The sequence below is a fragment of the Coregonus lavaretus genome, assembly GCF_964263955.1.
Source record: "Coregonus lavaretus genome assembly, chromosome: 27".
NCBI lineage: Eukaryota > Metazoa > Chordata > Actinopteri > Salmoniformes > Salmonidae > Coregonus > Coregonus lavaretus.
Window position 1 is genome coordinate 27,275,998 of NC_140014.1, and position 72,089 is coordinate 27,348,086.

At 43.7% G+C, this 72,089-nt stretch overlaps 1 protein-coding gene across 1 annotated transcript; it reads right to left on the bottom strand.

Annotated features, from left to right (window-relative positions):
• Positions 1-17,477: 17,477 nt before the first annotated feature.
• Positions 17,478-34,817, bottom strand: LOC311102561 (bone morphogenetic protein 4-like). Its single transcript, XM_084143939.1, has 4 exons — positions 34,558-34,817; positions 27,629-27,751; positions 26,590-26,954; positions 17,478-18,439 (listed from the first exon to the last, which is right to left on the bottom strand). Exons 3-4 carry the CDS (start codon positions 26,945-26,947, stop codon positions 17,622-17,624), a joined length of 1,176 nt encoding a protein of 391 aa, XP_084000065.1. The 5' UTR covers positions 26,948-26,954; positions 27,629-27,751; positions 34,558-34,817; the 3' UTR covers positions 17,478-17,621.
• Between the last annotated feature and the right edge of the window lie 37,272 nt (positions 34,818-72,089).

Consider the following 72,089-nt stretch of genomic DNA (forward strand, 5'->3'; position numbering starts at 1 on the left):
CCTTTCCAAATCATGTCAAATCAATTGCAAAGGGGTCTGAATACTTTCCGAATGCAATGTACATCCACCACGCACACACCCACCCACCACTTAATCTGCTTCCGTACTGTTTATAATTTTTATTATTATTATTTAACCTGGCACTTTCTCCTAATCCCTGCCAACATGTACATATCTACCTCAACATTCAACTATACCTGCACATAGTTTTTTGGAATTAACTTGATTACCACTTTTTCCATGTGGTTTATTCCTTCACAGACATGAAATTATGACCTTTGCCTAAATATTTGGTCAAATTATACATTTTGTGTATGGTTTCTTAGAAACAAGGCTCGCTGAACTTACCCCTTTGGCTCAACTTACCCCACTCTCCTCTACTGCACTGTTAGGTAAGTCTTGCAAGTTAAGCATTTCACCGTACTTGTGCATGTGACAAATAAAACTTGAACTTGACCAAAGGAGTTGCCTAATTCCACCAAAATGTGCCGTAGTTGGCTCATAAAAGAGGATTGTGGGTATTTCTTCTATTGGGGTAAGAACACTGCACATGCTCAGTTTGAACCCTGATGTCGCTGATTTGACCTTTGACCCTTCAGCTGTGGTGTTTGGCCTACTGATGCAGGCTGAGTGAACTTCTGTTTATGTCAGCTGATATGTCTCACTCAGCTCTCCCTTCCTCATATCCACCCCTCTCCTCTCCTGCTTTTCTCTTCGGGTGAAGAAGGCCACAGAAGTGGACATGTTAAATGTGGGATTTGTCTTCTTTCCTCTTCCCTCCCTCCTTTTCTCTCTCTCCATCCCTCTTTCTGGTCTCGAGTGAATCATGTCCATTTGATCAAACTCAGACGGAGCCAATGTAAGCAGCGGTTTGACGAGAAACACCAGAAACTGTCAGACTGTTGAAGGCTGCAGTCAAAACGACAGCTGTGTCGAACATTTTAGCTCTCTCTGTTTCTCCCTCTCTGCCCTCCTTCCTCTTTCTTCCTCTCTTCTCTATTTTCTTGCCTCTCCCTCCCTACATACCATCCCTCTTTTTATGGGCTAGCTGTGGCTAAGATTTTCAATACTGTCTCATGCTGGACTCATGCAGGACATTCTCTCTCTGCCTCTCCTTCTATCCTCACTCTCTCTCTGCCTCTCTGCCTCTCCTTCTATCCTCACTCTCTCTCTGCCTCTCCTTCTATCCTCACTCTCTCTCTGCCTCTCTGCCTCTCCTTCTATCCTCACTCTCTCTCTGCCTCTCCTTCTATCCTCACTCTCTCTCTGCCTCTCCTTCTCTCCTCACTCTCTCTCTGTCTCTCCTTCCATCCTCACTCTCTCTCTCTCTGCCTTCTATCCTCACTCTCTCTCTCTGCCTCTCATTCTCTCCTCACTCTCTCTCTGCCTCTCCTTTTATTTATTTTATCTTTATTTAACCTGGTAAGCCAGTTGAGAACAAGTTCTCATTTACAACTGAATAGAGATACTGGGGTGCAAATGAGCAAAATAAATAACAATGTAAATAACAATATGGGGATGAGGTAGTTGGGTGGGCTAATTACAGATGTACAGGTGCAGTGATCGGTAAGCTGCTCTGACAACTGATGCTTAAAGATAGTGAGGTAGATAAGTGTCTCCAGTTTCAGAGATTTTTGCAGTTCGTTCCAGTCATTTGCAGCAGAGAACTGGAAGGAATGGCGACCAAAGGAGGTGTTGGCTTTGGGGATGACCAGTGAGATATACCTGCTGGAACGCATACTACGGGTGGGTGTTGCTATGGTGACCAATGAGCTAAGATAAGGCATCCAATTTGCTGAGTAGAGTGTTGGAAGCTATTTTGTAAATGACATCGCCGAAGTCAAGGATCGGTAGGATAGTCAGTTTTACGAGGGCATGTTTAGCAGCATGAGTGAAGGAGGCTTTGTTGCGAAATAGGAAGCAGATTCTAGATTTTACTTTGGATTGGAGATGCTTAATGTGAGTCTGGAAGGAGAGTTTACGGTCTAACCAGACACCTAGGTATTTGTAGTTGTCCACATATTCTAAGTCAGACCTGCCGAGAGTAGAGATTCTAGTCGGGCAGGCGGGTTCAAGCAGCGTTCGATTGAAGAGCATGCATTTAGTTTTACTAGCGTTTAAGAGCAGTTGGAGGCCACGGGAGGAGTGTTGTATGGCATTGAAGCTCGTTTGGAGGTTTGTTAACACAGTGTCCAATGAAGGGCCAGATGTATACAAAATGGTGTCGTCTGCGTAGAGGTGGATCTGAGAGTCACCAGCAGCAAGAGCGACATCATTGATATACACAGAGAATAGAGTCAGCCCGAGAATTGAACCCTGTGGCACCCCCATAGAGCCTGCCAGAGGTCCAGACAACAGGCCCTCCGATTTGACACATTGAACTCTATCTGAGAAGTAGTTGGTGAACCAGGCGAGGCAGTCATTTGAGAAACCAAGGCTATTTAGTCTGCCAATAAGAATGCGGTGATTGACAGAGTCAAAAGCCTTGGCCAGGTCAATGAAGACGGCTGCACAGTACTGTCTTTTATTGATTGCAGTTATTATATCGTTTAGGACCTTGAGCGTGGCTGAGGTGCACCCATGACCAGCTCGGAAACCAGATTGCATAGCGGAGAAGGTACGGTGGGATTCGAAATGGTCGGTAATCTGTTTGTTAACTTGGCTTTCAAATACTTTCGAAATTGATCTAGAGTGTCATCCCCTTTGAAGAGGGGGATGACCGCGGCAGCTTTCCAATCTCTGGGGATCTCAGACGATACGAAAGAGAGGTTGAACAGGCTGGTAATAGGGGTTGCGACAATTTCGGTGGCTAATTTTAGAAAGAAAGGGTCCAGATTGTCTAGCCCAGCTGATTTGTAGGGGTCCAGATTTTGCAGCTCTTTCAGAACATCAGCTATCTGAATTTGGGTGAAGGAGAAGCGGGGGGGGCATGGGCAAGTTGCAGCGGAGGGTGCAGAGCTGGTGGCCAGGGTAGGGGTAGCCAGGTGGAAAGCATGGCCAGCCGTAGCAAAATGCTTGTTGAAATGTTCGATTATTGTAGATTTATCGGTAGTGACAGTGTTTCCTAGCCTCAGTGCAGTGGGCAGCTGGGAGGAGGTGCTCTATTCTCCATGGACTTTACAGTGTCCCAAAACCTTTTGGAGTTAGTGCTACAGGATGCAAATTTATGTTTGAAAAAGTTAGCCTTTGCTTTCCTAACTGATTGTATATATTGGTTCCTGACTTCCCTGTTCAATGCTAATGCAGTACGCCACAGGATGTTTTTGTGCTGGTCAAGGGCAGTCAAGTCTGGGGTGAACCAGAGGCTATATCTGTTCTTAGTTCTGAATTTTTTGAATGGGGCATGCTTATTTCAGATGGAGAGGAAAGCACTTTTAAAGAACAAACAGGCATCCTCTACTGACGGAATGAGGTCAATATCCATCCAGGATACCCGGGCCAGATCAATTAGAAAGGCTTGCTCGCTGAAGTGTTTTAGGGAGCGTTTGACAGTGATGAGGGGTGGTCGTTTGACCGCGGACCCATTACGGACGCAGGCAATGAGGCAGTGATCGCTGAGATTCTGGTTGAAGACAGCGGAGGTGTATTTAGAGGGTAAATTAGTCAGGATGATATCTATGAGGGTGCAAATGTTAACGGATTTAGGGTTGTACCTGGTAGGTTCCTTGATAATTTGTGTGAGATTGAGGGCATCTAGTTTAGATTGTAGGCCTATCCTCACTCTCTCTCTCTGCCTCTCCTTCTCTCCTCACTCTCTCACTCTGTCTCTCCTTCTCTCCTCAATCTCTCTCTCCTTCTATCCTCACTCCCTCTGTTTTCTCTCTTCACTCTCTCTCTCCTTCTCTCCTCACTCTCTCTCTGCCTCTCCTTCTCTCGCCACTCTCTCTCTCTGCCTTCTCTCCTCACTCTCTCTCTCCTTCTATCCTCACTCTCTCTCCTTCTATCCTCTCTCTCTCTGCCTTCTATCCTCACTTTCTCTGCCTCTCCTTCTCTCCTCTCTCTCTCTCTGCCTTCTATCCTCACTCTCTCTCTGCCTCTCCTTCTCTCCTCACTCTCTCTCTGCCTTCTCTCCTCACTCACTCACTCTCTCTCTCTCTCTCTCTCTCTCTCTCTCTCTCTCTCTCTCTCTCTCTCTCTCTCTCTCTCTCTCTCTCTCTCTCTCTCTCTCTCTCTCCTTCTCTCCTCCCTCTTTCTCCTTCTATCATCACTCTCTCTCTCTCCTTCTCTCCTCACTCTCTCATCACTCTCTCTCTGCCTCTCCTCAATCTTCCCTTGCCTCTCCCTTCATCCCTCCCTTGTATTCAGGGTTGAATTGATACCAGCCTGTGCTTGTAAGAGTTATAGTACCCTGTCTGTAATGCACTCCAGACGGCCCTGACTTCCTAATGACTGGTTGTGCTCCGAGCCTTTCCGGACACACACACACACACACACACACACACACACACACACACACACACACACACACACACACACACACACACACACACACACACACACAAGCGCCTGTCCCCTCCTGTCCCCCTTTTCTTTCTCTCTCATCTCTCACCGTGTTGCCTTCCTCTATTTGTCATCATTCTCTCTTCCTCTGTAACAATGCAGTTAGAAAGCTTGTCCTCTCCCCCTCCCATTTCCAATCATCTATCTTTCCTATCCTCTGTCCTTTCCTCTTTCTTTCTCTTCCTGCCACTAAAGCCCTGATAGCTAACTGGCAAGACGGTGCAGTCTTGATCAACAGTGACTTTAAGTAGTGTAGTGTTTGTCAAAACAGATCAACATGAGAGAACTGCTACTAGGTGCACACATCCTCTCCTTGCCACAGGACAAATTAATTAGAGTAAGTGGCGTGCCCTCAGTGTATCCAATGGAAGGCTCCTATCCATTGGCATAGCAAGCCTGGTCTTCATTAAGTGGCTTTTCTTTTCAGTTCCCTCCTAGTGTTTTTAAGGCACATTAGAACAACACAAGAGAGAATAGAGGCAAAGTGACAGACCTCCCCACCCTTATGCCTAAACTTTACCCAACTCATAGGCATAGTGCCTATAATCCATCATGCCAAGGCTATGCCAGTAGCATGTAAAAAAAAAAGGTCACAACCTCACACCTGGATCGTAACAGAGATCTGTATATAATGACGAGACGCTCATGTCTCCGACCCTAACAATGGGAGTCGTTGTCCCAAAGGCGGGAAAGCAGGCAACAAGCTTAGGTCCAAAATAAACCCATAGAAACACATTGGGCTTATTATGGATAGATTTTGGCGAGAGTGAAATCTCTCGCTTCACCTCTTCCTCTCTGATCGTAGCCATCAACAAAATCCTGAGGGCAAAACCTCAGCAGGTCCCTTCCGTTATTACGGCAACAGCCCTGTTTGTTTGGTCTGCCTCGCTCATTATTTCTTTTTTTGATTACAAGATGGAATGGTTTAATTGAAAGTTTGTGTTGCTGTTTTTTCCCCTCTTCGAATTTTTGCTGGCCCCAGAGGAATTATTCACTCACAGGAAAAACAAAGCCATCACAAAGTGAGCAACACTGAGAAGAATGCAACGATAATAACACAACCTCCCCAACTCTTACCACTATGATACCATTAGTGAGGGATACAGAATAGAGATTAAAAACTCTAATGTGCTACCAGTCAGACGGGCACTTTTCACTTCCTCTGGGAAGTTGGCTGAGTAGGCTGGACATGGCTAACTAATAAAATGAAAAGTTGAACATAGTTATCTGTTGAACATGAATCCAGATCATGAACCCTTGAACTGGACTGACCACTGACCACCTGCTCTGATTCTTCGCACCTTAGCACACAATTTATACACTTCCCCCCATCCCAATACACATGTAAATATTGTACTATACATTTTGCCAACCTGTATTATACTGATGCTAACATTTTTATTCTATTCTACTGCCATTTACTTTATGTTCGTATTCTTATTTTTTACTATTTCTTATTGTTGTTGCATTCTCAAGAAGGAACCTGCAAGTAAGCATTTTGGTGGACGATGTATACCATTCATATTTCATATTAATTCCACCATTCTTATTCCCGTTTTGATTCCTCCTCATTGTGTGGACATGTTTCCCTCACAGGGAGGAGGAATAATATGCATACAGTATATGACTTGTCTAGCATTCCCTAACACAGCTAGGGTGTACCCCAGGGTACAGTGCAGGGCCCTTAAGTGCTTCGCCCATATGTTCATGATCTCACCCTCCTATGTCCTAATGTTCACGGCTAAATGTATACAGTTGTGTATGTCCATGCCAAAAGCAACAAGCAGACTCTTGACAAACTCTTGCAATGGAGGGAGTGTCAACGTTTGTTCAAGCTTAGGACTAAATCTGGGGAAAAGTACAAGCTTATTTTCACTATGCTAGTCGTACATGTACAAATACACACACTGATACACTGGTGGATGAAACAATGTGTCGCTCCACAATTTAGAAATCCAGGGTTTAGAATAGTCCAAATCAGAAAGGCGATAGTAATAGTCTTCAAAACATTTATTAGGTTTTATGTAGTTTGATGGGTCTGTTCTTGTGGTGACATTTTTTCTGAGGCTAATGTTATTATTTTTACATTTTTACATTTACGTCATTTAGCAGACGCTCTTATCCAGAGCGACTTACAGTTAGTGAGTGCATACATTTTCATACTGGCCCCCCCCCGTGGGAAACAAACCCACATTTTTCCACCCAGTCTTCACCCTCCATCAGCCCACTGGGCACACACTGCTTGAACCAACGTTGTTTCAACGAAATGACGTGGAATAGACGTTGAATTGACGTCTGTGCCCAAAGGGAGGTGGCGAGGCCCTTGCATAGCCCCACTCCCTGTGAAATGAACAATTGCATTTGTTGCTTTTGGCAAAGTCCAAACCTCTTATTCTGAGTCAGGTCTCCTGTCTTTGTCACGCTATTCGCGCAGTTGCTGGGTGGCCTCCCCACAGAGAAATATGTTATTGTTCTTTCACCTGAGGTTGCGAAGCATCCCTGTTTGTGTGTGATGTGTGTGTGAGCCCACTGTTTGTGGCCAGACACACACAGTGTCATGTTGTCTCCCGCCAGCAGAGGGGGCATACAATGTACCCCTACCAGCCTGGTTTTACATCTAATGTAGTGACCATCACATGAATCAAAACGAAAACAATTATCCCTGATACATCTAACGTGTCTTTTATGTGCAAGCGAATATAGATATAAACACATGCACTCGTTCCCCTGTGGAAAGCATCAGCAGCACATTTTTGACGATCCTGAAGCAGCCATACTCCAGTCGCCCCAAATTTTGTACATTTTAGTCATTTAGCAGACGCTTTTATCCAGAACAACTTACAGTTAGTGAGTGCATACATTTTTTAATAATTTTTTTCATACTGGCCCCCCGTGGGAAACGAACCCACAACCCTGGCATTGCAAACGCCATGCTCTACCAACTGAGCTACACCCAAAGGCCTGGCTGGGTTCCCATTCTCATGCTTCTCTTTACCCCTCCTTCCTCTCCTTCCCCTCCTTCCTCTCTCTACCTCTCTTCTCTCACTTGTCCATTACCATTTCTATTCCTTCCCTTGTCCCTTCTCCACTCATTGTTGTTCACTCCTCCTTCTCCAGTCCACTCTAACTACTCCTGTCCACGTCTCTATCTTTCTTCCACTCCCTTTATCCTGCCATATTGTGCAGCTGCAGAACTGCACAGTCTGACCTCTCTCTACTCTCACCTCTTTAGTACCCCCCATCTTCAATCCCAGTTGAATTCCACAAACCAGGCCAGAGCCTGCTTCCAAAAGCTTCCTATATATTTTTTTGTTCTAATTGTTTATTTTTTATATTTTTTCCCCTCTCTCTGTGTTGAATTCCTGTCTGGCATTTGAATCATATTTGGCTGGCATCTGTTTGTGGCCTATAGAGATGTAGAATGAGGCCGACCCTCCATCAGCTCAGTTCAGCCCATAAAAAATCCTCATAAAAATCTGTCTGTTTAAGCTAGAGATATCTGATATTTTTGCATGGACTGAGTATCAATCCACAACATCCACCGATATCGGCCTTCCACATCTGCGGTGAAAGGTGGCAGAGCTACAGCAGTGTTTGTCAGACCAGGAGACATCCCGAAAATCGGTCTTCTCCGAATGGTTTGGCCTACAAACTATTATGACCCCTTTATGGAAAGGTGAGTCTCTCACGAACACGTACATGTCAGTAGGACACCCAGAAGCCTCACAAGACTCGCCTGAAGGTAGCCCGGTACCAGTTTTAAAAGTTAATGGAAGTATATATGGAAGTAGTTTAGTGCCTAAAAAAATGAGTTAAATGCGTTAAAAATATATATATACACTACTAGTCAAAAGTCTGGACACACCTACTCATTCAAGGGTTTTTCTTTATTTTTACTATTTTTTACATTGTAGAATAATAGTGAAGACATCAAAACTATGAAATAACACATATGGAATCATGTAGTAAACAAAAAAGTGTTAAACAAATCAAAGTATATTTTCTATTTGAGATTCCTCAAATAGCCACCCTTTGCCTTAATGACAGCTTTGCACACTCTTGGCATTCTCTCAACCAGCTTCACCTGGAATGCTTTTCCCACAGTCTTGAAGGAGTTCCCACATATGCTGAGCACTTGTTGGCTGCTTTTCCTTCACTCTGCGGTCCGACTCATCCCAAACCATCTCAATTTGTTTGAGGTCGGGCGATTGTGGAGGCCAGGTCATCTGATGCAGCACTCCATCACTCTCCTTATTGGTAAAATAGCCCTTACACAGCCTGGAGGTGTGTTGGGTCATTGTCCTGTTGAAAAACAAATGATAGTCCCACTAAGCCCAAACCAGATGGGATGGCTTATCACTGCAGAATGCTGTGGTAGCCATGCTGGTTAAGGGTGCCTTGAATTCTAAATAAATCACAGACAGTGTCACCAGCAAAGCACCCCCACACCATAACACCTCTTCCTCCATACTTTACGGTGGGAAATACACATGCAGAGATCATCCGTTCACCCACACTGCATCTCACAAAGACACGGCGGTTGGAACAAAAAATCTCCAATTTGGACTCCAGACCAAAGGACAAATTTCCACTTGTCTAATGTCCATTGCTCGTGTTTCTTGGCCCAAGCAAGTCTCTTCTTCTTATTGGTGTCCTTTAGTAGTGTTTTCTTTGCAGCAATTCACACAGTCCCCTCTGAACAGTTGATGTTGAGATGTGTCTGTTACTTGAACTCTGTGAAGCATTTATTTGGGCTGCAATTTCTGAGGCTGGTAACTCTAATTAACTTATCCTCTGCAGCAGAGGTAACTCTGGGTCTTCCATTCCTGTGGCGGTCCTCATGAGAGCCAGTTTCATTACATCTGGCCTTCATCATAGCGCTTGATGGTTTTTGCGACTGCACTTGAAGAAATTTTCAAAGTTCTTGGAATTTTCCATTCTGACTGACCTTCATGTCTTAAAGTAACGATGGACTGTTGTTTTTCTTTGCTTATTTGAGCTGTTCTTGCCATAATATGGACTTGGTCTTTTACCAAATAGGGTTATATTCTGTATACCCCCCACCCCCCACACCCCCTCAAATATAAAATATATTTTGATTTGTTTAACACTTTTTTGGTTACTACATGATTCCATATGTGTTATTTCATAGTTTTAATGTCTTCACTATTATTCTAAAATGTAGAAAATAGTCAAAATAAAGAAAAACCCTTGAATGAGTAGGTGTTCTAAAACATTTGACCGGTAGTATATATATATATATATATATATATATATATATATATATATATATATATATAGTTTCCTGATCTGTCATGTTTGCAGAAACAGAATGATGCTAAGCAGGAGGTGTCAACCCAGGGTGTCAAAAACACTTTAAAATTTGATGTTTTGATAAACGTGGCTAAACGTCAGAATCTGAAGTCAAATTGGTAAAACCGTGAGATCTTGTTGCTTGATAACCCCTGTAGCTCTTGTTTAGTTCAGTTTAGAGAAGAGCCAGACCAGCACACATCCCACCCCCAGTGTCCCTAACCGTGGCTGACACATCAAAGGCCTTGGTCCATGGAGGGAAGTAAGGGAGGGCCTGGGGAATCATGGGAGACAAAGGAAGCGATTAAGAGATAAGGATCAGTCTGAGATATGACATTTCATCCCAGGCAGATCCGGTGGACACACTCCATTCAGGGAAGAATACGACGGCGAAAGGGAGGGAGGGAGGAGGGCAAAGGGGTGCAGGTCTCTACCTGCCCCTCCCTCCTTCCTTCCCTCTCCCTCATCTTACTAGCCCTCTTTGTCAGTCTGCAAACATGGGAAAGGGACGACTGCAACCTGCCTCATGACCCCCACCCCTCAACTTCCAACTGCCCCTATTCCCCAACTTTTAAGAAAGCAAGGTGAGACAACTTCAAAGGAGCGCACAGCCCAAAAACGACCTTTGGGCATAGCCCAAAATCTCTTTGCCCGACATACACTTTGTCCATCCATGATAACACCCCAAAAAACTACAAGCATGAGTGTTTATTTTCTCTACTGATCCAAAAAAACACAAACATTTCTCCTCGTATTTTCCGCCTTCAGCAGCACAAAAGAAGTAGAAGTAAAAACGGCCTATTGTTAGCCTAATTGCCTCAAGGTCGCATTACAGCTCCGGTTTCACGTTGTTGCTTTCAAACTGTAGCCCACAAAAACCTCGGGCACAATCCCCTGCCTCTCTGAGGGCCCACACAAAGGCTCTGCTTACCAACACAGAGGGAGTCTGTTAGCAAATAAACACCCAGATCCAACGCCGGCAGGCCGCCCTCGGTCGAGCTGTAGCTCAGAACTTAGCGCTGTTTCCCTATGTTTACGCACTCTGAATGAGAAACGTCTGGTAACCTAATTCACAAAGAGAAACTGTTCCGATGTAAACACTATTCTGTCAGTGGACGAGGTTGCATGCATATGGTTGCATGTCTAACTATGAACCTGACCTCTGAAACTAAACCTGACCTCTGAAAGGTGGATTAGTCCGTTGAAATGGGTGGTGGTAGATGGGGCAGAGCCCTTCAGCTTTGTGAGCTGCTTTGTCTCTTTAAAGGAGGGTGTTTACAACAGACAAGTTTGCAACAATTATCTAGGGCCTTGGTGGACTCACTTTACACTGAGTTATACTTACAGCGCTACGTAGCTTTTGGTACACTTCTTGCCAAGGGAGACTGAAGGAAGAAAGGTGGAAAAACCTGAGTCTACCACCCACATCTCCTTTCCTTCATGATCACTGATTTTCAAACAAGTTTATTGGTGAAAGAAATACTGCCACCTATCCGTGATCTTAAGTTGAAGGACCCAAGTAAAGGATGCTCAGATAGTTATTGGGACGCAGCTGTTGTGTGAAAGGTAGAAGGCAGCACACCTGTTCCAGAAGGGCTGGGGGTAGAGGGAAGCTGGGAGCTGGGCCACTGCCTTAACTACAGGCCAGGAGACAGTTGGGCTGTCCAGCGACCATCTTTTCATTAGGCGTATCTAATGAAACTGCACAGGGCCAGGGCCGGGGAAGAAAGGCCTACCGCAGAGACACCCTGCCCTGCTGAAAATTAGACCGCAGACTCGCCCAACAAAAGATGCATTCCGTCCACACAACGACAGCGGCACTTGACACCCAATTTCAAAACCTGCCAGTTGTTTCCTCAACAAGTGAAAATGTCCACTGCAATCCCCCTCTCAGTATGTATAAATGAGAAGACTGTGGTTAAGCCCTGGTGGGTTTTAATCACAGCGTGTTTCTCCACCGTGCTGTGTTTCGAAACAGTTGTCTAGGTGGAATATCTGATAGTCAAGTGGATAAAATAATAGGGTCTTTACGCTACAGAACAAAGAAAATGGGAATTTTTTCGTTACAGTAACCATTGACACCAGAGTTACCAGTGAAGGACTCCTGAACTTCTGCCCATGACAAATTCACCTGTGTTTGAACATCGAAAAGTAATTCCACCCATCCACTCTTCCCTTTACATCCATAAGCGCCAAGGGGTTATCGCCAACTTTTTTCACACCTGTGAGACTGTGTGTGTTGCAGATTACCCTAAGGCCAGTTTATTCCCCTGTCTCATCCCCTCAGTATACAAGGTCCTGGTACCATGTGTCAGAGCAGAGGTGTGTATGATGAGTGGAAATGAGGTACAGGCAGGGGTGAGGGGTTGTGTGTGACATAGATAATTTCTACAGTTGGGCAACAGACAGAATCTAGTGCTTCAACCCCCTCGGCTTGGTGTGTGTGTGTACATGCTTGAAGGTGTGTTTGAGTCAAGCCTTTCCATAAGAGAGTGTGTGTGTGTGAGTCTTATGAGTGGGAGAGTGAAACGAGAGGCCCTGACCTCCAGCTGCACTGACATCAGCTCTCATCCCTCCCCCACCCAATCCTCCTCCCCCCCACCCAATCCCTGGTAGATGGGGGGTGGCATGATGAAGGGTGAGGATGCACCATGGAACAGGCTGGAGCCGGGGAACCGGCCGCACAGGGCGACGCCCCCTTCCAACAACAGGGGCTTTTAAGCACCCAATCTACGCATCCCCCTTTTATCTGAAACGACAGCTTTCAAACCAATCGAAGGATTTACTAAGTCCAGCCAGGCCAGGGGCACAAGGGCTGCCATTGAAATGTGGGAGGGAGGGAGAGCTCTGTCCATAAGGTCGTTGGTGGGCCCTACAAGAATTCAGTCCACGAACGAAAGGCTATCCTTGTCCTTTATCAACTGTTAAAAGTCGTGTTTACTTCCCCAAAGCAACAGCACAGTACAGTAGAGCACAGCAGAGTACAGTACAGTAAAGTGTAGTTCAGTACAGTTCAATACAGTAGAGTGCAATACAGTAGAGCACAGCAAAGTACAGTACAGTAAAATTTACTATATTGTACTGTACTGTACCCTGCTGTACTTTACTGTACTGAACTAAACTCTACTGTGCTGTCCAAACCCGTGTAGCTCAGTTGGTAGAGCATGGCGCTTGCAATGCCAGAGTTGTGGGTTCGATTCCCACGGGGGACCAGTATGAAAATGTATGCACTCACTAACTGTAAGGCGCTCTGGATAAGAGCATCTGCTAAATGACTAAAATGTAAACATAGACGTCCACTCCGGACTGACTAAATTTGGTCTTGTTTGGGGCGGAGCTCATTAGAATAATACCCAGCATGCTTTGCAAGTGTTCATTTTACATCTACATTTTAGGCTTTTGGCAGACACTCTTATCCAGAGCAACTTACAGTCAGTGCATTCAACTAAGGTCAATAAACAACCACATATCACAGTCATAGCAAAAAAAAACTTTTCTGTAACCATTACTGAGAATGTTATTGAAGTTGAAGCCTTCTTTTGGTTTTTCTTTTAAAGTATAATCTTATCATTACAACTGATTAACTATTGAAAAAGCTGACATGAGTGGGAAAATACATATTTTCAACTTTCATTCAGAAAACCAATGAACTTCATTTCAATGTCACATTATTTTGCTCACTGGGCTATGTGTTGACAAAATGTCTACCTGTGAATCCCTGATTCATTGAGATGCAATTATCTCCATTAACTTGGAGGAGGAGATTTGAACAATAAGCATATGGAGCGTGCCCAAACAAGGCCAAGCAAAGTGAGATGGTTTATTGTCTATAAACCTAAGCTTTTACTGCAGAACGTCCGAATGAAAAGCTTTTTGAAGATGTCACCAGGTCAATTAGTTGTCCCTTGTCAACAGACTCCGCGCATAATGACTTGCCTGTAATTGCGTAAGAACGGCCTCTCGCGTGACTCAGCAAGTCACTATCAATGGCAAAGCATGCCACAGGAGTCTCTTCTCTAAGATAAATATTCATTTTGTAAATCCAAGCCAGAAATGGTCAAAAGTGATCTATTGTCTGCATTAGAACGCATGCGCAACCATTACCGTAATCTTAACATAATTTCCCAATATTCCAATACCCCCTCCCCGTTCAGACTTTCAAAGTCCTACACTGGCTTCTAATCGTGAAGTATAGCCCAGTATAGCCCAGTCATTGCCTACTGGCTCGTTGGGAGTGCGAAGATTGCATAAACGTTGCTCTAGTCTCGGGGCATTTTAATGGAAGGTAAACCAGGCAGACAATTACCGTAACTCGCTGATGTTATCTAAACTCGGGAGATCAATTCGAATGTGTATAATTGCACTGTTAAGCCGCTGAAAATAAGAATTCCCTTCTCCCTGCCTTCAGCCACTTCAAAATGAAATTATTCTCTAACCAAAGGACCCCCCTTTTTTTTGGACGAGGCTACGCCTGATATGCCGGCATCAAAGGGAAACCCGACAGCCGTTATGGGAGCCTGAGGCTGGCTGTGGTAACTTCTCTGAGGTGAGCAGAAATCATGATTTAAGATGGAAAGACTAAATAACGCCAACAAAACCACGCCACACACATTCCATTGTCTGCAATATAGACAAGTCTACCACATAATTCCACCCACCAACCTATGAATTAATTATAATTATGTATACCAAAAATATAGGAGCATAGAAAACCTAAACCAACGCCACATATGGGTGATAATTTGGCAACTGGAAGGTTAATTGAAGATCACCATCTTTTTTTGTCAAACCCTTCCGAAACAACCGTCTGACCTCAAACAAGGCAGATAGGCTAATTTGGGTTTGTGTGACGCCTGCGGAGATGCCTTTTGGCGTGGAATGGAGACATGGCTTTTTCTGCGTCTGTTGTGCATTGAATAAGTTGATGATTTCTACTCTCTCCAAGCACGCAGGCCTAAAACATTTCCAAGGTAAGGCCAAAATATAATTTTTTCCAATAATGCCATACGTATTTATCTTATCACATGTCCACTATACTAAACTCATGCAGGGGTTTGGGGGAATGATACAGTGTAATGTCCTGAAAAGTTCAAAGGACTGCCCTCTCCAAACGTTATCATATAATTTGGCGCAGTCGTCTGAATAAATAAGTGATTTAACAGTCTATTGTCTAATGGGGCACAGGTTGGAGACAGGCGTCTTTATTCTGTCTGCATGAGCCGCTGAAGACAAAGGCAGGAGACAGACGTCTAACCTTTGAATCTTCAGAGGAAGGGTATCGCCATGTCGCATCGTTCAGTCGTGCCCCCAACGCTAAACCGTCAGAAACAATAGGATTGCTCCTCAAGTGTCACCAACAATCAATTTCAACTATCTGCCATGATGGCTATTGGATTAGCAAGTGTCTAACCACCACATGTTAACCTAATTGACATAAATGTGAAATTTGAGCATATTGTAGCCTATCCCCAAGTATCCCATGCCTAGGCCTATGTGTTCTCCAACTGTTGCATTATTCGCTATACTGATAAACTGTAAAAAGTGATCTTCATCTATCAAAACATTAATGTAGACCATCAATTCTTAAAAAATACACTACATGACCAAAATTATGTGGACACCTGCTCATCGAACATCTCATTCCAAAATCATGGGCATTCATATGGAGTTGGTACCCCCTTTGCTGCTATAACAGCCTCCACTCTTCTGGGAAGGCTTTCCACTAGATGTTGAAACATTGCTGCAGGGACTTGCTTCCATTCAGCCACAAAAGCATTAGTGAGGTTGGGCACTGATGTTGGGCGATTAGGCCTGGCTCTCAGTTGGCACTCCAATTCATCATAAGGTGGTCGATGGGGTTGAGGTCAGGGCTCTGTGCAGGCCAGTCAAGTTCTTCCACATCGATCTCGACAAACCTTTTCTGTATGGACCTCGCTTTGTGCACAGGGGCATTGTCATGCTGAAACAGGAAAGGGCCTTCCCCAAACTGTTGCCACAAAGTTGGAAGCACAGAATCGTCTAGAATGTCATTGTATGCTGTAGCGTTAAGATTTCCCTTCACTGGAACTAAGGGGCCTAGCCAAACCATGAAAAACAGACCCAGACCATTATTCCTCCTCCACCGAACTTTACAGTTGGCACTATGCATTCGGGCAGGTAGCGTTCTCCTGGCATCCGCCAAACCCAGATTCATCCATCGGACTGCCAGATGGTGAAGCGTGATTCATCACTCCAGTGAACGTATTTCCACTGCTCCAGAGTCCAATGGCGGCGAGCTTTACACCACTCCAGCAGACACTTGGCATTGCGCATGATCTTAGGCTTGTGTGTGGCTGCTCTGCCATGGAAACCCATTTCATGTAGCTCCCAATGAACAGTGCTTGTGCTGACGTTGCTTCCAGAGGCAGTTTGGAACTCGGTAGTGAGTGTTGCAACCGAGGACAGACAACTCGGTGGTCCCGTTCTGTGAGCTTGTATGGCCTACCACTTTGCGGCTGAGCCGTTGTTGCTCCTAGACGTATCCACTTCACAATAACAGCACTTACAGTTGACCGGGGCAGCTCTAGCAGGGCAGAAATTTGACAAACTGACTTGTTGGAAAGGTGGCATCCTATGACGGTGTCACGTTGAAAGTCATTGAGCTCTTCAGTAAGGCCATTCTACTGCCAATGTTTGTGTATGGAGATTGCATGGCTGTGTGCTCGATTTTATACACCTGTCAGCAACGGGTGTGGCTGAAATAGCAGAATCCACTAATTTGAAGGGGTGTCCACATACTTTTGTATATATAGTGTAAGTCCTTTTCTCAAGCATGAATCACTCCAAGCTGGATGATGCCAGATATTAAACCGAACATTATTTTATTTGGAAGAGACAGAGTATCAGAAAGATTCCTCTGTTATCATGAATTGCAAAAATTACTTGAGTACATTTTCAAATAGCCATCAGGCTAAGTATCAGATGCAAATGTGTTCAATCCAAATTCATATAAAACAGTCATGGATACTTTTGCTGTCAACTTTTCATTTTTCACAACCCATGTTATCTGATTTTTACAGTTATTTCAAAATAATAAAAAACGGAATCCAACTCAAGGGACCTATCTAATAAAATCATTGGTTTAAAGATCAATGTAAAAAGGTGAATTAAAATCAATGTACATTTCTGATTACTTCAACTGATTCATAACAAATCAGTGTTGTGATCATTTCACACAGTGCTCTAATTTAAGTACACAATTGGTGTTTCTTGTGTTCTGCTCAAATGTAATATTGGAAGGCAATTTGTTTTTATTTTTTGGATGTGTATAATATCAAAGCAATAAATAGTACCAGTAAATAAACTTTACTTTTTATATTTTTTTTAAAACTATTTTCTCATTTAAAAAACCCTTATACAATCTAATATACATTATGAAAAGTTGTACAGCTTTTTATTTATGTTTAAAATAAGGACTCACTTATTTTTTTATATGTAGATATATATATATATATATATATATATATATATATATATATATATATATATATATATATATATATATATATATATATATATATATATATATATATATATATATATATATATATATATATATAGTCAAAATATATGATCATATTGTCAAGAAAATAAAATAAAATGACGAACATACGTCTCAACATAAAAGTTATAAATAAGGGTCCAAGTGAATTTGGGGAGTAAGGTGGGGCCTTAAGAATTTTCTTAGCGTCTGTGCTGCCTGCCTCAAGTTGCCCATAGTCAGTGTTAGCGGCAGCCGCACCCTTCCACTACCATTTCCTGGTAGTTTTTTAAGACCACCTTGTCGTGTTCATCCAGGTAGAGCATGGAGATGGCACTGAGCTCCGCACACAGCAGGCCTTGGGAATGTTGGTGTTCACAGAGTTCACCAACGTCTGCACAATCGCGTGGTTGGTAGAGTTCAGGTGGTCCGCCAGGGGGAAGGGGCACTCCCCATGGCAGTAGTAAGCCTGGTACCCTGGGGGTGCCACTATCCAGTCATTCCAGCCTACATCGCTGAAGTCCACGTAAAGAGCGTGACGGCGGCAGTTGCGGTTGCGCTTACGCCCCCGCTGCTTTGGGCTGCGCTTGGCCCGGCGCGTCAACGGGTGGCCCTTGCCATCGTGGCCGAAGGTGACCAGCAGGGGGCGTAGCTGCTCCCAGTCCTCGCCGGGCTCCTGGTGCAGCGAGCGGCTGATGCGCACGTGGCGGCCCTGGTGGCGCGGTGTCTTGTTGAGGTGCTGGACCTCCACGGCCAGCCCGTGGTTGGGCAGGCGCTCCTGTGTCCAGCGCAGCACGGCGGGGCTCACGTCAAAGCTCTCCCAGCGCGAGGCGTTATGGCGCACAAGCCGCGTGTCCAAAAGCCGTGTGATTAGCTGCCCGGCCCGCGGGGGCTTCAGCACCTCATACACATTTATCCGGTGGAGCCCATCCTTGTCTCCCTCGCTTTCCGTAATGGCCTCGTCGATCTGCTGCCGGAACAGACGCAGCTCGGCCGATGAGAGCAACTCGTCCTCTGGGATGTTGCTGAGGTTGAAGAGGAAGCGCAGCGGGATGGCCTCTCCGTTCTTCATCTGAGGCTCGCCCGGATGAACCGGCTCCATGTGCTCTGAGAAAGACAACAGGACACAGTCAATGTCAGCACTTTTACCAAGGGAGTCCGTATGGGCTGCCATCTTGACTAATGACATCCTGTATGGATTTGATTTAAGAGTTTATCACTGAGTATTTTCATATTTTATCTTTGCCTCCGAGTTCCCTTCACTTCCCTCTTTATTACTATTAATTTGTTCCCTCCAAAACTATTACACCGTCGGTTGTTTAACAGTTTAACATCTTCATGATTGCAACCACACAGTTTTACATGGCCTGCAGTTATGTCTTGGAAGACAGCTTTCTACCGTACAAAAACACATATCTCTGCAGTCTAACATGCCTTAATTGACACAAAATAATGTCCACGTTCACTTGGGAAAGCCTCCGGGGACTGAGTGTACAAATATACACTACCGTTCGAAAGTTTGGGGTCACTTAGAAATGTCCTTGTTTTCGAAAGAAAAGCAATTTCTTTCTCCATTAAAATAACATCAAATTGATCAGAAATACAGTGTAGACATTGTTAATGTTGTAAATGGCTATTGTAGCTGTAAACGGCTGATTTTTAATGGAATATCTACATAGGCGTACAGAGGCCCATTATCAGCAACCATCAGTCCTGTGTTCCAATGGCACGTTGTGTTTGCTAATCCAAGTTATCATTTTAAAAGGCTAATTGATCATTAGAAAACCCCTTTGCAATTATGTTAGCACAGCTGAAAACTGATTTAAAGAAGCAATAAAACTGCCCTTCTTGGGACTAGTTGAGTATCTGGAGCATCAGCAATTGTGGGTTCGATTACAGGTTCAAAATGTCCAGCAACAAAGAACTTTCTTCTGAAACTCGTCAGTCTATTCTTGTTCTGAAAAATGAAGGCTATTCCATGCGAGAAATTGCCAAGAAACTGAAGATCTCGTACAATGCTGTGTACTACTCCCTTCTCAGAACAGCGCAAACGGACTCTAACCAGAATAGAAAGAGGAGTGGGAGGCCCCGGTGGACAACTGAGCAAGAGGACAAATACATTAGTGTCTAGTTTGAGAAACAGGCGCCTCACAGGTCCTCAACTGGCAGCTTCATTAAATAGTACCCGCAAAACACCAGTCTCAACGTCAACAGTGAAGAGGCGACTCCGGGATGCTGACCTTCTAGGCAGAGTTGCAAAGAAAAAGCCATATCTCAGACTGGCCAATACAAATAAAAGATTAAGATGGGCAAAAGAACACAGACACTGGACAGCGGAAGATTGGAAAAAGGTGTTATGGACAGACTAATCGAAGTTTGAGGTGTTCGGATCACAAAGAAGAACATTTGTGAGACGCAGACCAAAGGAAAAGATGCTGGAGTGCTTGATGCCATCTGTCAAGCATGGTGGAGGCAATGTGATGGTCTGGGGGTGCTTTGGTGGTAAAGTGGGAGATTTGTACAGGGTAAAAGGGTTCTTGAAGAAGGAGGGCTATCACTCAATTTTGCAATGCCATGCCATACCCTGTGGACGGCGCTTGATTGGAGCCAATTTCCTCCTCCAACAGGACAGTGACCCAAAGCACAGCTCCAAACTATGCAATAACTATTTAGGGAAGAAGCAGTCAGCTGGTATTCTGTCTATAATGGAGTGGCCAGCACAGTCACCGGATCTCAACCCTATTGAGCTGTTGTGGGAGCAGCTTGACCGTATGGTATGTAAGAAGTGCCCATCAAGCCAATCCAACTTGTGGGAGGTGCTTCAGGAAGCATGGGGTGACATCTCTTCAAATTACCTCAACAAATTGACAACTAGAATGCCAAAGGTCTGCAAGGCTGTAATTGCTGCAAATGGAGGATTCTTTGACGAAAGCAAAGTTTGAAGGACACAATTTAATATTTCAATAAAAAATCATTATTTCTAACCTTGTCAATGACTACATTTCCTATGCATTTTGCTATATTTCCTATTCAAACAATTTCATGTATGTTTTTATGGAAAACAAGGACATTTCTAAGTGACCCCAAACTTTGGAACGGTAGTGTACATCGTCTATACTTCATATATCCATAAGGATCATCCAGGACTTCCCACAATGCCTTTCTCTGAGCACTTTGCTGAAACATGCATTACTTAGAGGGTGGTGATTAACGTACCGCAGCTACCATATAAACATAGTGGAGGGTAACTATTCCATGCACAGTCTGTAGACTTCTGGCAAGATCACAATTGTTGGGAAAGGAATGTTGTGTCTACTATTTTCCTGCTCAATCCAGCCCTGTTATTTCACACCCAGGCTTTAATCTTACCCAGGTGGTTGTCATTATTCAAACCTGCTGTGTTTTTGATTGGCTCTGCAGTTTAACTAGGGACATTTGTCATTTTCATCATGAATAATCATTACGGATTCCCACAGACAATCCTTTGGTGGCGGAGCAGCTAGGGAGCTAAAGGCTAGATTCAATCAGATTGACATCTGCATAGTGTTGTTTTGGCGGTGTCAGAGGTGGAACTGCATTTGAGCTGTCAAATCCACAAGCGGCTCGTTACGTTACCTTATTGCGGACACTGCCATTGAATGCAACGAAACCACGCCACACAAATCCCATGCAGTTCAAACCTCTAATTAGACTGATTAGACTCAGAAATCCACCTATCCAAATTAACATGAAAACATGCATTAGCCTAACATCAATGGTTTCACATTTGAGAGTCATTTCTATCATCAATAGGGCCTACACTTTCTAGCGCCATTATGAACTTCTAAAGCAGTAAGGATAATAAGGAAGGGAGTGGTTTGTGACACACGAGCAGCCGCTCACCGATATGTCAGCTCGTACCACAGTTACACCTCCAACACCGCCAAAACATCTGCTATGCGGATGTCGGCCAACGCTAGTTAATGCTGGTTAACGCTCGATTTGATTTAATCCAGGGCTAAGACTAAGTGGAGGCCTGGAAAACACAGTATTTCCCATCGTTTGAATTCCTGGAGGATTTAGTGGGTAATTGCATCTTTAACCTCAAGAGTTGTCTTTGACGCCTTGCATTTTTCCCTGTACAGTTTCTCCCCACTTGAAACCAACACAGTTCTCTTTTCACATAGTTTCCCTTCCTTAGCTCTATTGTTGTCAACTTGAACTTGGTGCCTTGACTAAGTATCTTATTACCTTGTAGTGATCCTAAAAACTCATTAGAATTGTTATATAATGGAATTTTACATGAAAACAAAGAACCTAGTTTTATCTTATTTCTCCCGCTCAACAAAAGGCTCCAAGCATGTTATTAGCATAGTTAAACACACACATCGTATCATAGACATGCGGCTGAGCCTCCTTCTTCCTGAGTGGCCTTGGTGCGGTGCTGTGCCGTCTTAGACAGTGTGTTAGACAGGCCCCATTAAGGCTGACTCATCCCTCCTCCCCTGAGGGCAGACATGTTTTTCTTCAGCCCTCCAGCTCTGCCTTTCCGTCCAGCACTCCCTCCACTATTACTGTCACACTGTGTATGATCTCTGGATTACACAAGACAAATCTGTTTTAGAGATATTTTATATGAATGTTCGTACTGCACATACTTAGCCTACAAGTTTACCTCTATTGATCTCAGTTGTGCATGAAGCCTGTTACAGAACTGTTGTTTCTGACTGGCTCTCCATGCCACACTTGTATAGTTGTATACACCCATGCTAACGTGTCTCTCTTACACAAACTTTGGATAACCAAGGACCAGTATGGCACCTCTGATCCGTCAACATAACACCATACAGAAAGACCCAACAGGCTACCTTTCACGTTCTCCTCCATATTTCTGTCCCTCTATCACCCCAGAGTTAGAGAGTCTATATTCCAGCTTTTCACAGTGCTTCTGGTTGTGTCTGCTCTGCTCCCACTGCCCACATTGTTGGCAGGAGGGACTTTATTTAGAAGGCTGCAGAGTAGCATTAAAGATAATTGCATGTTGAGGAAGGTCCCTGTAAAAGGTCCCTGTAAAAGGTCCTTAGCTCCATTTAAACTGGAGACATGAGAGAGAGGCACACTACTGCTGGCCAAAGGCTTTTTTAAGCCCTTGTGCTGGGTGGGGTGAGAAGTGTAACTCAATAATATGAAGGTATGCCTTTCCTTGAGCTGCTAACCAAACCCGCTGTAGGCTGCAGATTCTCTCAGAAGGAGGGGAACTTGTCTGACTGAATTCTTACCACCTCTTTGGCCACCATTTTGTGACCACATCCTTAGATTTAATAGTTTATGTTGAAGGTGGGAGGGGGATGTCTTACATTTATGTTTAAGTGATGTAGGAAATGTTGCATTTTAATTTCTTTCGATGAGACATAGGGATTTTTGGGCTTATGGGTCCACACCCAGGCTAACGAAGTAGGTAGTGGGAGACGTGTTGCTGCCATCACCATTGGAATGTTATCAAATGGGCATGGACTGTTGATGAACAGAAAATGTTTTATTTTACGGAAGGCAGTTAGTGCTTAATTCCAAACCATTGCTGTTTCAGGTGCTGATTGGCCAATTAGCTTGACTTTGGCTCATGGATTCTGTAATGGCGCATATGTCATAGACATGCATTGTATAACTAACTGTACACTCCAGGAAATATGCACTTTTCTCACACTTACCAGAGGGAAGTTCACATCACCTCTGGATTCCCCCATGTACTCAAAATCCATGCATATCTCTTTGATTAATTTATTGGGTTTACATTTATACATGTTATCTTATCCAGAGTGACTTACAGTAGTGAGTGCATATATTTCCATACTTTTTCATACTGGTCCCCCCTGGGAATTGAACCCACAACCCTGGCGTTGCAAGATCCATGCTCTACCAACTGAGCCACATGGGACTGGTCCCAGAGGATAAGGCATGAAAGTATTACACAACCGCCATTACCAATGTGGTCCTCTGTACACACTTAGAAAAAAGGGTTCCAAAAGGGTTTTTCAGCTGTCCCCTGGAACCAAAAGGGTTCTACCTGGAACTAGGACTGGGCGATATGGCCTAAAACTCATATCTCCATTTCTTTCTAACGTCACGATATATATCTCAATTTAAAAAAAAGTTATCTCTAAATATGCTTTGTTGCACAATTAAAGGTCAATACACTGCATTTCAAACAGTCAGGAATAATCAAATGAATTCAGGACTTGTTGAATTATACCTAGGCTAAATATAAGCCTTCCACAACCATAAAACCCACTCATTTAGTTATTTGATCAAAATAGTTTAACCTGTTTTTTTGCAATAATCACTGATCTGGCTTTCAAGTCTGTCTATGAAAATTTCCTTTTTGTTACAAATTTAACCAGAACCATGCACAACGCACTCCCATTAATAATGACCAACTTCTGGTAGCAGGCGTTATAGAAAATGAACACAGGTCTCATAAACAATCTCTCTCAAGCACAAGCCCACGTGCTAGTGAGTAGCCAACTTGGATCTATTTGCTTGCTAACAAGGTAGTACCGTTGAACTGTTATGAATACACCCTCCTGTCTGTCTCCAACTGTTTGAACAACATAGCCTGTTCACTTTGTTGACATAGCCTGTTCAAATGCTGCTAGCGGTACGTGGTATCGCAATGCCGCGAGCAACAGATACTGAGCACAAATTTTCCACAATCATGTTAATTGATATTCCCGTTTTAGTAGGGTCTGTTCTGTTCTACATTTTGGGCATTGAGACATAAAGGGTATCGTAAAAGCTGATTTATTGTCATTCCGTCGTCTGCATTGGCCGTACAGCATTTACTGCGATGCAGCCTCTGCAGAAGTCAGGGCATTCATACTTCTTGCGCTACACAGAGCAGAGCTGATGTGAAGTAAGTTGTCAAGGAAGTGAGTTTGTGTTTATACAGGACGTATCGCCCCCACCTACCATCAACCAATCATGTCAATGCGGAGTTATACGGAGCTACAGTGGGGAAAAAAAGTATTTAGTCAGCCACCAATTGTGCCAGTTCTCCCACTTAAAAATATGAGAGAGGCCTGTAATTTTCATCATAGGTACATGTCAACTATGACAGACAAATTGAGGGAAAAAAATCCAGAAAATCACATTGTAGGATTTTTAATGAATTTATTTGCAAATTATGGTGGAAAATAAGTATTTGGTCACCTACAAACAAGCAAGATTTCTGGCTCTCACAGACCTGTAACTTCTTCTTTAAGAGGCTCCTCTGTCCTCCACTCGTTACCTGTATTAATGGCACCTGTTTGAACTTGTTATCAGTATAAAAGACACCTGTCCACAACCTCAAACAGTCACACTCCAAACTCCACTATGGCCAAGACCAAAGAGCTGTCAAAGGACACCAGAAACAAAATTGTAGACCTGCACCAGGCTGGGAAGACTGAATCTGCAATAGGTAAGCAGCTTGGTTTGAAGAAATCAACTGTGGGAGCAATTATTAGGAAATGGAAGACATGCAAGACCACTGATAATCTCCCTCGATCTGGGGCTCCACGCAAGATCTCACCCCGTGGGGTCAAAATGATCACAAGAACGGTGAGCAAAAATCCCAGAACCACACGGGGGGACCTAGTGAATGACCTGCAGAGAGCTGGGACCAAAGTAACAAAGCCTACCATCAGTAACACACTACGCCGCCAGGGACTCAAATCCTGCAGTGCCAGACGTGTCCCCCTGCTTAAGCCAGTACATGTCCAGGCCCGTCTGAAGTTTGCTAGAGTGCATTTGGATGATCCAGAAGAGGATTGGGAGAATGTCAGATGAAACCAAAATAGAACTTTTTGGTAAAAACTCAACTCGTCGTGTTTGGAGGACAAAGAATGCTGAGTTTCATCCAAAGAACACCATACCTACTGTGAAGCATGGGGGTGGAAACATCATTCTTTGGGGCTGTTTTTCTGCAAAGGGACCAGGATGACTGATCCGTGTAAAGGAAAGAATGAATGGGGCCATGTATCGTGAGATTTTGAGTGAAAACCTCCTTCCATCAGCAAGGGCATTGAAGATGAAACGTGGCTGGGTCTTTCAGCATGACAATGATCCCAAACACACCGCCCGGGCAACGAAGGAGTGGCTTCGTAAGAAGCATTTCAAGGTCCTGGAGTGGCCTAGCCAGTCTCCAGATCTCAACCCCATAGAAAATCTTTGGAGGGAGTTGAAAGTCCGTGTTGCCCAGCGACAGCCCCAAAACATCACTGCTCTAGAGGAGATCTGCATGGAGGAATGGGCCAAAATACCAGCAACAGTGTGTGAAAACCTTGTGAAGACTTACAGAAAACGTTTGACCTGTGTCATTGCCAACAAAGGGTATATAACAAAGTATTGAGCAACTTTTGTTATTGACCAAATACTTATTTTCCACCATAATTTGCAAATAAATTCATAAAAAATCCTACAATGTGATTTTCTGGATTTTTTTTCCCCATTTTGTCTGTCATAGTTGACGTGTACCTATGATGAAAATTACAGGCCTCTCTCATCTTTTTAAGTGGGAGAACATGCACAATTGGTGGCTGACTAAATACTTTTTTCCCCCACTGTATATGGAGCCCCCCACATTGTTACAAAATTTGGGAGGTGCACGGTGACGTGGTACGGTGCTTGATTTGGCCTCCGCAAGCCTCCAGAGGCTCCGCAATTGCGTCACACCATCCGTATGGAGCCTCTGGACCACAAATCACAAACAACATAAATTGGGTTTTAGAAAGTTTAAGTTCTCCTCTATTAACAGTAAAATTGTCTCAATGTGTTTCGGTGTCCATATGACCGATTTCTGTTGGACCAAACCTCAAATGCAAATAGTGAGTTGAAGCTGCTTGTTGGCAGAGAGGAAGAAGTGCTCTTTCGTCTTTGTTGTTGTGAGGGGCAGGGGGAGGGGCTTGGTGCGCAAGTGGGAAGGTGCACAGTGCACACAGCACAGAAGGAGCGAAGCAGATGAGACCAAAAATACATTAAAACCTTGATTCTTGAGATACAGGCATTTGGAACATTGCGAGAAATACAATTGAATTAATTTGAGATATCACCCAGACCTACCTGGAACCAAAAAGGGTTCTTCAAAGGGTTATCCTATGGGGCCAGCCGAAGAACCCTTTTAGGTTCTAGATGGCACCTTTTTTTCTAAGAGTGTACAGACAGACAGTTACTTACTTATATCACTCTACTTCGATCTCCCTTTCCCTCCCTCCCTCTCTCTCTTTCTCTATCGCTCTATTTACCTTCGTGGTGGAAGCCCCTCACAGTGTTGGCGCGGCTAGCCGACCTCTCGGGGTACTCAAAGGTGGTGTCGTGGGCGCCGGCCTCCTCAGCCTCGCCCGACTGCAGCCGGTAGAGGTCCAGCAGGTAGCGTGGCACGGTGGCCAAGCGGCTGGGCCGCGGTCGCCTCTGCAGCCCAAACATGTGCAGCAGCGTGGCCTCAAAGTCCCGCAGCAGTTCATGGCTCTGACCAGCCGTCCGACTCTGCAGGCCCGGGGCTTTCTTCTTCCCTTCCTCAGGTATCAGACTAGCATGGTTGCTCTCTCCCAGCAGGACTTGGCATAATAAAATGACCATCAGCATTCGATTACCAGGAATCATGATGTCTCTGGGAAGGCAAAAACAGAGCAAAAAGAAATTAGGGGAGTGTGAGAGAGAGGAAAAAGAGACCTCTGTTTTAAGTGACATTTGATTTGTCTACCCTTCCTACCTCTCCTTCTTTTTCCAACATAACCTCCACCCTATTGGACACTTCACTAATGTTTTCACTGTATAGGTGCTCTAATTGGTTATAATTGTCCTGTCTGGCTTATTTACAGTAAAATGTCCTACGATCAGATATCCCCCCTATCCTCCAAGAGTAAACAACTGGTTGAAGAACACAGCTTTTTGAACGGAATCTGAGGGCCATTCCTTTTACCCCCTCCTCCTCCCTCTCTCCCTCCTTCTCCCTCTCTTCCTCTCTCTCCCTCCTCCACTATGATTAGACAAATAGGAGAAACAGCCCTGGGGTCAAAGCAAATTCTTAACTCGATAAGTAGCCCAGTCCCTCAGTCTACCCCGACCAATCAAAGTCAAACAAAGGACCATGTGCCACACATTTCACCAACAATTCCTCTGTAGAAGTCAGACTAGACACTCTTCCATTTTACTAATCTAGTCATTTAAATGTAAAATATGACAAACCTCAAATCAATCTTCTGAGAAAAGCAAAGGGAGAAATGCAGAAAGATGTGGCAATGGTGTCACATGGCATAAATTGAATTGGCCTGGTCCACTTACCGACAGAAAATAAAGCATGGGAAAACAGTCCATGTTTGTTGGGAGCCGGCAATGGTCGCGTTCCTCAAGGAAATGTTACGTGTTGCTGGGGGGCTGCTTGAGAGCGTTGGAGTGACCCTGTTCCTGAAATATACAGAAGAGAAAAGGGACATTGTAGTTATTGTAGTCTAGTGTAGAGGCAAATACTTCTGGCTTTATCTTAACGTATGTGTGTCAAATCAAATCAAATTGTATTTGTCACATGCACTGAATACAACAGGTGTAGACTTTACCATGTCCCCTGTAGCTCAGTTGGTAGAGCATGGCGCTTGCAACGCCAGGGTTGTGGGTTCGTTTCCCACGGGGGGCCAGTAGGAAAATGTATGCACTCACTAACTGTAAGTCGCTCTGGATAAGAGCATCTGCTAAATGACTCAAATGTAAATGCTTACTTACAAGCTCTTTGCCAACAATGCAGTGTGTGTGTGTAACCCAGTCTCTCTTTATTAAGCCTTATCACATAGAAACGTGGGGTAAAAGGTTACGTTAATGTTCTCTATAGTGTATCTGGTATGTCGAGTAAGGAAACCGACTACCCTTCAAAGAGCAGTTCAGAGTTTACATTTTACATTTTAGTCATTTAGCAGACGCTCTTATCCAGAGCGACTTACAGAAGCAATTAGGGTTAAGTGCCTTGCTCAAGGGCACATCGACAGATTTTTCACCTAGTCGGCTCGGGGATTAGAACCAGCGACCTTTCACAGAAGTTTGATGCCCTTTCAGACACCACACATTAAATAGGACAGAAAATTTAAGCAGCCAAAACATTTCATGTAACAATTAAGTGAGCAATATGCAAATTCAATATTTTTCACTTCAAATACGAATTTCTAACTTCAGCAGACATATTTCAGAGATCAGGCCACAGCATCCCTCTATGCTCTATAAGCAATTTGTCTGTCAATTAAAAGTAGGCCCAAGTCATTGTAGAGAGCATGGCTTTACGTAAACACTGCCTTGTCCATGCAGAACAGACAGACAGTGTAGATGGACCCTCTCTTGTCCTCCCTCCTCATTAAGGCCAGCTATCTGATGGTTCATGATTGCTCTGTATTGATTAATAGGGGATCAATCTGCATCCCAATGACCGGGTCCATTTGTCAACAAAGGGGGCCCAAACTACTTTTTCTAGAAACTTAGAGTAACCCCACCGACCCCGACCTCTGATCACCCATCTAAGTGCACTGCACCCATCAAAAAGGGACCCTCCTCTTCTCCCTCCTTCTCTCTGTTGTCCTGAGATCTGTGGAGCCGCTGATGACAGGCCTGCTACTCTGCTCTTTGACCACACTGGCATCAATAAGCCTAAGCCCAACCACCATGGACTCAGACAAGTACTAATGCGTCTCTATATGCTGTCCTCCTGTCCTGCCCACTATAGTGTACGTCAGACATAGTGTTAGTAAATATCTTTAATGCTACAGTATATAGTATATATAGTATATCTGTACTGTAGTCTCAAACCTGTGTGATCTGAGTTTGTTGTACCTGGAGGTTTGTCTTTCAAACCTGGTCAAAAGCATCATTTTGCTGTGTGTGTGTATTTTATTATTATTTATTTTTTTCTGCACAAGAATTGCCTTTCGGGAACAATAAAGATCTATTGAATTGAATTTAATTGAATTGAATTGAATAGAACCTTGTTTTTCCAGACCAGACAGACTTCACACAAATTCACCACTGCAGTATACCAACAAGAATCAAAGCACAAGTCTATTAATCACAATTTGTTATGCAATACGATTCACTCAAGTGTCATGGCAAGGCAGGTCTAGAACTGAGACAATTCTATCCAATGCCTCTACACACAGCGTTCTGTCCTTTTTAGATGGTTTACGCCCATTCTGTGGATCTACGACATCACAACCGGAGGGACTTGGCCCTAATGAATCGCTTGCTTAAACACACATTGCTGAATCACACTAATAAAATTAAAGAGTGTTTGTGAAATAGGGCCTGCGCAAACAACAGTACCACAGAGCAGACACTTCAACTCAATATTTTGTAATTTTCGAGCCCATTCCACTAGAACTGGGATGTGTTCCTCTGGAACTGTGTGTGTGTCTGGGTTCATATCTGTGTGTTTCTTTTTCTCTCCATGGCTCACTGTACATGCAATCAAGGAAATATTTTTCATTTTTTGTAACAAGAATTAGATGTTGACCTTTGTGTGACCTCATGTTCTCGGTCGTGACACAAGGTCCTGTGTTGTGTGTGTGTGTGTTTGTGTCTACCAGTCCGTGAGAACCATGGTGAAGAGGCAGTAGGGTTCTGAACATGATCAGCTCTATTACCCATGGGGTGGGGGGATAACGTGTGTGCATCCCTGACAACAAACGCTCATTGTGCCGAGAGGGCCTCTCTATGATTACAGCGATTCAAACCACTCAAAACGAAACAGTGACTACAGAACTTCTTACAGTAATGACTGACAGAGCCACTTACTAAGTTGATGGATTCACCAAGTAGGTTGATGACAGTACTAGCTGTTCTAAAGAGCATATAGGGATGTAACCAACAATGATACAATGATGCTCATCACATTTCTCCCTTGTTCTCCTATTATATTGTAAAGAGCATATACAGTGGCTTGCGGAAGTATTCACCCCCCCCCCCCCCCCCCCCCCCTTGGCATTTTTCAAATTTTGTTGCCTTACAACCTGGAATTAAAATGGATTTTTTTGGGGGGGGGTTGTATCATTTGATTTACACAACATGCCTACCACTTTGAAGATGCACAATTCTTTTTTTATTGTGAAACAAACAAGAAATAAGACAAAAAAACAGAACTTGAGCGTGCATAACTATTCACCCCCAAAGTCAATACTTTGTAGAGCCACCTTTTGCAGCAATTACAGCTGCAAGTCTCTTCAGGTATGTCTCTATAAGCTTGGCACATCTAGCCACTGGCAAAACTGCTACAGCGCCTTCAAGTTGGATGGGTTCCGCTGGTGTACATCAATCTTTAAGTCATACCACAGATTCTCAATTGGATTGAGGTCTGGGCTTTGACTAGGCCATTCCAAGACATTTAAATGTTTCCCCTTAAACCACTCAAGTGTTGCTTTAGCAGTATGCTTAGGGTCATTGTCCTGCTGGAAGGTGAACCTCTGTCCCAGTCTCAAATCTCTGGAAGACTGAAACAGGTTTCCCTCAAGGATTTCCCTGTATTTAGCGCCATCCATCATTCCTTCAATTCTGACCAGTTTCCCAGTCCCTACCGATGGAAAAACATCCCCACAGCATGATGCTGCCACCACCATGCTTCACTGTGGGGATGGTGTTCTCGGGGTGATGAGAGGTGTTGGGTTTGCGCCAGACATAGCGTTTTTCTTGATGGCCAAAAAGCTCAATTTTAGTTTCATCTGACCAGAGTACCTTCTTCCATATGTTTGGGCAGTCTCCCACATGCCTTTTGGCGAACACCAAACATGTTTTGCTTATTTTTTACCATTAAGCAATGGCTTTTTTCTGGCCACTCTTCCGTAAAGCCCAGCTCTTTGGAGTGTACGGCTTAAAGTGGTCCTATGGACAGATACTCCAATTTCCGCTGTGGAACTTTGCAGCTCCTTCAGGGTTATCTTTGGTCTCTTTGTTGCCTCTCTGATTAATGCCCTCCTTGCCTGGTCTGTGAGTTTTGGTGGGCGGCCCTCTTTTCGCAGGTTTGTTGTGGTGCCATATTCTTTCCATTTCTTAAATAATGGATTTAATGGTGCTCCGTGTGATGTTCAAAGTTGTGGATATTTTTTTATAACCCAACCCTGATCTGTACTTCTCCACAACTTTGTCCCTGACCTGTTTGGAGAGCTCATTGGTCTTCATAGTGCTGCTTGCTTGGTGGTGCCCCTTGCTTAGTGGTGTTGCAGACTCTGGGGCCTTTCAGAACAGGTGTATATATACTGAGATCATTTGACAGGTCATGTGACACTTAGATTGCACACAGGTGGACTTTATTTAACTAATTATGTGACTTTTGAAGGTAATTGGTTGCACCAGATCTTATTTAGGGGCTTCATAGCAAAGGAGGTGAATACATATGCACGCACCACTTTTCCGTTATTTATTTTTTTGAATTTTTTGAAACACGTTATTTGTTTCATTTCACTTCACCAATTTGGACTATTGTGTGTATGTCCATGACATGAAATCCAAATAAAATGCATTTAAATTACAGGTTGTAATGCAACAAAATAGGAAAAACGCCAAGGGGGAAGAATACTTGTGCAAGGCACTGTAGGATGTAACCAACAATGATACAATGATGCTCATCACATTTCTCCCTTGTTCTCCTATTATATTGTAATAGGAGAGTGTCTAGAATGATAAATAACAATATGTTTGAACAATTACAGATATACATAACTCTTCCTTTTATTCGGTTATTCTGGGTTATTCAGCTCACCAGCTGTGTGGCAGGCCTAAAGTAGAGGAGAGGTACAGTTAGGAAGAAAGCGTAACATCCACAGTCTGAGTTTTGAACCGAACAAGAGACAGCGCCATATTTTGCAATGAATGTACTGTAGCCCAGGGTGCAATTAGGCCTGGCAGTTTGCTTCCTCTGGTTTGGCCTAGTCCTCCTCCTCCCTAGGCCTCCCTGTATTTGACTTCCCTCTGTCTCCTCCTCCCTCCCCCCTCTCTCTAACCAGAGATAATGTGATCAGACTATGCACATGGTGCTTTAGATGTGTTTCCTGAGGAATTTGACAGGGATGGTGGGAGGGGAGCAGGTTACCACGGGAACAGACAATAGTCCAGGGCCCAATTTTACTGTTTTAGCCCAAACTTCTCAGGCTGGTATTTCCTTACTTTGCACATTAAGTATTCCAGCAGCATTCATATTCCATGTTTTTTTTTCTACTGTGAAAGTTTAGTATTCATTAAATAAAATACAACGTTTATGCTGTATGGGTATAGTTGGTTAAAAGTAAAGCATGATATCTTAACTTATTTCTGAAAATAAGTAGGGTACAAAAACAACAGCAAGGTGGTTTTAAAGGAGACTACAAATGGATGTTTCTAATCATAATCAATCATCAGGTGATTATCTCTCTAGTTGTTATCTGTCAAGGGCAAAGTTGTTTTATGTTTTACCCTCATCAGTTAATTATAAATGATTTAGTGATTTCCCCCATTGAAGTTATAGTCAAAGTTAATGGCTATATCTTCAAGGCCAAACAACAGTTTGATTTGACATCAAAGTTATTGAAGCATGCGCCAAAGCAGGTTGGTAGTTAATTGTTGAATTATTTTTTAAATTTTTTTTTGAAAAATAAAATACAGTATGAAGGTTGAGTCGTTAAAACACTAAAAGTCAAGGTTCTCGTTGTTTTACAATGCTTTGTAAATAATTGGGTGAGTTGGGTAGGCCCTATCTATACAATCATGAATAATATAACTTTAGATTAATGTTGCTCTCAACATGTTGTATTTGCTCCCTATAATAATGAACGAAAAATAGACGAACAAAACAATTGGGTTTGGCAATGTCAAGTACTCTACGTTGATTTACACAATAGCCTATTCTCTCCGCGCTCCCGGCAGTTTGTTCTGATATGTATAACCCCTTATGATCCAATTTTAAATTCTGCTTTTTTCCCCTTTTTGCTCAGTTTTTTTTCTTCTTCTCCCTAAGCTGTAAGCATGGGTCTGTTTGTACTTAGCAAGGAGGCCAACTTCTCAAAATTAAAAACAGAGACGTTTACTCTTACTGTCAGCTGCATGCCCAAATCCTCTCTTATAATTAACTTGCTGTAAACTGTGGAATTGTGGTGGAATCATTAATCATCAAATCATTCATTTAAACAAACGAGTAATGTAATGATTTAACAAATTCGAATATGTTGGATGCAGATTGAACAGTGCAAGGGTACATGTGTCGAGGAGGCCAGAATGAGTCCATAGGCATGTAAATAAATATTTCCTCTCCCTTATTGTATTAATGAGCTTTTCAAGAAAAATGTCTAAATTCGATACATAGATCTTGATATTTTGTGTATGTGAGCCATTTGTTTGTTTGTAGTAGCAGTTTGTATTGTAAAGGGTTTAATTGTTTGTTCTTATAACACGTTGGAGATAATTGGCATCGAAATTAGGCATCGAAATTATCATTTTAAAAGAATTAAGAAATATGCTTTGACATTTGAGAAATCTAAAATCACCTAATTGAACTGCAGAGCACAGCTAAATGTACGCATGGAAGACCAGTGTCTCTTTGTCCCAGGGTGTCTATTCAATGAATGTAGATTTCGATTATAAGGAGTCAGTCCATAATCTGACGAATCTGTAACAACCTGGCGATGAATGTTTTGATGTAAAAGTGAGGGCAGCCATTCCAAACGGTTCCAAAATGGGAAATACGCGCACTAGTTACTGTGCGTGCAGGTGCCTAAAAACCCCAGTGCCAACCCCCCCAAAAAATTATACTAATGCAACAGTTAACTCCCAAAGCAAGTATTCTTATCATTCTTTAGTAGAAAATTACCTCATTCGTTTTTCCATGTTAAACACTTTCTGGCACAATTGTCCAAGCGTGCGTTAGGATAGTCGGTGATCACTTTATTTCACTTGGGGGCAAATACATTTCATGAAGTAGCTACAGTAATCGAATGAAATGCAATGGGCTACATTTAATGTTCAGTGTCACGAACATGAGCCTCTGTTGTTAGGCTGATATTATTTATTACCAATGCTATTTCAATCATTGACATTTCATGGGAAGAAAATATCAGCCTAATGTAGCTCATCGGAGTCTAAACTGGATACGGAAGAACTATGTAGGCTGATCTTGTAGGCTACGTGTATAGAGTTGGCGTCATTTAAAAGGCTATAATTGTTTTGTCAATTTAATCGCATTCGAATATGCCACAGATATGAAGTTCAGCGGCGCTTACCATTAGTAGGGGTACAGGTAGTATCCTCGATAAAAGTAAATATGACAAATGAAAGTGCGAGCTCTCCCCATGCAATGGAAGTCCAGGTGTAAAGCATGTACTGAAAACGCCGAATGAACTTATGGAGAAGTACGGTGGTTCCTTCGGATCATTAATTCCTTAACGACCCCTCTAAAAAACAAGAGGCGAGAGAGACGATGGCCGGAGACAGAGGCGGTTTGAAGCAGCTTAGGTTTGCAGCGGGGTTCCCATCTCCTGAAGTTCATGGGGGCGGCACACTGCGCGAACAGGCGGACTCTCCAACTGATCAAGCATCTATTGCCCCTTGCCGTTTTTATGTGTCCGCCCTATTTAGCCTTCCTGCTTCCTCCTACCCCTCTCCAACCCCATCCCGCTGTCTCAAACACCTTAGATAAACCCCCTCCCCTCTCTCTCGACTTAAAAGAAGAGAACACACATTGTGCGCAATTTGGGCCTATAATACATTTAAACTTTCTAATATTATTCTGTACATGATTGAAATATTACGTGTTATTTTGAGATATTTGACACTTCCATATTTGTATTTCAAAATGTAATTTGTCTAAAATATGTAATACAACATTGCTACCCTGCAACTAATTATTATTATTATTTTTCGTGCGCTCTGTCCTAGAGTGCGCGCGCGTTCTTGTGTTTTGACTGCGTTCATCTGCATTTTTAGGTCACCACATAAATAAGCCAATCTGTATTTTTGGACTGATGTGCGCATATGAGATCCCACATAAGATCCATCACATAGCTAATATCGACATAATTATGCGTCCATTAAGCCTTTATATCCCCTCCTCAATGCCTGTCATTGATAATGGATAAACTCTCTGTTCCCATTCCTGAGCCTCTCTGTTTATTGTGTTCCTATGGAAACGATCCTCTGGGGTTCAAGGAAGATTTCTTTTTCAGAGGTATGGTAAAAATGAGTTTGGAATACAGTATAAAGGACTACCATGTGGTGTGACAAATGTGCATGCCATGGACAGTGGAATAGAACGTGTCTTACTACATTTTCACCTGAATATTCCTCTCTAAATCTACTTCTGAAATATTTCACATATTAAGCAACCATCAGACAACAGTTGAAGTCGGAAGTTTACATACACTTAGGTTGGAGTCGTTAACTCGTTTTTCAACCACTCCACAAATGTCTTGTTAGCAAACTATAGTTTTGGCAAGTCGGTTAGGACATCTACTTTGTGCATGACACAAGTAATTTTTCCAACAATTGTTTACAGACAGGAAATGTCACTTATAATTCACTGTATCACAATTCCAGTGATTCAGAAGTTTACATAAACTAAGTTGACTGTGCCTTTAAACAGCTTGGAAAATTCCAGAAAATGATGTCATGGATTTAGAAGCTTCTGATAGGCTAATTGACATCATTTGAGTCAATTGGAGGTGTACCTGTGGATGTATTTCAAGGCCTACCTTCAAACTCAGTGCCTCTTTGCTTGACATCATGGGAAAATCAAAAGAAATCAGCCAAAACCTCAGTAAAAATTTTGTAGACCTCCACAAGTCTGGTTCATCCTTGGGAGCAATTTCCAAACGGCTGAAGGTACCACGTTCATCTGTACAAACAATAGTACTTAAGTATAAACACCATGGGACCACGCAGCCGTCATACTGCTCAGGAAGGAGACACGTTCTGTCTCCTAGAGATGAACGTACTTTGGTGCGAAAAGTGCAAATCAATCCCAGAACAACAGCAAAGGACCTTGTGAAGATGCTGGAGGAAACGGGTACAAAAGTATCTATATCCACAGTAAAATGAGTCCTATATCGACATCACCTGAAAGGCCGCTCAGCAAGGAAGAAGCCACTGCTCCAAAACCACCATAAAAAAGACAGACTACGGTTTGCAACTGCACATGGGGACAAAGATCGTACTTTTTGGAGAAATGTCCTCTGGTCTGATGAAACAAAAATAGAACTGTTTGGCCATCATGACCATCGTTATGTTTTGGAGGAAAAAGGGGAACGCTTGCAAGCCGAAGAACACCATCCCAACCGTGAAGCACGGGGGTGGCAGCATCATGCAGGAGGGACTGGTGCACTTCACAAAATAGATGGCATCATGAGGAAGGAAAATTATGTGGATATATTGAAGCAACATCTCAAGACATCAGTCAGGAAGTTAAAGCTTGGTCACAAATGGGTCTTCCAAATGGACAATGACCCCAAGCATACTTCCAAAGTATTGGCAAAATGGCTTAAGGACAACAAAGTCAATGTATTGGAGTGGCCATCACAAAGCCCTGACCTCAATCCTATAGAACATTTTGTGGGCAGAACTGAAAAAGTGTGTGCGAGCAAGGAGGCCTACACACCTGACTCAGTTACACCAGCTCTGTCAGGAGGAATGGTCCAAAATTCACCCAACTTATTGTGGGAAGCTTGTGGAAGGCTACCCAAAACGTTTGACCCAAGTTAAACAATTTAAAGGCAATGCTACCAAATACTAATTGAGTGTATGTAAACTTCTGACCCACTTGGAATGTGATGAAAGAAATAAAAGCTGAAATAAATCATTCTCTCTACTATTATTCTGACATTTCACATTCTTAAAATAAAGTGGTGATCCTAACTGACCTAAGACAGGGAATTTTTACTAGGATTAAATGTCAGGAATTGGGAAAAACTGAGTTTAAATGTATTTGGCTAAGGTGTATGTAAACTTCCGACTTCAACTGTACATTAATGAAAGCTTGTAAGATGGTTGAGTGATAATACAAAAATGATGTACCCCACACTATACACTCCATAGTTGAAAAATCCTTGTTGACTGGTAATGGTTAAACAAGCATTGTTGCTTCACCTTACCCCATGGCCTTTCAGGACCAGTTAAGTCTTTAAGACACATTTTTTAAAGACTGCAGCGCAGAGAAATTGGCAACAATGAATCTTAAAGCCTTAAATCTGCTCTGGATCTCTCTGGCCAGGGTCACGTAAGCGTCCTGAGAAATGCACTCCTAGTGAGGGGATTAGGCTGACTGAACAGTGGTCTAAACAGGAAGCGTTGGCGGTTGGCAGGGGAACCTAAAGCAAACGGCCGCCGTTGTTTCTCACGCTGTATTTACTTTTGGTTCCACTGTAGGCCTACATTAGTCCTCCAAGTGGTTTCTGTTTGCTTGGTGTTGACTTTTGCCTAGTTATTATATTATATGTGCCTCATAGGCATCCAGAGTGTCTTGTGGCTTTGTATGGAAAGCTCATTGCACTGTTAGTTAATGACTGTCTTGCCTCAGACATAAATCTCCATGCAAAGTGGATATGCAAAAACTGCAGCTAAACGGTGTAGTATTTGTGTTTTTTGGACAGTCTTTGTGACTCCGAGGGCCTAATATACAATACGTTACCTTCTAATGCATTTCTTCTGCATGACAATGCCACTGGCTGGACAAAGGCTACACGGACCTGTGAGACTGACTGACTCTTATCACGTGACATTACTAATTGCTTTGTCTCTGTCTCTGGGGTTTTTATAGACTGTAGACCACCAGCAGTTTGCATTCAAATGCGACCAATAGTTGACTGTGTAAACAAATAATGTTATTGTACATCTATTACTGGTAACAGTTGTTGGTGATACACCTGGAGGATACGAGACTTCTGCAATATATTCAGTCTGGCGTAAACAGGATTGTATTTTGCAACAAAATATTTGAAGGTTTATATGTTTTAATGTCATTTTTTAACAGTTTAATAAGCTGATGTTCACAAATAGAACACAGAATATGAAGAGTAGGATAGGGCTTTTAAAAGATGAGTGTAAAATAACTTGTGGTAAGTAATCATTGCAATAGACAACATATAGTTTGAAGTAGGAGGGCTAATGGAGGACCGGACCTCTACATCCATTAGGTCTCCAGGGAGCAGCTCAGCTCTTCAACTCTCCATCTCACAGCAGCTGTGCACACAGCCAGCACGGGTCATCAGAGTGCGACACACTCGCGGTCCTTTCCCTCCACACTAGCCGTGGCAAGCAGCCCAGCCAATGAAGACATCAGCAGAATGAGCAAGGAGATGTTGAGAGGGTCTATCGTAGGTCACAAGGTGATTGCTGGAAATTGAAGATTTGGGGGGGAGAACATTTTGGCTGTAGGAGCATCTCGGTTTTTGATCTCACATCGGCATGCAGAAATTGACATATAGAGTGAAGGGCTCCTCTGGAAGCAATTCAACTGGCTGCAACAGCGTGGTCAGCAATCCCAGTAATCAACAAATCAAAAGCATTTCCCTCTTAAAGGTTGCTATTAAATATATTCTTCATGCTGTCCGTGGTTTCCGCCAGACTCCCTCAGATATTTGTGAATGATTTCCTCCTTATCAACTGTCTCTTCCAGAACATTTGGCCTGTTTGGGATCAATCCCATCTCCAAAACATTTCAGCTTGATGAGTCAATCAAGTGTATTACACAATAACATGGACAGACAGATGATGAAATGCAGACAAGCATGCATGAAGAGGGGAAACAAAAGAAAGTAATCCCATTCCCTCAGTTGGAAGGAAGAGTGGAGGGAGTAGTTGTTCTGGGTCCACAGGGGCCTTCAGAAGACCCTAGGGGGCCAGTGAAGATCCTCGATCCTCCCACTCTGGAGGGATGAGAGCTTTGCTGGGATGGGATACGGTGCAGGCCTGGTGGGGCTGTGGCTGAGGGCACCTGGCTGTGGGTCTCTAATGGAGGTCCACTCCCAGGCGTTGACCGGGCTTAGCCCCACTGAGCTCCCTCAGATCCCTCTGAGATTACCAACCCTGGGTGGTTCAGCCCTACAGGCACTGGCTGCACAACCACCACCCATCCCACAGTCACGGAGAGGGCCACGTCAATTTACTCTCCCAAACTGATTTTAAAAAATACAACATTAACCATACTTTACTTTTCGCTTATTGTAGTAGCATTTGTCTTTTTTTGTGAGCATGCTGAGCTGAATCATCAGGTGACATCTGTCATTGGGCAATTGAGAAGGTCAACAGTCCTGTGCCGGTGCATTTGGTGAGACAGTGGATGACTTCACCTCCACAGCTATGAGTCACTAAATCCTGCTTGGAGCCACTCACCTGTGAATCAATAGCAGCTCAAAGGGGACCTTGAAGTGCAAACCCCCGGCCTGGTGTCATATAACACCCTTAGTTTTCTCTTATTTTTTCTGACACTCAGTGAAGTATTCATTAGTGCAGACACGCGCCATGGCCATTGATCAAATATAGCTTTCACTATAGGTTCCAGGCATCTCACTGGAACATTCTTCAACCCAGCCGCCTCTCGTTTCTGGGTAATGGTCTGTGCCACAGCGCGTTTGGCCAGTAATCCCTTAACTCAGCCCATGGGTCTCAAAGCCTGTAAGTGGCAGGAGGGGTTAAAGGGAGGGAAAGAGGGGGGTGGTGAGAAGTTGAGGAGGGATTGCACAAACTATTTTAATCCTTAATGGAATTGGCATGTAAACTCATGAACGTAGAAGTAAACACAAAGAAAATGAAGAAGGATGGATGTTGGATTGGTTGAGCTCTTCTGGAGAGGCGCTATGCCGAAACTCACGTTTCACCCCTCCTCCTCGCCTCTGCTAGAACAAAGAGAGGTCACTGCTTCTTCCGGCCTGTCTGATTCAGCCGAAAACACGCTTTAATAAACACCATCAGTTTGCTTTTACAAGGAATGCTGAAGTATTAAGGGCTCTATAAAATCTCTAAAGCTGAAGCGTTACGGATTCCGCGATATAAATGTAAAGGTAATTTCCGATTGAGCTCACATATGCAGCATTGACCGTTAATGCAGTCTACGCTAAAGCGGGAACATTTACTTTAAATTTCAATCATGCTGTAAATCAGAATTTCCGCAATGTGGATTGAATATTTTAATTCTTAATGGAATTGGCATGTAAACTCATGAACGTAGAAGTAAACACAAAGAAAATGAAGAAGGATGGATGTTGGATTGGTTGAGCTTTTCTGGAGGGGCGATATGTTAGTCACTGTTAAAGTTTTTTTTCTGGGGTCTTTTGTCCACATGTATGTACAGTTGAAGCTATAGTTATAGCAATAAAGCCTTATTTAGATTTTTTTTTTTATCCCATGGTGGAGCTAAAGAGGAATCAGGAATTGGAATTTTGAAATCCTAAAGGTTTTGATGACATGCAAGTCAAAATTAAAGTTTTTAGAACTTTGGGAAATCCAACAGAAGCTTTGGCTTGTATTGTTAAAAAATCATTTTAAGTATTGAAGTGTTTACCAACATTGATTTAACCAGTTTTTGCCCAGTTGGTTCAGTCCTGTGTTTTTGTGACTGAGCTTGGGTCAATAGATGATGGGAATCGTTGGCCAAGTAAGTGACAGGTCTTTAATGTCCCTCCATCTCCTGTTGTCGCAGGTGAAAAGCTGCTCCAGGCAGATGTTATCAAAGGCAACCGCTCAAGTGAGTGGCGGCCATCAGTGGCGTGTATTCATGGATGCCAAGGGAAGCCAGACTTCCCCCCCCAAAATGTACCAATTAAAAAATACTAAAACAAACATTATTTTATCTTTTGTCTCTCTGTTTCATAATTTTCCTTCAACTCGCAAGAGGCTGATCGTATCTCACAGGAGAAAGCATCTAAGCAAGCGAAACAGCGCCCCTCTGTCTCTCTACGTGTCGGCCATCTATCTGATGCTGTCTGGTCCAAAGGAGTATGACATTGTTGCTGCCCGTAGCATTGAAGGCAAGGGAAGCCAACGAGCATTTGGCCTCCCTTGATAAAAATAAGTATAAAAAATTTGCCAATCAGTGTTGAGCTAAACTGAGCGAGCTCAACCGTGAATGTTCATGGCGCACCCAAAGAAATGTCATTGGAAGCCAGCTTGGATTTTGGCATCACTCCTATCAAATCCCATTGAGAGCATATGTCATTGACAGAAAAACTTGAATTGTTGCATCTCGTTGTGTTGTTGTCCTCCAGTGGCTAGCTAGATAGCTAAAATTGCCCCTTTCCTAAATTAGCCATGGATGGAGATAGGGATTTAGACTTGTGGTTTTACTGAATTCTCCATACTGGCCAATGTTTATAACGGCGATTCTGACCCAACCATTAACTCATACATTGTTGTGCCCCTGGCCTGAGAGGATGGAAGTTCAATATGTAGCTAGATGTAGAAGGCTAATGTTAACTAGCTAACGTTGCCCATGAATGGAAGTTAGACTAGCGAGCAAGGACTTTAGCCAGGTAGCCTAAGACAACAAAAAATAAAAGCGTGTACTGTATGACAGAGTGATAGACTGTTTTGTCAAAATGAAAGAGAGGAGGATGGCATTGGCGTTACTCTACAAGATTTTACCCACGCACCGCTACTGGCGGCTATTGCCTTTTTTTAGGCCGGTCTCTCAGTGCCAAGGGATGAGACACTTGCCACAACACTGTCCAGACCCTGGCTGAGTGGGGCAACGCCTGATGCCAAAGCTGTAGAGCGCTTTGGAGGGTTACACAGGGGGACTTTCTCAAAGGATTAAAAAATAAAAATTCAGGGCCTTGGTTTGGCACTTAGAGATACTTCTTTAATGAGAGAGGGGATTTGACATGGCCTAGACTTGGGGTCCTAAGAGCCAGAGCCAGTCCAGGAGGGAGCGGAGCAAGCAGCCCACCAGTGAGTCCTACTGTTCTGTGATAGGGAGCCACTGTGTTCTGGTCCACTGAATAGGCAGGTATAGAGTGGAGTAGAGTAGAATGGAGTAGCTAGCATAGCTTAGAACACAGATGGCCTTTTCTATCATGCGACTATGGCCCTGCACACAGTGCAGGATCTCTGGAGTGTCCTAGTCAGTCAACCAATCAAATTATTTAAGAGAAGTAACTCAGTACAAAAGCTGTTCATACATCCAGCAGCATTGACTCGCTGACTAACAAAGCAGAGTTCCATTCTAAAGGCAAACTAATGTGAATTCAATGTGAAATCAACAAAAAATTCCATGACATTGGATTTAGGTTAAAAGTTGTGTGAAAAAAATACAACATTCCCTTACGTTGATGACTTTTTGCAAATCCAATCAGTTTTCCATGTTGATTCAATGTGGAAAACGTTGAATCAAGTAACTGAACTTAAGTGGGTTCCAGGAACTACAGCAATGATATACACTACACTACATCTCTGTTATAGTGGCAAAGCGTGTAATCTTATGAATACGAAATAGACTGTGGACCAACCCCATGGACCTTTCAGTGACTTGACATCTCCCTCTCTTTCTTCTCCATCTCCCTCTCTTTCTGTTCCTTCTCCCTCTTTCATTTCCCTCTCTTTCTGTTCCTTCTCCCTCTTTGTTCTCCATCTCCCTCTCTTTCTGCTCCATCTCCCCCTCTTTCTGCTCCATCTCCCCCTCTTTCTGCTCCATCTCCCTCTCTTTCTGCTCCATCTCCCTCTCTTTCTGTTCCATCTCCCTCTTTCATCCCCCCCTTCTTTCTGCTCTATCTCTCTTTCTGTTCCATCTCCCTCTTTCATCTCCCCCTCTTTCTGCTCCATCACCCTCTCTTTCTGCTCCATCTCCCTCTTTCATCTCCCCTCTTTCTGCTCCATCTCCCCCTCTTTCTGCTCCATCTCCCCCTCTTTCTGCTCCATCTCCCCCTCTTTCTGCTCCATCTCCCCCTCTTTCTGCTCCATCTCCCTCTCTTTCTGCTCCATCTCCCTCTCTTTCTTGTTCTCTACATATTTATTTTAACTGCATATAGCCCAAAGCCCCCTGAACATTTTAGGCCATTGAGAAGCTCTTAAGTGGATGAGCGAGTGTAAACTTTGTCTTTTCAAAACTTCACATTTAATACTCCATATAAATCACTCCGGGGACCAGTTATTCTTTCAAGAATGTAATTACATACTTTCAAATAAAACTTGAAAAGGCCCAATAAGTTTTAATACACAGTGTGAGCTCCCAAGACTGCAGGAAGGAATTCCAAGCAGTTGGAATATGTTAACATCCCAGTGTGGTCGAACCTTGGGCAGGAAGATGGGACGCAAAGCAGAGAGGAGAGGGGAGAAAGGAGAGGAGAGGAGAAAGGAAAAGAGAGGAGATAGGAGAGGGGAGAAAGGAGAGGGGAGGAGGAGAGCAGAGGAGAAGAGAGGAGAGCAGAGGAGAGGAGAAGAAGAGCAAGGTTGTCAGCATGGATGTTGGAATAGTATATGGACTGGTCATACACTTGCTCCTTCCATTTGTAGGGGATACTACTCCCTGTCAATCTAAACAGGGCCTGTCAAATATATGGGCAGCACCAGAGATGATTTCAGTTATATTTTCATGAGCTTCAGTGTTTAGTTTAGAGTCCTAATATGTCGAAACAACATCCACAACAACCATTTTTTACACTGTTTCAACCTGCTATTGAACTTCTTTCTTCAAAATGATCATCACAGTGAGGTGACTTTTTTAAAAGAATGTTAAGGCCTACTATTTTGATGATAAGTATTTGATGTGATTTTCAATTGCATTTGCATTGATGTCAAAGTGGTTAGAGGGACAATAGAGCCATGAGTACCAGGCCATTAAGACCTGATGGTAGTTATCCAGTTGGGTACTATCAAAGCATGTCCAGAGTGCATAAAAGGAGATTACCATGACTCAACGGTCACGTGGAATCTTACTGCGGTCATGACTCATGACTGCCGGAGTGGCAGTAATTTGGTCACCGCAATGGCCTATTCCGGACTCAACATCAGATTCAGTGACCTGCAGATTTTGAGTAGTTGAAGGGATGAATGCTGACAGTATATGACATCTGTGTCATCACCCTTTGTTCTGGTTCTGTGAGCAAAGTTAGCAAGACGCAGCTGGATACAACTGTGGCTTGGCTCACTGTCTAATATGCATTTTTGTATGCTTATAACATTCTTGATATGTCTAACTTTTCTGTAAAACTGCATGGAAAATATATTCTTCAAGTTTCTATTTAGTTACAGATCATTAATTTTTCTGTAAACCAGAAAGATAGCTTTGGGCCAATCAAATATGTGTTGGTCATTGTAAACTGAGATGGTCTGTACGCAGCTCGTGGGGATTAATCGGGTGTGAGACGGATATATCAAAACAGTAGTAAAAGCAATACATGTATTAATTTATAAGCAGTGACTGACTTGTTTATCAAACTTGCGGTCTCCAGCTTGGATATTTGTTTAATCAAATGTGTTTGTAATGTCAACATTGCACAACAGCTTCATTTGAAAGACTGAAAAGGAAAAGTATGTACATATACTGTGTAAAGTGTGTACATGTAGGACTGTTACGGAGTATGTTTAATTAGATACTGTATGTCCTCTGACTGTACCATTTATTATACTAACAAACTGTTATAAGAAAATTAGGTTGGACCGTCAAGTCAGCTAGAAGTCAGCTATTCCTCCCCGACAGAATTAAATGGAAATCCTTAATCCACCATGAGAAAGGGACATGTATTTGTCAGGGTGTAAAGTCCCCATAGCTAGGCCTCAGCTGTGGATGACTCACACTGGACATCACAGTTTGCAGACGGATGCCACACTCGGGGTGCCCAACCTCATGCTTGGGATTTTGTGGAGTGGTAGGTGGTCAGGCTATGAGGTCACCGCACAGCTCCGGGCTTTGGGAACACCATAACTTCTCGCTTGGGATCCGCCTTGCTTCCGATCTCTCGGTGGGAACCAATGTGTTGCATATGTGTGCCATGGAAAAAACACTGCAGTTAGAATGGAGGACTGGGCCCCCAGGTTTCACCCAGCACTACATAATTAAACAAGGAGGGAATTTTACACACTTTTAAGAGAGTCCCTATCCACTTTACTTTGGGCCAAAAACACGTAATTGCTTTTGCTGGAACAGCTAAATGTTTTGGGAGTGGTCGGAATATCTTGGCGAAACTGGTAGCAACAGAGCTCTCCGTGTAAGTATGGGGTCTGTTGAAGTTGTTTGGGAGGAAAACTTTCAGATAAAAGCACCAAGGGAGACACACACACACACACACACACACCAACACATCCTGCGACTGCCTGTAGAATCTGCAACTGGCCTCTTAAACGCACTCTACTTTTATGGGACTGCAGGTTAGTGACCATCTAAGTAAATGGGGAGTTGTTGGAAGGTATAGGGGTGTGGAAGGGGGAGGCTGGGGGTGCACAAGAATTCCAATTTGTAGGATATCCTATGATCTTTTTCTGGATGGCTGACTGAAAAGTAAATTTCTAGCTGGGCTTGTAATTGTAGGTAATTTGGGCTATGAGTGCAATTTCAGATTTGGTAAACGAGTTCCTTTGGCAGTGCGGTGTTTATTTTCTGTGCGTTGATTTGAGAGCTGGAGCTCAGGGGTGGGATCCAGTCTACCTCACACACCGCCTGCCTACCTGATTGCCTGGCACCCCGACACACAGCTCAGCTCCCTACTGTACTGTTCACCCCACATACAGCACCACTGACACACTGATGACGGCTCATCACTAGGAGGGCTTGACATTTTTAAGGAACCCAAAGCGGTAACCATGAGTTATGTTAAAAGTTATGCTATAAGCGCAAATGTGTACACGGCCTTACTATTACTTTTTTTACGTGGTTTTATTTACAATGCTTCTATGGCTGCATTTAGACACGCAGCCCAATTCTGATTTTTTTTTTCAATAATTGGTCTTTTAACCAATCAGATCAGCTCTGAAAAATATCTGACGTGAGAAGATCTAATGTAATTGATCAAAAGAAAAATGATTGGAAAACAAATATTAGAATTGGGCTGCCTGTCTAAACGCAGGCTATGTGGTTGTCTAAGCCTCCTTATTTGAATCCATTTATTGCACTTATAGGGTGTGCTATGACTGATGCTCTTAACAACTGGCCCATCGCCAGTTTCTTCTGTTTACCTAGTAACAGTGTAGGATGGTTAAACTGGTCTGGACCTTATCTGATCTGATCTGATCTGATCTTAAATCAGTGGCTGGGAAGCCCCTAACATCATGGTTCAGTCACATTACCTGTAATTCACAGTCAAAATGATCCTGTTGCTGAAAGATGACCCCAACATTTGTGCTGTCACACAATGTAATATCCCAGAATGTTACTACGTTGGTCGTCCTAATGAAGCAGAACCGCAACAAACATGAAACATTGTAAACACACGTAAACTTTAAAGTGATGCATTGTAGTTTTCCTCGTCAGGCCTGTGCTGCATCTGAAGATCATGCACTTTTACTATGGCAGGGGCTGAGGGGCCTGGGAGCAGCAGAGGGGGGGCAAAATATTCACCATACCTTCTGCATATCACAAACTAAGTCATACTTTTTCCCCTTCATATAACATTTTAAGACACCTATTTCCCGATATGTTCTGTCATGGCTATACGGAACAATTTAGGAGGAGTTGAACTAATCCCAGTACTCTGGATAAGGTTCACAGCGCAGGGAACAGAGATACGATACCACCATAGAGATAGTTAGAGGACGCAACATTGAATCTGTCCCATTATGGCGTCTGTGAGAGCATGGGCAGCACCATTGAGGCCATCAACATTTTGAAGTAGTCGATTTTCTTCTACTACTACTTCTATGAGTTGGCAAACTAACTGAAATGGTGCATACTGCCACCTGGAGTGTGTTGTTTGAACAGGTATTAAGCCAAGGTTGGCGATTTACTGCCACCTGTAGTTATGGAATGTTTGCTCAAGTATAATTAATTGTCTGGTCCATCCTGATGACTTGGATAGAATTACAGTGAGCTCCAAAAGTATTGGGACAGTGACACATTTTTTGATGTTTTGGCTTTACACAAATATCATACTCCCCCAAAAATGCTGAGGTTAGCATGTCTTGGGGGTATGATATTTGTGCGTTTGTAACTTTCTCACTCATCATTATTCACGATTCATTCAGGATTATCGTAATCATGGTAGCATCCACATGAATGTAGAAGTGTTTAAAAACATATTATATTCTTATTTACAATAAAAGTTACCCCAAAATGACACAATACATTAATTTATATTGGGCACAAAATAATCTGAAACACAACCAGAACAAACAGCAAATGCATCCAATATATTTGGAGAGTCACAAGCTTGATGTAGTCATTGCGTGCTATGAATATGGGACCAAATACTTAACTTTGTAGTACTTTAATACACTTTTGGTCCCGTAAAATGGGGGTACTATGTACAAAAAGTGCTGTAATTTCTAAACGGTTCGCCTGATATGGATAAAGAAATACCCTCAAAGTAAAGCTGACACTTTAACCTCCTAGTCATTGTATCATTTCAAATCCAAAGTGCTGGAGTACAGAGCCAAAAAAAAGAATAATGTGGCACTGTCCCAAAACATTGTATGTGATCCTTCCTTAACCCATTGGAAGCACCACCCAGTTGACTACTTAAAAATTGTGAAAGTCCTCAAATGCGCTGCCCATGCTAAAATTAGCTTATGGGCACTAGAGTCCTCAATCTATCTCTATGGATACCATGATGGATGACATGATGGGCAGGCTAGCCAATGATCAGCCACATTGGATCCTTCTTTTGAGAGTAGAAACATTTCCAATTTTACTGCAGTCAATAACACAAACAAGTCTGACGGATTCTTAGAAAGAAACTGGCTCAACTGCAAATCTTGTCGTCGACTCGCCAGCGATTTCCACATGCCTGCTCCTGGCGAGGCCAGGAGGCCCATGCAGTGACATCATGTAGGGAGGAAAAGCACTGCAAAGCACCTCTGCTTCCCCCAACTCCTCCTAACCCCTCCCCAACAAACACAGCACCACAAACACTAATGTTTATGAGCAGGGTGTAAGACTCATATGGATGGAAACTGTAATGAATTAACACACACACACCCCTCCACATCATGTTTTATTTTGTTGTGTTTTTTTGTCAGTCTCCAGTTCCGTTGTAACCAACACCTCTTATCCCAAGCTGCTTTTCCTCCCTGGGCGCCGCAGGTGTGAAAAACGGGAAGCCCAAACCTCGCTGCGGGGGCCTCCTGGTTGCTGTGGGAACCTTTCAAACAGGGCAATGGTTGGTGCTGGGTTAATTGCCAAATTTGTTGGGTTGCTTCATCAGTTTCCCCTCCAGTACCTTGTTCCATCAGTGGGGAGCCTGAAACACAGGAGAGGAGAGGAGAGGAGAGGAGAGGAGAGGAGAGGAGAGGAGAGGAGAGGAGAGGAGAGGAGAGGAGAGGAGAGGAGAGGAGAGGAGAGGAGAGGAGAGGAGAGGAGAGGAGAGGAGAGGAGAGGAGAGGAGAGGTAGAAGTAGAAGTAGGGGAAAAGGGGGCAACTAAGAACTTCTGAGTTCTCCAACACATCATGTATATGCTGGTTGGATCCAGAACACACCAGAGTTTCCCATGGTGTCCCTCCCAGCACGGCTCCAGCTGTTAGCAGCCTGTAAAAAAAGCATTTTTATGACATTGTATATGTTATTTATTTATCACCCCTGAGTAAGAAACACAAGCAATTAGCTTTAGCACACAGTCTCCTGGCAGAGAGAGGGCCGAGCTGCCAGATTTTAACCACAAGATGACCGCAACTGTAAGGCCTATTCGCCAGAGCAACTCTGTCAATTAGCATTCTCTCTTAACGATTGGCTGGAGGTAACCAAGGGAGACGCCTGCTTTCTTTGACTCCGGCCCAACTTCCAGATACAGCTCAGTCTTTTAGTCTTTGGTATTTTTTCAAGGACATATCAAAATTGTGAAATGAACCTCAATTTGAGGCCCCTGAGAGTGGTGTTGACAATAAAACAACAAACATTTACAGAAGCCCCTCTGCTGGCCTTACAGAGAAGTGAAGCCTGTTGACCCTTTTGTAACTCCACAGTGTTTCAGGGGCTTTAGGACACTTCCATCCATTGGGCTTTAGCCGTTGTTATTATTGCTTGCATCTGCTGAAAACCAAACAATGGCGGGTGGTCACCTTTCATCATGGTATGATGGGAATGGGTTTGGTAATGGGAAACCGTACAACAGCTTCAAGAAGAGTGACATAATTTGTTTTCTGTCTGATTGCCAGAGGTGAAGCGAACCATCTGGGGTGGGGGTCGGGGATTTGGGGAATGGTTCAGTCCACTTTTGTTTACATACCTGTGTTTCGTTTGGGTTTCAGGGCAATTTTTCGAGATGTGTGTTGCCTGACAGTCATTTCACAGTTATCGTGGTGGTTTAAGGGGTTCGCTGAAGAACGAGGTGCAAAATTGTCTGGAATGTTGGATTCACCCACAGACAGACACAGATAATTTAGAACTGAAGTCACTGAGAGCTGATCCATCCTCAAACAACTGTCTTTCTCTAAACTCTGCCTGATACTGTTCTGCCGCCCCACCCCACACACACACACACACACACACACACAGACACAGACCGGCACAGATTAATGTAGACACACAGACCCACCACCACATACACACACACACACCCGCTGTTACCCACCGCCACCCTGCCCACACTCTATTTCAGTCAGTGACATAGCGTACTAGAACCCACAGGTCTACCACATCTCAGCTGTTTGCTGAGGACGACGAGGTCTCTCGGCATAAATTTCACTGATATCACCTCCATCAGAGAGCCATAACGCTGATTTATTATAAATACAGCTCTCGTGTGTTTACTGTGCGCATTCTTGGGCCTGCAACATCTTTCAAAGTGAGCACTTGCAGGTGCTCCGGCCCAGTCTCTGTGGGGCAGACTGGAATAGTAATGCATGAGAGGGGAAAGAGAGAGCGAGCGAGAGAGACAGAGAGGAGAACAAAAAGAGAGCGGAGATAACAAATGAAGGTGGTGAGGCAAGAAAACATGGCAGCGATTTACTGTGGTGATTTAGCTGGAGCTGAGGTGACAAGGATAATGCGCTAAAGTGTAGAGTTACTCTCCATCAGTGGAGGCTCCTCAGAGGAGGAAGGGTAGGACCATCCTTCTCAGTGAATTTCATAAAAATAGTGAAACATGAGATATTACTTGTTAGATATAACTGCACTGTCGGAGCTAGAAGCACAAGCATTTCGCTACACCCGCAATAACATCTGCTAAACACGTGAATGTGACAAATACAATTTGATTTGACAATAAAATAGTTATCCTTTTTAGATAAAACTATACAAAATATATTAATGTCACCAAATAATTGATTAAAACACACTGTTTTGCAATGAAGGTCTACAGTAGCCTCAACAGTACTCGGTAGGGTAGCACCATGGTGTAGCTGGAGGACAACTAGCTTCCGTCCTCCTCTGAGTACATTGACTTCAATACAAAACCTAGGAGGCTCATGGTTCTTACCCCCTTCCATAGACTTAAACCGTAATTATGACAAATTCCGGAGGACATCCTCCAACCTATCAGAGCTCTTGCAGCATGAAATGACATGTTGTCCACCCAATCAAAGGATCAGATAATTAATCTAGTACTGAAAGCACAAGCTACAGCATTGAAGTCCACAAGCGAAGGGAAAAGGTGAGCGGAGGAGAGCAAGTAGATTCGAGAAGGAATACAGCGAGCTGTTTGTATGTGGCTATGAAAGTGAACTGTTTGTGATCAGGGGTGTATTCATTCCGCCGATTCTGTTGAAAAACGTTTCTTAAATGGAAGCAAACAGAACGAAATGGGGATAAACATACCTGAATTTGTCCAACAAACTCTTGTTTGCAACAGTTGGACTAACGATTACACTCTAGATCAGCTAGATGCAGGCAAGAGTGTGCAAGGCGGTATTGAAGGCGGGTTGGGCTGAAGGATATTTTTCCTAATAGCCCAGAAGCGATAACGTTCCCCCATTAGTCAGGGTGTTCACAGGGAATAGCAGGCTAGTTAGCTGTAGCTAGCAGTTGTTTAGTTATAGCAGTACCAAGTAGAGAGGGCTGGCTAGCTTACTGTAGCTAGCAGTAGTTTAGGTACAGCAGTACCAGAGGTAGCTAGGTTAGCAAGCTAGCCGTAACTAGAAGTAGTTTAGTTCTAGCAGCACCGAAGTTCAGATATAATTTTGTATCATCATACATCATTATCTTTTACCTCCCAACTTTAGAGGTACACCAACCTCTGTAAATAATTTATTTTAACTGGTGCCTGTACTGCTTGATTTCAAACCAAAATGAAAATGGATAGCCCTAACATCAAATAGCAGCTAAATGGAGGCCAGTTGACTGCACTGCCCTTCTAGGGAGGATCCCAATTTCCCCTAATTTCGCTATATCTGTACTCTTTCTTTATCTCACCTCATTTTCTGATAATGACTGCAGAAAAGGCTAGGGAGGAAGGGAAGAAATCTTATCTCTGCTTGTGGAACCTTAAGTAGTTCAACAATAATAAGCGAGAGGAGAAATGTGAGACATTCCAGAAATGCGAGGGAGCTGCTGGCTTTGTGGATACAGCGGGAGATTTACCAAACCTAACACCACGAACTCTGGCCCACTGATCTGCATCTTTGTGTCTCTCTGTTCTGCCCTCAGTACCTCACACCACCCCCTCCTCTCACACACACTGTTCCTCTTACTAGAAGTATCGAGAGAGAGAGAGAGAGAGAGAGAGATCTGGCTAAAAATACTTGAAACAGTTATAGAACCCATTGCCCTTTATGGTTATGAGGTCTGGGGTCCGCTCACCAACCAAGAATTCACAAAATGGGTCAAACACCAAATTGAGACTCTGCATGCAGAATTATGCAAAAATATCCTCAGTGTACAATGAAAAACACAAAATAATGCATGCAGAGCAGAATTAGGCCGATACCCGCTAATTATCAAAATCCAGAAAAGAGCCGTTAAATTCTATAACCACTTAAAAGGAAGCGATTCCCAAACCTTCCATAACAAAGCCATCACCTACAGAGAGATGAACTTGGAGAAGAGTCCCCTAAGTAAGCTGGTCCTGGGGCTCTGTTCACAAACACAAACAGACTCCACAGAGCGCCAGGACAACAACAACGACACAATTAGACCCAACCAAGTCATGAGAAAAAAATATACATATTACTTGACACATTGGAAAGAATTAACAAAAAAACAGAGCAAACTAGAATGTTATTTGTCTCTAAAAAGAGAGTACACAATGGCAGAATACCTGACCACTGTGACTGACCCAAACTTAAGGAAAGCTTTGACTAGGTACAGTGAGGGGAAAAAAGTATTTGATCCCCTGCTGATTTTGTACGTTTGCCCACTGACGAAGAAATGATCAGTCTATAATTTTAATGGTAGGTTTATTTGAACAGTGAGAGACAGAATAACAACAAAAAAATCCAGAAAAACGCATGTAAAAAATGTTATAAATTGATTTTCATTTTAATGAGGGAAATAAGTATTTGACCCCCTCTCAATCAGAAAGATTTCTGGCTCCCAGGTGTATTTTATACAGGTAACGAGCTGAGATTAGGAGCACACTCTTAAAGGGAGTGCTCCTAATCTCAGTTTGTTACCTGTATAAAAGAAACCTGTCCACAGAAGCAATCAATCAATCAGATTCCAAACTCTTCACCATGGCCAAGACCAAAGAGCTCTCCAAGGATGTCAGGGGCAAGATTGTAGACCTACACAAGGCTGGAATGGGCTACAAGACCATCGCCAAGCAGCTTGGTGAGAAGGTGACAACAGTTGGTGCGATTATTCGCAAATGGAAGAAACACAAAAGAACTGTCAATCTCCCTCGGCCTGGGGCTCCATGCAAGATCTCACCTCGTGGAGTTGCAATGATCATGAGAACGGTGAAGAATCAGCCTAGAACTACACGGGAGGATCTTGTCAATGATCTCAAAGCTGCTGGGACCATAGTCACCAAGAAAACAATTGGTAACACACTACGCCGTGAAGGACTGAAATCCTGCAGCGCCTGCAAGGTCCCCCTGCTCAAGAAAGCACATATACAGGCCCGTCTGAAGTTTGCCAATGAACATCTGAATGATTAGGAGGAGAACTGGGTGAAAGTGTTGTGGTCAGATGAGACCAAAATTGAGCTCTTTGGCATCAACTCAACTCACCGTGTTTGGAGGAGGAGGAATGCTGCCTATGACCTCAAGAACACCATCCCCACCGTCAAACATGGAGGTGGAAACATTAAGCTTTGGGGGTGTTTTTCTGCTAAGGGGACAGGACAACTTTATCGCATCAAAGGGACGATGGACGGGGCCATGTACCGTCGAATCTTGGTTGAGAACCTCCTTCCCTCAGCCAGGGCATTGAAAATGGGTCGTGGATGGGTATTCCAGCATGACAATGACCCAAAACACATGGCCAAGGCAACAAAGGAGTGGCTCAAGAAGAAGCGCATTAAGGTCCTGGAGTGGCCTAGCCAGTCTCCAGACCTTAATCCCATAGAAAATCTGTGGAGGGAGCTGAAGGTTCGAGTTGCCAAACGTCAGCCTCGAAACCTTAATGACTTGGAGAAGGTCTGCAAAGAGGAGTGGAACAAAATCCCTCCTGAGATGTGTGAAAACCTGGTGGCCAACTACAAGAAATGTCTGACCTCTGTGATTGCCAACAAGGGTTTTGCCACCAAGTACTAAGTCATGTTTTGCAGAGGGGTCAAATACTTATTTCCCTCATTAAAATGCAAATCAATTTATAACATTTTTGACATGCATTTTTCTGGATTTTGTTGTTGTTATTCTGTCTCTCACTGTTCAAATAAACCTACCATTAAAATTATAGACTGATCATGTCTTTGTCAGTGGGCAAACGTACAAAATCAGCAGGGGATCAAATACTTTTTTCCCTCCCGAAGTCCACCCCACATTTGTAGTTACTCACTACTTGTAGATAATGCTTCAGCAAAGTATAGCAGTTCCGTGCAGGTGTCCTCACAAGATCCACAGCGAACACAGCTATCAATGCAGCCAGTACTCGGTAGCAGCAACAGACATTCGTTGGAAACCCGAACTCGTTGATCGTCACAAGCAATTCTCTCCAAGTCTCGCACGATACTAGGCTAACCTCTAGGATGTCGAATGTCTCCACAATGCGACGGCAGCTTCAGTCTCCACTAGGTCTTTCTTAACGAAATAATAACACTCTCTTATAGAAATAAAATCAGGATTTCCCTTCAAAACTCTGTAGGTATGGTTTTGTTCTCTCTTTATCGTTTCCTTTGGTCGTTTTTCCTTCACCAACCCCACTAACGTCTCTCCTCTCCCTTCTTTCAACCTTTCCCTCTCTTTTCTTTTCCTAGCAACAAGTCCACTCTCCCATTGGCCACAACTTAACAAGCTTCCTCATTGGTCAAAACTTTAACAAGATACGTGGGAAACTTAAACTTAAAAGTAAACCAACCTATTCACTTGTACATTTTTAAAAACATTGCTTCAAAATAAATGCATTAACGACATTACAAATCAGGAGCTATTCGATCACCTTTTAAATCTAATACCAATTCATTATAACAAATAAACTCTATACTTGGTTTTTAGCAAGGTATTACACTCCCCCCCCCCCCCCCCCACCAAAATAGGCATGTCCTCATGACTTGTAAACATAAGTGAAATGTAATGACAAGTAAACGTGTCAACTCTTAACTACAACCTAAAGCTGAGACAAAACTTGTTAGATAATTGAAAAGGAGATACATTTGTGTTTCCCTTATCCGATCCACTTGTACAGTGTGGAACAATATCTGACATTACATTTTTTAAAACATTTTTAGTCATTTAGCAGACGCTCTTATCCAGAGCGACTTACAGGAGCAATTAGGGTTAAGTGCCTTGCTCAAGGGCACATCGACAGATTTTTCACCTAGTCTGCTCGGGGATAAGAACCAATGACCTTTCGGTTACTGGCACAACGCTCTTACCCACTAAGCTACCTGCCGCATCTGGGGCTATACTTGGAACTCCAGGTTTATCATAGGTAAGTAATACAGGAGCTTTCTTTACTCTCTGAGATCTTCTTATCCCTGGTCCTTCCATTTCCTCAGAAGTTTCCACTTCTCCCTGAACTTCTCGTTCCTCTTCTGGAATCTCTTCAACTGAGTTAGATGCCTCATTATCATCTTCTTCAACTCCAGGTGCGACCTCAGCTTCTTGGCTGGACTCTTTTACTTCCAGAACTTGGTCTGCTCTTTCAGGTTCCCCTGTCATTTGATTCCAAACTATGTCTAAATCCAAGCTAAATGGTTCCGACATCTCTTCCACTTCTCGGCTTATACAGTTTGCATTTGGCACCATACTCCGATGTCCTCATCTTCTGAGTCAAAATCCTTCTCATCTTCTGGATTCTCAACCTCTTCAACTTTCTCATCATTCCGAGGAGTACAGTTTCCAGGCAACTTTTCATTTCCCTTTCTCTTCCTCCTCCTTTGCAGGGTCCTTCTACCAGGTGTTGGTTCTATGTTAACCACAGGTTCTATGCACACTTTCTGCCCCAGTGGTAGCAGGTGATTCCGATGAAGAATCTTAATGGGTCCATCTCCAATTTCAGGCTTCAAACGAAACACAGGTAAGTTTGACATCTGACTTTCCACCACATATGGCGTAGAGACCCAGCGATCTGCCAGCTTATGTTTTCCTTTCAGTCCTAGATTCCGTATGAGGACTCTGTCTCCAGGCATAAGTTGCGTGTAGCGAATCTTCTTATCATATCGCTGTTTGTTTTCTTGGTTTGCTTTCCAGCAGTGCTCTCAGCAAGTTTGTAAGTAACTTGTAACTGTTTCTTCATATCAGATACATACTTGAGGTAAGTTCTCTCTGAAGAGCTATCACTCGAGACTCCAAAACAAATATCAACAGGCAATCTAGCTTCACGTCCAAACATAAAAAAATATGGCGAATAGCCAGTCGCTTCATTCCGACTACAGTTATACGAGTGCACTAGATGCCCAACATACTGACTCCATTTGTTCTTTCGCGTAGGATCAAGAGTTCCAAGCATGTTCAACAAGGTTCGCTTGAATCTCTCGGGTTGCGGATCTCCCTGAGGATGATATGGTGTTGTCCTTGTCTTCTCCACTCCAAGCATATTCAGTAGCTCATGGATGAGTCGACTTTCAAAATCTCTACCTTGATCACTATGCATCCTCTTGGGCAGACCATAATGGATGAAATACCTCTCCCACAATACCTTGGCGACCGTGGATGCTTTCTGATCCTTCGTAGGAAAAGCTTGAGCGTATCTTGTGTAATGACCAGAACATTCGCTGTGTTATTGGAGTCAGGCTCAATGGACAGGAAATCCATACACAGAAGGTCCATCACTTTGCATATGACCAAGCGGAGCAACTATCTTTGGAAGTGTTTTCCTCTGTACACAGCGAACACAGGACTTACAGTACTCTTCTACTTCCATCTTCATGCGTGGCCAGTAGAACCGGTCTCTGACAAGTCCATATGTCTTGTCAAATCCTAAATGACCTGAGTCATCATGCAGCGACGTGAGAACCATAGTTCTGAACTTCTCTGGAAGAAGTAACTGAACACGACAAATCTTGTTTGGCGGATGTGTGATCCTGTACATAACTCCATCTTCCATCTTTAGCTTCTCCCACTCTCTCTCAGGAGCAAAGAGATGAGTGGATGTTTGGTCTTGGTCACCCTGGTGATATCATGTTTATTAAGAGCAACCCAAATCTCTCCTAAGCAAGGGTCTTCTTGTTGCGATGCAGAAAGTTCCATAGTGCTCAATCTGGGCATGTTAGACGTCAGCATGCTCAGGTTACAGTATGCTTGAGGCACAGCATGCATAGAGGTTCCCAACTGATCAATCACTCTACTATGAGATGATCCTGGAGTTATTCTAACAACATTAGACATCTGGCACATGGCTCTAACACCGGATGCAGGAATGTCTCTCCAATCTTGTTCCACTGCACATTGCTGATGAGGGCGGTGAGATAAAGCATCGGCATCTATGTTCTGCCTGCCGGGACTGTACTTGAGACTAAAGTCATAGGTAGACAACGCAGCCAGCCAACGATGACCAGTGGCATCCAGTTTTGCGGACGTGAGGACATATGTCAATGGGTTGTTGTCTGTTCTAGCCTCGAACTTGACCCCATACAGGTAATCATGTAGTTTATCAACCACGGCCCACTTCAACGCAAGAAACTAACTTGTGAGCTGGGTAGTTGCGGTCAGGCTTCGACTCACAAATGCCACAGGACGCAGACCCTCACCTTGATCTTGGTACAGTACTCCACCTAACCCTTCGCGGCTAGCATCTACATGTAGAACGTATGGCAACTGAGGATCAGCAAAAGCCAACACAGGAGCTTTTGTGAGGCTTTCCTTCAATGTCTCGAATGCCAATTCACACTTCTCATTCCACCTTGATCCAAATGGTTCTGAGGGGTTGAGGTAGGCTTTCACCTCTTCCTTGGACTTTCTCCCTTTCTTGCCTGCGGGAAGATATCCACATAAGAGCTGATTCAGGGGGTAACTCACTTTAGAGTAGTCTTTCACAAATCTCCTGTAATATCCACAGAATCCTAGGAAAGAACGCAGAGCAGTCCGTTTCTGGCCTTGGCCACGTGGTGACAGCTTCAATTTTTTATGTGTATGTGGCCACTCCATTCTGGGATATGATATGTCCAACATAGTTGACAGATGTGTGGCAAAACTGACACTTGTCAAGGGACAGTTTTAGGCCTTCACTTTTCAAGCGGTCCAACACCTTGAGCAACCTCTGCTCGTGTTCTTCCAGCGTCCTTCCAAACATGATTTAAGTCGTAGAGGTAAACAAGAACTTTGAGTAGATTCATGTCTCCAACTGTCTGTTCCATGACACGTTGAAATGTTGCAGGTGCTCCGGACACACCCTGTGGCATCCTCTCAAATTGGTCAAATCCAACTGGACAGATAAATGCAGTCTTCTCTTTATCTGTGTCACCCATTGGGATTTGATAGTATCCGCTTCTGAGATCTAACACACTGAACCATGTCAGAGCATCCTCCACACGTGGGACTGTGTACTGGTCGGGAACAGTGCGCTTGTTGAGGGTCCTGTAATCAACACATGCGTATGGTGCCATTCTTTTTCCTCACCACCACAATAGGAGATGCATAGGGGCTTCCCTACTCAGATATGATCCCAGAACTTTTCAAGTTATTTAGACGCTTCCTTACATCTTCAACATCAGCTGGAGCCAAGCGGCGAGATCTCTCGCTAAACGGTTTGTCTTCAGTAACTGATGGTGTGGTGAGTACTCTTTGAACAACCCACACCAAACTCATGTGTTGAACACTTCTTTCCGTTCCATCATCTTTTCACATAATCTCTTCTTCCATCCCTCAGACACTGGAGAATCTCCAAAGTTGAATGAAGAAGATGTCAACTTCTCAGATGAATCCTTCTTTCTTTTCAATGGAACACCAGGAGCAACATCTATAGGAAACAGATGAGCAATAGGCATACCTCGTTTCAGGATGATCTCCTTTGTCAAGACATTCCTGACAGTAAGGGTGATTCTTCTAGACGACACAACTGCAACCATCTGGATTTCCGGCCTCACTAGTAGTTCTTCAGGGAACCGGGGTTCTTCAGGCCTCTCTACCAGAAGGGTTTGAGTAGAAGGTATCCCAGGAAACTTTGAAATTCCAGTAACTCTCGCCTGCCCACCAGGTGGCAGGGTGACAGGTTTTGTCTGTGCGAACCAGACCGTTCCTCTCTTCTCGTCATCATCAGTTGAGCTTTCTCTCATCCTCTCATTTGCCTCCTTGATAGCAGGATGAACTTGTAGTGTGCTAAGGAAACCTTCACCTTCCTTTTCTCTGCAAGCAGTCAAGTCTCTTCACTACAGACGTATTTGTGCCGACCAGAATAGACACGTCACATTTCATGGCCGGATCTGGACATACCAACACAAGTGCTTCAATGGTCTCTGCTACGCCCACAACCGATCCCGAGAACTCAAGCTTAAGCGACAAATAGCCATCATATGGGTACTGCTCAGAGCTAAGGCCCCATATCGCTAAGTTTCCTATAGGAATCAATGGCAAATGCGTCAGGTACTTGTCATAAAAGGATCTGTAAAGTAGAGTAATCTGAGAACCACTATCTAGTAAAGCTTTAGCATAGACACCTTCAATCTGTACAGAAACGACAGAACTTGGGCCAACTAAACCTGTAGGTAGCATATCTTTCATGTCTTCATACTTGTGGCACTTTGTGGAACGTATCTTCACCGGGACATCAGGCCGCTCCTTTACTGGGTCCCTCTAGTTTCCCATAGACCGTTTTTGTTTGATCAGGCGTGTGTTGACTTTCCTCAAGTTCTCTTCACCTTCACAGTTTCTCTTGAAATGGCCATCTTCTCCACATCTATAACAGAACACTCCAGGGTTTCTGTCGGCCTGTGTCTGTTCTTGTGATGGATATACCCTTTTCTTTTTGCTTTTAAATGCAACATCTGACCTTTGTGTGTCAGAGTGAGCTGCTGTGACGTTAGCAGACATGAGACGTGTCATTTAAATTTTCAAACCTTTTAGCTCTTTTCTCAGCACTTCTATCTCAGTATTAGCTTCTTCACAAACTGTAGCAACAGGAGCAACAGCTGATGACTTCACAACACTCTTCATTGTGTTCCTGTCTTGAATCATGTCCTCCTCCTCCTCCCTTACTTCCTGCAGCAGCTCAGTAAAGGTTGGTGGATCACGCAGCTTATAGGTCATGCGAATACGAAGCGCAACCATGTCATGTGAGGATGCACCTCTCACTACTTGGCCAATGCTTGTGCGATTCATCTCTGACAGCTCAATGCCTCCTTTTCGATATACAGTGTGCAGCAATTTGTCAAGTCTCAACAGGTAAGCTGAAAGTTTCTCTCCTTCACTCTGGAATGTGTTTCTGAACCTTACCATGAGATCAGGTGCACTTTTGGTGGTACCTTTTTGCAGCAATTACAGTCTCTTGGGGTATTTCTCTATAAGCTTGGCACATCTAGCCACTGGGATTTTTGCCCATTCTTCAAGGCAAAACTGCTCCAGCTCCTTCAAGTTGGATGGGTTCCGCTGGTGTACAGCAATCTTTAAGTCATACCACAGATTCTCAATTGGATTTAGGTCTGGGCTTTGACTAGGCCATCCTGCTGGAAGGTGAACCTCTGTCCCAGTCTCAAATCTCTGGAAGACTGAAACAGGTTTCCCTCAAGAATTTCCATGTATTTAGCGCCATCCATCATTCCTTCAATTCTGACCAGTTTCCCAGTCCCTGCCGATGGAAAAACATCCCCACAGCATGATGCTGCCACCACCATGCTTCACTGTGGGGATGGTGTTCTCGGGGTGATAAGAGGTGTTGGGTTTGCGTCAGACATAGCGTTTCCTTGATGGCCAAAAAGCTCAATTTTAGTCTCATCTGACCAGAGTACCTTCTTCCACATGTTTGGGGAGTCTCCCACATGGCTTTTGGCGAAGACCAAACGGGTTTGCTTATTTTTTTATTTAAGCAATGGCTTTTTTCTGGCCACTCTTCCGTAAAGCCAAGCTCTGTGGAGTGTACTGCTTAAAGTGGTCCTATGGACAGATACTCCAATCTCCACTGTGGAGCTTTGCAGCTCCTTCAGGGTTATCTTTGGTCTCTTTGTTGCCACTCTGATTAATGCCCTCCTTGCCTGGTCTGTGAGTTTTGGTGGGCGGCCCTCTCTTGGCATGTTTGTTGTGGTGCCATATTCTTTCAATTTTTTAAATAGTGGATTTAATGGTGCTCCGTGGGATGTTCAACGTTTTGGATACTTTTTTATAACCCAATCCTGATCTGTACTTCTCCACAACTTTGTCCCTGACCTGTTTGGAGAGCTCCTTGGTCTTCATGGTGCCGCTTGCTTGGTGGTGCCCCTTGCTTAGTGGTGTTGCAGACTCTGGGGCCTTTCAGAACAGGTGTATATATACTGAGATCATGTGACAGATCATGTGACACTTAGATTGCACACAGGTGGACTTTACTGAACTAATTATGTGACCTCTGAAGGTAATTGGTTGCACGAGATCTTATTTAGGGGCTTCATAGCAAAGGGGGTGCACCACCACTTTTTCCACTTTTCCGTTATTTATTTTGTATAATTTTTTGAAACACGTTATTTTTTTCATTTCACTTCACCAATTTGGACTATTTTGTGTATGTCCATGACATGAAATCCAAATAAAAATCAATTTAAATTACAGGTTGAAATGCAACAAAATAGGAAAAACGCCAAGGTAGATGAATACTTTTTTGCAAGTCACTGTACTTGGCTCTCGTTAAGGATGGGACACAAACCGGACGACTTTGCAAAGTTGCAGTGACACAAAGGGAAGAAATACCATCTGGCAGTATACCTACGGATCACAACCATATCCAGACCAGAGAGGGAGAAGGAGAATCTGTGTTCTATAAGGATTTGCATTGAAACACAGATCAACAAGTTACTTTCTTTCTTCAAAACAATTATATTTCTTCCAAATCTTTTAACAGCAACCCAGCTAGCAAAGTCAAGCGTCTGCTATTTTGGAAGTAAAACACCTCTGTTTAGCCATGACAGGACAGTACAGGGGCCCCAGTTGAGCTCATTGGGGGGCCTTGGGAGCTGAGATGGCGAGGGCCTGGGAGGGAGACCTCAGGGGAACCAGACAGTGTCCTTCATCACGGCTGTCCACACAGAGCTGGGTGGAACGGGGGAAAAAGAAAAAACAATTAGCCAGTGTGTGAACAAGCCCTTGTTTATTTACTCTCTGAGGAAACTTTATTAACCTGCCCAGCCTTGAATGGAAGACACCTGCTGTTCGCGCTTAGGCTGTCATTACCACTGTGGAGGGAGCAGGGAGGGTCCCAGCGATGCCCGCTGCAGCCTGCTGTTCCTTTGTCCCATGCCCGTCATCCAGCAATTGAGCACTACGACGGTAACAATGAGATTGCCTTTTGTTGGGTACCGTCGCTAAGCTGACAGACCTTTTTCCCCACACTTGTCAGCAATCAAATTACAGCAGACAACCCCACCAACTTTTTTCCTTTTGTCCGTCCCTAAAAACAGGCAGAGTGCTCTCCATGATTGACTTTTGTGGGGTTGCCGTTGGTGAAGTGGGTAATTGTGAAAGAATCATATTCGGACGTTGCGGATACAGAAAAGCAAAGAGACGAGGACAGACACATTGAGTAATCGTGGCTGAAATTAAGTGGCATGGTGCATGGGGAGGACTGGGTAGTCGGATTTCACATAAAAATCCATATTGACTGAGGTAGAAACTTTAATTCAGCATTGTTGTTTTTTCCCCCCTTTTTATTTAAACTTTCCCTGGGGAAAAAAGTTATATTGCTTAGTAACAGTTGCCCATGCCAGCAAAGTCGGTGGTAAGCTCACCGCTAAGAGGGACACAAACGTTGCAGTTTGTCCCTCCCAGCGTGGGATGGGTAAGTCCTCCCAGTGAGTGACACTTATCTTAAAGTGCATAGTGTCAATGGCTAACTTTCAGCAGGACAGATAAAACACAACGGCCTGGCTTTTATCGTCCCCCCAGGGCTCAGGGACCAGAGATACTAGCCATTACAAGGACAGCACTGAGGTGAGTGTGGATGCGTGGGCTTCAGCATGTCCGCAGCTAAACAAACTATCTGTGTGAGTGTGTGTGTCCGCGTGTGTGTGTGTGTGTGTGTGTGTGTGCATGTGTGTCAAAACCTTCTGTGACCATTCTGTATGCACTAAAGTCTCTATATACGAGTCTGTATTTATTTATATATTTGTTCTTGTTCAGGAAATTAGGTAACTGGAAACCAAGAGCATTCTGCAACCAAACATTCACAAATATACAAGCTGTGGACAGCCAACCCGTAACCTGGCCAAGGCTGAGACCCACTCTGTGAACTCAAACCATGTTCCCCCTACAGCAAACTCTGTGTTGATGGTTCATGGTTCAATTAAAATAATGTAGCAGAGTCCAGTATCAGCTTGTTCTTCCGTCCTCACAGTATCTAGTGAGACACTAGTCACTTGTTTATACATTGTAGAAAAATATTTAACACTGGACAGAGCATTTCCTGCTTTGGCTTCTATGTACGCAACTTTTGCACTCCTTTTTTTCCGTCAGACTGGCCCACAGTCCTTTGCTGCACCGGAGAGTAGCTCTCCGATTAGCTGTAGCGAAATCCCAAGGATTACCAGTCAACTCAGAGGTCAGTTCCCTCCCTCCTCGCCATCCAAAATGCATAAACAAGCCAAAGCATGACATAAGCACGTTTGGACCCTGGTTTCTTATGTTGCAAACTTGTGTTCAACAATGGAACATGCTGTGTTAATGTTCTATCATGATACTAAATGGACAATGTATTCTGGGTTGGAATGATTTAACCACCTTTGCTTGTGGAGAGGTTGCGTTGTTAATTAGTTATGGAATGAAGATCTTTTGACCCACCTTTTAAAGGCTCCTTCATACATAGCTGCTATAGGCAGATTAATGGATATTGCTAGGCAACGTGAAAGAGCGGTCTGCAAATTCTTCCTTGATGCCGAGTCATAAAAAAACAGGTCAATTAGCAATGTAAAGGCATAACAAAACAATATTATTATCCATCTATAAATGGATAATATATCTATACATATAACTTAAATTACATCTTCAGCGGACAGAAGTGGATTGTGGTTGTGTAGACACAGGGTTGCAGGAGACAATGAACCTTTGAGGGATTTTGCTATGATATATTTATGATATTGTTCAGTGTTCTCTCCCATGTGCTAACTATAGCAGATGTGTAACCCAGGCTTCTGATCTCAACCTTCTGCTAAATGAACAAACATACGCGTATACATTATATATAAATGAATTGTAGTCTACAGAGGGCAGTCATTTGTATTATAGTTTGCAGAGGCCTCCCCCATCCTCCTATTCGTCCTCCACTCCCAAAAGTATAGTGGCGAGACTCTGCTAACCAGCTCCCTAAAGTGAAGCAGCAGGCAGTTATGTGTAGCGCAAGGCAGACCATATGTAAAAATAGATATTATATCAAAGTCATGACCGATTCGCTGCTCTCTCTCCGTCTCTCATTTTTTACTGGTCCCTCTTTCTGTGGTGCTTTTCAAGAGGAACCCCTTTGAGACATATGCAACTCCAGTGGGACTGGGGACAGGCAGTCGGCCAGCTTCGAGGGTAAACATATAATCATCCCTCGGATGGCTATAATTATATCCGGGACATGAAGGAACAGAAGGGAGTGCAAGGGGAGGAAGCCATGCAGGCAGGCAGTGTGCAAGAGGTGGGTGAGTCCAACATACGTTTAATATTAGTTTTCTGCTCTGAAGTAAAGATGGGGTGGTGTTTGGAGGTTGATGGAGAGGAAAGGATGGTTGGTTGTGGGGCTGCTGCTCGCTAGCTGTGGCTATTTTTGGTAAACTTGAACACACACATATATGCACACACAATGGCACACAAACCCAGACACTCAGACATAGACACTCAGACACACACACACACACTTAGGCACACACCTTAAATGCACCCATGTCCCCACCCACACGTTACCACAGAAAGAATAGTGGGTGGTTTAAGGGCTGGTATGGGGAGATTTCTTCAGGCCTGTTCTCTAATCCACCATCTCTCAATGGAGCATTCCTCCAGCTTTTTAATGCGGTCGACAAACTAGCAGACTCTGTGGTCACCTACCAATCCAACAGCCCTCGCTGAAGAGAAATTGATTACAGCTCCTAGTTGGAAAATCAAATTACTTCCAGGATTTCTTATCTGTAATTGAAAATGAGTTTGTTTCGATTGCAGCCGACTGAGCGACCGAAATGGCCTGTGTCCATAAATGCCTGTTTTCCTTTGCGTCACCTGACTGTTTGAAACCGGGCAAACCTCTGCCTTTTATGTGAAAGTTCCCCTCTAATTTTCTTCCTCTTTGGTGCCCCGAGGTGGATCTGGTGGGGGCGGGAGAGGGTGACATCACACCCTTTACACAAATTCCATATGAACAGAAAAAAAACACACAACACAATTCTCCATAAAACAGTGGAAACTCTGTTATAGGAAGCGATTAGTTGACAATTAAACTACCTTTGCCACCACACACCCCACCCTTCTTTCTCACCCATCTCTGCTCCCCCTCCCTCTCTCCTGTGGTATTGAGCGGAGCTAGACGAGAGCTAGGCGAGGTCTCCAGGGCCACAGGTTAATCCATTAGAGGCACTGGGGACATGAGAGGGAGGTTGAGTCTACAGCTGGGGTCAGGAAAAGGCACATTAATCACAGCTATCTTGTCAACAACAAAGAAGGGGCCTCACCCAAACGCTCCACAGCCATAATAACACCACACCGCCATTACAGGCAATGAGAGGTGTCACAGGACAATGAGACAAAAACTGATGATGCAAGTTGAGTCAAAGACTCAAAGAGAAGGGGGTAGAAGAAAGTCAAGTGGCACATTTTGTTACTTAAGTATCATGTAATTACAACCATGGAGGTGTTAAGGGGAAGATCCCGCTTCCCCTCCCCCCAAAAATGAAAACGCTTTAAATGTTCGTTGTTGAAGTGTTTGAGGTGACTTGTTGCTCTGTTCTGCCCCACCTGTCGCTAAATATAAACTCAGCAAAAAAAGAAACGTCCTCTCACTGTCAACTGCTTTTATTTTCAGCAAACTTAACATGTATAAATATTTGTATGAACATAACAAGATTCAACAACTGAGACATAAACTGAACAAGTTCCACAGACATGTGACTAACAGAAATTGAATAATGTGTCCCTGAACAAAGGGGGGGTCAAAATCAAAAGTAACAGTCAGTATCTGGTGTGGCCACCAGCTGCATTAAGTACTGCAGTGCATCTCCTCCTCATGGACTGCACCAGATATGCCAGTTCTTGCTGTGAGATGTTACCCCACTCTTCCACCAAGGCACCTGCAAGTTCCCAGACATTTCTGGGGGGAATGGCCCTAGCCCTCACCGTCCGATCTAACAGGTCCCAGACGTGCTCAATGGGATTGAGATCCGGGCACTTCGCTGGCCATGGCAGAACACTGACATTACTGTCTTGCAGGAAATCACGCACAGAACGAGCAGTATGGCTGGTGGCATTGTCATGCTGGAGGGTCATGTCAGGATGAGCCTGCAGGAAGGGTACCACATGAGGGAGGAGGATGTCTTCCCTGTAACGCACAGCGTTGAGATTGCCTGCAACGACAACAAGCTCAGTCCGATGATGCTGTGACACACCGCCCCAGACCATGACGTACCCTCCACCTCCAAATCGATCCCGCTCCAGAGTACAGGCCTCGGTGTAACGCTCATTCCTTCGACGATAAACGCGAATCCGACCATCACCCCTGGTGAGACAAAACCGTGACTCGTCAGTGAGATCACTTTTTGCCAGTCCTGTCTGGTCCAGCGACAGTGGGTTTGTACCCATAGGTGACGTTGTTGCCGGTGATGTCTGGGGAGGACCTGTCTTACAACAGGCCTACAAGCCCTCAGTCCAGCCTCTCTCAGCCTATTGCGGACAGTCTGAATACTGATGGAGGGATTGTGCGTTCCTGGTGTAACTCGGGCAGTTGTAGTTGCCATCCTGTACCAATCCCGCAGGTGTGATGTTCGGATGTACCGATCCTATGCAGGTGTTTTTACACATGGTCTGCCACTGCGAGGACGATCAGCTGTCTGTCCTGTCTCCCTGTAGCGCTGTCTTAGGCGTCTCACAGTACAGACATTGCAATTTATTGCCCTGGCCACATCTGCAGTCCTCATGTCTCCTTGCAGCATGCCTAAGGCACGTTCACGCAGATGAGCAGGGACCCTGGGCATCTTTCTTTTGGTGTTTTTCAGAGTCAGTAGAAAGGCCTCTTTTAGTATCCTAAGTTTTCATAACTGTGACCTTAATTGCCTACCGTCTGTAAGCTGTTAGTGTCTTAACGACCGTTCCACAGGCGCATGTTCATTAATTGTTTATGGTTAATTGAACAAGCATGGGAAACAGTGTTTAAACCCTTTGCAATGAAGATCTGTGAAGTTATTTGGATTTTTACTAATTATCTTTGAAAGACAAGGTCCTGAAAAAGGGACGTTTCTTTTTTTGCTGAGTTTTATAAGTCTCCTTTATATGTTTTGCCTTCACCAAGGCTTTCGGGTATTCCTTTTCATTTGTATAATTGGTAACCTCTTAGATAACTACTGTATTTTGAATAACTGTCACTACTACTTTAAATATTTACATTTTAGTCATTTAGCAGACGCTCTTATCCAGAGCGACTTACAGTAGTGAGCGCATACATTTTCGTACTGGTCCCCCATGGGAATCAAACCCACAACCCTGGCATTGCAAGCGCCATGCTCTACCAACTGAGCTACTAGGGTATGGCCTCTGCAACAATGGTCTAACGTTTTCAATAGCGAATGTCTAACCTTTGGCGTTAAACTCTCCCTGGTTTATAAGTCATTAGAGGAGCAACAGGAAACACTTGGAAGGAAATGTTGCCTCTCTTTCAATTTATGAGAGAAGAAGTAATGTTGGGAAGAAGAGCCAGACTGGTTTAATTCTCCAGAGGTCATTAACTCTTGGTGGTTGTGATCAACATGGAGAGAATTCTCTCTCACTCTCTCTCACTCTCACTCTCTCTCACTCTCTCTCACTCACTGACTCTCACTCACTCACTCACTCACTAGTTTAGCCAGTGAAAATGTGTTGTTTCAAGCTTCAGTAACAGAAACACGACTTTCCCATAATGACCAGACCGCGACCCCGCCTAGGGTCACATTACTGAACGACGGACATGTTTAGATTTTTCCCTGCAAAAGAAAACATCATTAGGACTTAAGAGTAGATTTCGCTTTTCCCTCATGTCCGCATCTCGGAGCTAATCGCTACATCCCCCATTCAGGACCAGCATCTTTAGACCTGACCTTCAACCTCTTGGCCCCAAGCACGCACACACACACACACATTATAGAAGTATACATTTACATGTTCTTATACCACCACTCTCTTTCTGCTGATAATAGGGTCGCATCTGAGTGAAACCAGAGACCATTTGTTTTGGTCTAAACCATCATTCCAGTTCCCAAAAGCTATGCCTCGCCACTCTCTTCTGCCCCTTTTTGCATCTCTTGCCAAGAATTAAAAGGCATAACTTTAGACACTGTTATACAAAGCAGCTGGCCAGTTACAGTTTCTCCAACAAACATACCCACATTTACATATCTATTCCTAATCACAAACCACAGGCCATTTAGAGAGTCCTGGGGCCAGAACAAAGCCCTCCTCTACCCGCTCAGAGCAGACGGAGGAGCAGTCGTTTCACAGCCCTCCTCTGAAATGAATAATGGAGGAAGTTAAGTGGCTACAGTCAGCCTCAGGCAGGAAGTGACATCAGCTCCATGACACTGAGAAGCAGTTGTTTTGTATCTGGCATAAATTCGTTTTTTGGGGGGGGGAACAAAAAACGAGAGAGCGAGAAAGAAGGAAAACAGAAAAGTAATTTGATTACACCAGAATTTCACATTCTAAACAAGTCCCCCCCTCCCCTCTAACCCTCGATGTAAACAGAAAGTGCCCTCTGACCTGAGAAATAAACATCTGTTAAGGGATAGGTTTTCACCCTCGTTCTCACTGAGGCTGACATGACGTTGATAAACACTGCTTTAATTGCTAGAAGCAACACATCAAATTAATCTTCATTAGCCACTTAAGCAACTAAGTAAATGTTCTATACTGAACAAAAATATAAACGCAAAATGCAAAAATGTCAATGATTTTACTGAGTTACAGTTCATATAAGGAAATCAGTCAAAATAAATTCATTAGGCCATAATCTATGGATTTCACATGACTGGGAATACAGATACAGTATGCATCTATCTGTTGGTCACAGATACCTTAAAGAAAGTAGTGGCGTGGATCAGAACACCAGTCAGTTATCTGGTGTGACCCATCTCCTTTGCATAGAGTTGATCAGGCTGTTGATTGTGGCCTGTGGAATGTTGTCCCACTCCTCTTCAATGGCTGTGCGAAGTTGTTGGATACTGGCGTGACCTGGAACACACTGTCGTACACGTCGATCCAGAGCATCCCAAACATGCTCAATAGGGGACATGTCTGGTGACTATGCAGGCCATGGAAGAACTTGGACATCTTCAGCTTCCAGGAATTGTGTACAGATCCTTACGACATGGGGCCATGCATTATCATGCTGAAACATGAGGTGATGGCGGTGGATGAATGGCACAACAATGGGTCTCAGGATCTCGTTACTGTGCATTCAAATTGCCATCGATTAAATAAAAAATTTGTGTTGTTTGTCCGTAGCTTATGACTGACCATGCCATAACCCCACCGCCAACATGGGGCACTCTGTTCACAACATTGACATCCGCAAAACGCTGCCATCTGTTCAGTTGAAACTGGGATTCATCTGTGAAGAGCACACTTCTCCAGCGTACCAGTGGCCATCGAAGGTGAGCATTTTCCCAGTGAGGTCGGTTACGACACCGAACTGCAGTCAGGTTAAGAGCCTGGTGAGGACGACAAGCACGCAAATGAGCTTCCCTGAGACGGTTTCTGACAGTTTGCGCAGAAATTCTTAGGTTGTGCAATCCCACAGTTTCTTCAGCTGGGTGGTTGGTCTCAGACGATCCCGCAGGTGAAGACGCCGGATGTGGAGGTCCTGGGCTGGCATGGTTACACATGGTCTGCGGTTGTGAGGCCGGTTGGACGTACTGCCAAATTCTCTCAAACGACGTTGGATGCGGCTTATGGTAGAGAAATTAACATTACATTATCTGGCAACAGCTCAGGTGGACATTCCTGCAGTCAGAATGCCAATTGCACGCTCCCTCAAAACGTAAGACATCTGTGGCATTGTGTTGTGAGAGAACTGCACATTTTAGAGTGGCCTTTTATTGTCCCCAGCATAAGGTGCTCCTGTGTAATGATCATGCTGTTTAACCTCTACTGGATGGGTGTCCCGAAATCGGGACAGTTGTTACTCAATACGGATAATGTGACTACAATTACGTTGTCAACAAAAGCACATTTTCACTGACATATACATGTCTTATATGGGCAGAAAGCTGAAATTATTGTTAATCTAACTGCAGTGTCCAATTTACAGTAGGTATTACAGTAAAAAAATACCATGCTATTGTTTGAAGATAGTGCACAACAACAAAACACTTTTATCACGGCAACTGGTTTGATACACTAATCTCTGAAGGTAAATAATGTACTTACATTCAGTAATCTTGCTCTGATTTGTCATCCTGAGGGTCCCAGAGAGAAAACGTAGTGTTGTTTTGTTTGATGAAATCCATTTTTATATCCTAACACGGTCCATGTTGTATACAGCGTTTCACCTGAATTCCGACTTGTTGAACTTGCAACAAAACATTTCAACGTAATATAAACGCTACACCTTGTTTCACCCAGTCAAGTTAGGTTTTTCTGCAATCCTCAGATACTCTAGAAGGCGACCGAACTTGTTTCATGATTTTGCATGACGCATTGGCTAAACAAAAGGTACAGTGAGGGAAACAAGTATTTGATCCCCTGCTGATTTTGTACGTTTGCCCACTGACAAAGACATGATCAGTCTATAATTTTAATGGTAGGTTTATTTGAACAGTTAGAGACAGAATAACAAAAGAAAAAAAAGAAAAACGCATGTCAAAAATGTTATAAATTGATTTGCATTTTAATGAGGGAAATAAGTATTGCAAAACATGACTTAGTACTTGGTGGCAAAACCCTTGTTGGCAATCACAGAGCTCAGACGTTTCTTGTAGTTGGCCACCAGGTTTACACACATCTCAGGAGGGATTTTGTCCCACTCCTCTTTGCAGATCTTCTCCAAGTCATTAAGGTTTCGAGGCTGACGTTTGGCAACTCGAACCTTCAGCTCCCTCCACAGATTTTCTATGGGATTAAGGTCTGGAGACTGGCTAGGCCACTCCAGGACCTTAATGTGCTTCTTCTTGAGCCACTCCTTTGTTGCCTTGGCCGTGTGTTTTGGGTCATTGTCATGCTGGAATACCCATCCACGACCCATTTTCAATGCCCTGGCTGAGGGAAGGAGGTTCTCACCCAAGATTCGACGGTACATGGCCCCGTCCATCGTCCCTTTGATGCGGTGAAGTTGTCCTGTCCCCTTAGCAGAAAAACACCCCCAAAGCATAATGTTTCCACCTCCATGATTGACGGTGGGGATGGTGTTCTTGGGGTCATAGGCAGCATTCCTCCTCCTCCAAACACGGTGAGTTGAGTTGATGCCAAAGAGCTCGATTTTGGTCTCATCTGACCACAACACTTTCACCCAGTTCTCCTCTGAATCATTCAGATGTTCATTGGCAAACTTCAGACGGCCCTGTATATGTGCTTTCTTGAGCAGGGGGACCTTGCGGGCGCTGCAGGATTTCAGTCCTTCACGGCGTATTGTGTTACCAATTGTTTTCTTGGTGACTATATAACATAATAATAATAATATGCCATTTAGCAGACGCTTTTATCCAAAGCGACTTACAGTCATGCATGCATACATTTTTTTTTTTTTTTTTTTGTGTATGGGTGGTCCCGGGGATCGAACCCACTACCTTGGCGTTACAAGCGCCGTGCTCTACCAGCTGAGCTACAGAGGACCAGCTGGTCTATGGTCCCAGCTGCCTTGAGATCATTGACAAGATCCTCCCGTGT

What these genes read in the sequence shown, in the direction of transcription:
- LOC311102561 (XM_084143939.1), bottom strand. Translation starts at nt 26,947, where the DNA reads ATGATTCCTGGTAATCGAATGCTGATGGTCATTTTATTATGCCAAGTC. An exon ending in GAGGGGCTTCCACCACGAAG is followed by an intron (nt 18,440 to 26,589) that starts GTAAATAGAGCG and finishes TGTCTTTCTCAG; the next exon opens with AGCACATGGAGCCGGTTCAT.